At 37.1% G+C, this 60948-nt stretch overlaps 1 protein-coding gene across 3 annotated transcripts; it reads left to right on the top strand.

Annotated features, from left to right (window-relative positions):
* The first annotated feature begins 728 nt into the window (after window positions 1–728).
* On the top strand, window positions 729–50556 carry RBM26 (RNA binding motif protein 26). 3 transcript variants are annotated; one of them, XM_066176339.1, is made up of 22 exons: window positions 729–915; window positions 11623–11741; window positions 12428–12564; window positions 13434–13522; window positions 14078–14289; window positions 16128–16388; window positions 18549–18788; window positions 20228–20368; window positions 20755–20895; window positions 21919–22030; window positions 22807–22966; window positions 24217–24381; window positions 28274–28405; window positions 29408–29479; window positions 32627–32755; window positions 34892–34966; window positions 35611–35781; window positions 39556–39660; window positions 42194–42403; window positions 44095–44181; window positions 46951–47064; window positions 49734–50556. In XM_066176339.1, exons 1-22 carry the CDS (start codon window positions 845–847, stop codon window positions 49821–49823), a joined length of 3033 nt encoding a protein of 1010 aa, XP_066032436.1. In that variant the 5' UTR covers window positions 729–844; the 3' UTR covers window positions 49824–50556. The 3 variants fall into 3 exon arrangements, with proteins under 3 accessions (XP_066032436.1, XP_066032435.1, XP_066032437.1); XM_066176338.1 differs by having other exon boundaries at window positions 20228–20395; XM_066176340.1 differs by lacking the exon at window positions 32627–32755 and having other exon boundaries at window positions 730–915; window positions 20228–20395.
* The last annotated feature ends 10392 nt before the right edge of the window (window positions 50557–60948 follow it).

The following is a 60948-nucleotide window of genomic DNA, read 5'->3' as shown; positions in this document are numbered from 1 at the left end:
AGAAAGGTTGTTTCCCTCAAGGGAGTTATTCAAGAACGATCTCAACCAACCCAGTTCAGTGTGCTCTAGGATGACCCTGCCAGAGCAGGAAGTCTGGGACAGGTGACCCAATGTGGTCCCTTCCAACCTCACCCCTTCTATGATTCTGTGATCATATTGGATATGGCTATCGGCGTTTCCAGGAAACAAGTACATGCGCATTTCAAACACCAGTCGGGAATACACAACGGTATTTCTTTTGTCCTTAGAGCACTGTTCCATCCAGCCGCAGCACCAGCGAACCCGCGGACTCTGAGCACTCCCCGGGCCGCCCCACAGACACCCCCCCCCCCCCCCCCTCCCCCCGCCGCCCCCGCCCCCGCCCCGCGGCTGCCCCGCCTCCCGGCAGCCCCCGCGCGCCCCGGGCCTCGCGAGACTCTGGGCTCTCGCGACAGCGGGGCGCCGCCATCTTACCCGCTCACTCGGGCGCTCTCTCCGTCGGGCGCTGCGGCTTAGGCGGCGGGGGGGCCGCCCGTCCCGGACCGCGCCGCCGCCGCACCGGCCGCGCCACCCTCCGCCGGGGGGAACCCGCGCAGCCCCCGGGACGCGCTCCTCGGCAGACGACCGGCGAGAGCGGGGCCCGCGGGAAGCAGCCGCTGCTCGATTGGTTCCGCCCCCTCCGTGTCGCTGGGCCTCCGGCCCGTACCGGGCGGCCTCTGCCGAACCGGGAGGCGGCGGAGGGTGCGGGGAGGCGCGGCGGGAGCCGGGGTGCCGGCCGGCGGGGCGGCGCGGACCCCGCCACCGGGGCTGCTGCTGCTGCTGCTCTTGCTGCTGGCGGGGAGGCGGGGGGCCCGGGCCGCTCTGGATGGTGGTTAAAATGATCATAGAAAACTTCGAGGCGCTGAAATCCTGGCTCAGCAAAACCTTGGAGCCCATGTGAGTAACCGCGACCCTTCCTCACCCTCTCGAAATAAATCTGCCCCTTGCAGAAGATGGGGGTCCGCAGGGGCGGGAAACGCGGTGCTGGCGAGTCCCGGGAGGGCGTCCCGGGAGATGCCCTCTCGGCGCCCTTCTTCCCGGCCGCCGTGTGCCAGGGGCTGCCTCCTTCTCCCGCTTCTCGCGCTCTCCCGCCGTCGTCTTCGGCCAGGAGGTAGCACCGTCTCCCTCCGGAGGATGCAGCTTCCCCCCCTAGCGACCGCGTTCCTGTTCCCTTTGTAGCCCAGGGAGAGCGGGAGACGCCGTGTGTGCGTGTGCGGCTGGCCGTGCCCCGCTCAGCCCCGGAGAGGCCGCGGTGATGGATGGGCACGGCCCCGCCACCTGTGCGGGGACTTCTCCCGGAGGGCTCAGTGCCTCTGGGGCGGCTTGCGGCATCCCGGGATCTTCCCAATAGCGTTTTGTGCAGACTCGTTGAACACCATTCTTGGTTTTTGGAGTATTTGTCGCTCTCTGGTTTCCCTTCCCCCAAATAAAAATTGCCTCAGTAGAGGACTTGGGGGTAGGAGCCCCAGAGAATAATTTGTCTGTTTATGAATACTTGCGTGGCCTCTAAGCATAACATTCGTGTGAGTAAGTGGGGATCTTCTGCAAATGCGTCTACCTTCTCTGAATGGTATTTTAATGGAACTGAAGTGTGAACTTAGTTTTGAAGGTTTATTTTCTGGAAGTGTGGTGTCTACAGATGAAAGCATACACTTTTCTTGTCATTCTGAAGCACTATTTCAGCGTGCTGGAATTAAATTACTGGACTTTGATTTGAGTTAAACGGACTAGAACTCCTGAATTCAGTCTGGTGTTAACTTCTGCGCTGAGGCGTTTGCCCACTGCCGGTTTTACTCTCGGCGAGTTCAGATGGAGGGGAGGCAAAATTTGCTTTACGGCTTCCATAGCCATTAGTTAAGTATATGTATGTACAGATACAGTTTGTAGGGCTTTTGCTGAAATAACTTTAAGAAGTTGTAAAATGCTGAGACGTTTTTAGGAGAGCTTCACTTGTTTGTTTGGGACTCTTTTTTTTTCTTTTTTTCTTTTTTTTTTTTTTTGAGTCGGTGGGAGGAGGTCGGGGTTCTCCTTTACTCCATCTAATCCAGAGGGTCTAATCAAGACCACACTGGATGAACTATGAATTTACTTTCTGTGGACTTTGAATTAGGCCTTCTGCAAATTGCATTGGGTGTCTCCATTACAAAAGGTTTGACGTTTAAGATTTTTGTTTTGGAGGGAAAAAAGCTGTAGTTTGGGGAAGGTGAATGACTTTTTCTCTTGGATCAGTATAATGCAATATGTTGTGTTCTGGGGTGATAGATTTCCCCAGTTCTCTGCTGTATAATGCTCACTATTAGTCTCTAGGTACTTTCTTGTATGAATATTTTGTTCATGGCAATCAGCAGTTTAATGTCCCTATTTTAGAATGTGCTGGTTAAGAGGCTTGGAACAGACTCGGGGTGGTCCATGTCTCTTTGTTTGCATATTAAACCATGAGCTCTTAGCAATAGTCAGCAGTTAAAGGGTGAAATTGAGATTTTCAGCTGTCGTGATCAGTGCAGTTTTCTGCCTTTTTTCACTGAGAAGACCAGCTTGCATCTGTTAGGTTACAGTTAAACGTGATGTGTGAGCAGATCATATGTGGTTATCCTTTGGGAAAACTGGAGAGCTAGGGAGGGGATGGTCTGGAGGATGATGAGTTCTCTGAAGTTTTAGCTTTGGGACGAAACAAACCAGCAGTGACTGTCATTCAGTTTTCTGTCCTGTGTAACTGCACTGTTGAATAGAAGTTAGAACCGGTGGAGATGTATTGTCCTTTCCCAGCCGTCAGATACTTTTGGAGGTGCTTTCCATGTCTGCTCTGAGGTGTATGACTGCAGCCGGAGCTTGTGGCTGTAGGAAAATTTCAGTGTGCAGCCACTTCTAAAGAAATAACTGTTGCATCTCTAGTACAGTGGGGTGCTAACTGCTGATCCGCTGGAGGTGTTGCCATGTTGTTGTAGACCAAAAATTATTTTTGACTTGTCTTTTCCTGTTAGTGAGACAGAAGTGCCAAGTATTTTTGTCTAGTGGCTCTTTCAGAAACCTTTAGCTGCAGGTTTAATCTCCTAAGGACACTAAGAAAGGCCCCACTGTATTAGGGAGCTGAGGTGATGTCTTGGTGATTTTAAGGGCAGAAGTGCATTTAAGAAGAAACATAAATTTTATATAACCATAGATCTATAGATCTAGATCTGTATTTATGTGCTGGTTACCTGGAGCTGAGTAGTTAGAACCTGCTGCACTTTCCAAGTTGCCTTTTCCAAGGAACTAGCATTTTTTTCATCAGGATGTATAACATACTCCAAAGGCCATAATGCGCATACTTATGAAGCCTAATGTTTCAGAATTAAAATATAGCAATAGCCACAAAAAAATGTCTCATTTTATCTTTAAAAAGTTCTAAAAATACTGACATTGTTAACATAATGAAACAAATGTGTGTTGTAATTGCATGGACTGGACATGGTTTGGTTGTTGGATTGCTTTCACATGAAGTCTGTGGGAAACACTGTTCATAGACAAGAATGTTTGAAGGAGATGGATGGTGGAGGATTTAAGATTTGGAATTTTTTGTTGGTGGTAGGTTGTTGGGTTGGCTTGTTTGTTTTGGACCACTCCAATGCCTTTGGCAAAGCCTTGGTGATCATCCATACAAAAAAGGCCTTATCTGAGTTTTGTCTTGTTGCAGTGAGGCAGAAACTGCAAATGCTGCCATGCTGAAGGACTTGCGCAGTGCAGCTCCGTTTGAAGGGTAATAGGTCTCTAGGAGATTTCTACAGCTCTTCAAGAAGAGGCTGCTTTTGTGCTTTTGGAAATAACTCTCCGTGCTGCTCTGTGTGGCGTACAGGGAGTTGCTAAATACACACACAGAATCATTGCACATCCAGCCATGCAAATGTAGTACTAGTACAAATAAAGTGGCAAGAGGCTTTTTGTGCTGTGGCTGCTCTGTGTTTGACTGGAATTACCTTGTATGTTCAACTCCAGTCAGCTCTGGAAAGAAGGCATTTGTTACCACCCGTCCTTGTTGCTTACAGGCAGCAGTGAGCTGAGTTTCCAGCATTACACACTCTCTTGTCCATGGCGTGGTTTCTGTCGAGTGTTGGAAAAGAATGTTAAACTTGGAATATAACTGTATGCCTGTCACTTCTGATTCCTGTACTAACAAGGCTCTCACTGAGCCTTTCAGTTGTGATGGGTTTGTTTTCTGCAAGCCCATTCCAGATACTCTATAAACTGTGGATATGGTCCTTGCTGGAATATCAGCATCTGGCTTGGCAAAGTTCCAAGTAGGGATTCTTTAATATTTTTTTTCTTGAATTTGTTTGAATCTCTACTTGTGAAAAAAAATTGGCTTTTTGTACTAATGCTACACTCAAAATTTTGCTTTCAAGACATTGTAATGTTCTTCCCCTTGCCCTAATTCTCTACACTGGAAAGTTTCCTTGGTTTTAATTACTTTGTGTAAAATAAATTAAATTGAAATATTCCTGTGGCCTGCTGAATTTTACTTTAAATATGATTAAGACTCCCATATCTACTTTTTTTCCACTTCACTGTATTTACATTTTTGTGAAGGTTTGTTCCTGTACTAAATCAAACGAAAAGAAGACGAAATGCCTACAACATTTATAGAGTATTTAGGCATACCTCATTGAAATGAAAAGGTATTTTGCATTGGTGGATTCTGTAAGTGAATGTGGTGTTGTAACAACTTACATCAGATGGAATAAAATGAAAATTGTTTAAAGAATATTTTGAGTATATTTATCATTGGAATATTTTATGGCAAATGATCTGTGTCCTGGTGTTACACCCTCACTGTTCTTTGTCAACTTTTTCAGCCCTTTTTTTTTGGATTCACCGGTTACTGACCAAAGGTAGCAAATAGAAGAGGTTTAACAGTGGTGCAAGTAGTATGCTAATAAGCCAGGACCTTGAAAGCATAGGAACAAGTTAAAGTGAAAAACCTTGTCATTCCTTTCGTGTGGCAGATTGTCCTACCCATAGCACTCACTGGGCCACCAGGAGATTTCCCTCATTTTCCACAAAACTTCCAAAGTTCAGAAGGAATGAGCTTTTCTCTTCATTTCACTTACTTTGTTAACACTTTGCATGAAGCTGTTTGTAACTAAGATAAATAAAGCACAAATGCACATCAGTGGTGTGTCATTTTTAACACTGGTTATTTTTCAACATCTGTTATGAAACTTGATGGTCTGTTCACCTGACTCAGAGAGCTGCTGTTTGAGAAATCAAGGTTCCTACCTTGGAGTGCTGATACTGCTAGGCTTCTGTGTAAAAATATTACTTTAATATTAGAAGATTGGTATTATTAGGTATAGCTGAAATCAGAAAATAAAAAGGAGAGCATTACTGCTGTTACAGAAAACTTGTTTTGTTCTTACTGCGAGTACCAGCAGTGAAGTGAAACCCCTTTGACTGCATTGCAAGTCCCAGAGACGCTGGGATGAGTTTTGCTTTCTGCATTGAATGGGTGTTGGAGAGCCAGCAAGCTGACAGCTGTTCTGCCTCATGAGAGCTGTCTTCAATCTAGGGGTGACATTCTGGGCTGCCAATTACTGATTGCAGCTGTATGAACATGTCAGATCTGGGTATCATAATAATTTAGAACTGATTTAATGGCATCATTAGCTTGAATAGCAGCTTTGGAGGCTGCAGCATTCCTCAGTGTGTTTCTATTGCTTTAAGTGCTGTTAGGGAGTTAATGAAAGCGAATGAGGGGAGAGTGGCCCTTCTCAGCCAGGACATTGTCTCAAGAGAAATGCTAGATCTTGCTGAATGACTTTGTCATTCATTTTACTTACTGAACACCATAGCTTTTTATAGATTATGGGGGTTTTTTTTTAGTAACAACAGAGTGGTGCAACTGCCTGAATTAGGCTGGCTGCACTGCCCAGTATGCAGTGTACATCTTTCTGCACCCACTCAGCCCTGCAAGTACAAAGCATTGCTCTCAGTCTTCAAACACAGCCATGTCCACCTTGGTTAATATCAAGAACTGAACAGTATTTTAGCAATCAGTCTTCAGGCAACAAAACTAGACTCTGAAATTTAGGTTTTTAACTCTCAGGATCAGAGCATGACAAATAGCAGGCACCTACATGTTATTTCCTTTACAACACCACCATTTGTTGCCTGGAGGACTACAGACATGCTTTTGAGGTTTCAGTGTGTTGTGGTCGTTTAAATTTGCCAAAGAACTAGTTTTAGGATTTGCAGCATCTTTTCGGTTTGTACATTAGTTTTAAAACGGAAGAAAAAAATCCCCTTGTGTAGTTTCTTTGCATCTTAAAGAAGTAATTTGTGCATGCAACATAAGGGCTTTTGAGCATACAGCTACACCAGTCGTGTTTTTGCAAACACCTTTCATACCTATTCTGCATATACTGCATCTCTCAGTTAAGACTCTAGTTACCCGGTGATTAAAAAAGTCAAAGTGAGTTCTCAGAGCATATTTTATATTTAAAAAAATAGAGTATTGGAAATGGATAGGTTAAAAAGTGTTTAATGAATTTCAAAGTATTCAAATAAGAAGATGGTACCGAGAGGTGACTCAGCCAAATTACTTTCCCTTCTTCAAATACTATCTACAAAACAAACAAACAAAACTCAAAAAAACAAAAACAAAAACAAAGAAACAGAACAAAAAAACCCAAACAAAATCAAAAAAACCCCAAGGCTTAAATTTACCTGGACAGCTTCAGCTTTTCTAGTTTATCTTTATTTGAAATTGTAATTTCAAATAATGACTGCTAAACCAGGTGAGGACAAACATGGGGTTTTGAACTTTCCTGTGAGCTTTGTTAAACTGTTCCTTCTGTGAGTGAGCAAAATATTTGATTAGGAATTGCTTTCCTTTTTGAAGCTTCTGTCTGGTGCATTGCAATTGGAGGTATCTGTATAATTCTCTGAAGAACACATAGAGATCTAGCAAGAGAATTCTTCCATCTATGTTCTATATATTCAATGCTGTTTATTAAAGCAGGGTTACATGAGCAGCCTCTCTTGTTTAATGGAGAGGAGTAGGCACTGTATATTTTCTGACTTAGAGAGTACAGACTGCAAAAAAGTATTACTGGAGGTAAAAACATTTAACGTTGCTAGGAACAATGATAGATATTCAGAAATTAGGTGTAAGAAAACACGCTACGGTGTTTAATGGTGGCACACACTGGGATGCACTTGTTGCAGTGAAAATGAATTCAGATTACTTGTGCCAGCTGGTGTTTGTTTGTTAAAGAAAACATAAAAGCGAAAACGGGAGGAGAAATTTGTGATTACAGATCCATTTTAGTGCTTGCAGCACATGCCTGCAGAATATTGAGGGGATGGAGGTAGGCAAATCAGAGTTGAGAAATGTTTTTCTCCATGCTCTGATGGATGTGACCATTTCTGTAGTAGCCAGGCGTTACCATAAGAATGAAGTTATGCATCAAGTTCTGTCACATGTGTAATGCACAGATTGTGTTTATGGTGCTGACTGAGGTACCACACTATATTCAAGTTTAGCTAAGGATTGAAACCTGTATTTAATAACTGAAAATGTATAGCATTCAGTGAGCATGAGAATCAAAATATCATTTTTTTTGTTCATTTTTGGAGCAACTTTTTGTATTATCTTTCCATCTGCAAGAATATAAATATGCATAGGTTGGATGATAAATCCTTGTTCTACACAGTATGTTTGCTGCCATCAGCATGGGTGCCTTCCTGTTTTCTTTAATCTCACATTACTTGTTAAGAAAACAAAGTCGATTATAAGAGCATAAAATGCAAGACAAAGAGGTTTAGAAAAACTGACAAAGCTAGCTCAAAATCGGTGAAAAATCCATGTATGCACAACAAAGATAGAGCCAGCATATTGCCTATTATTCTCACACAAAGGCTGCTATTCTCTAAGAAAATACTGTTAAACTAGAGAACATAAGATCTTGTTTATGAGGAAAACTCAAGGCCCCATAATCCAAACCAGCGGATTGTGACTAAACCACTGGATGGAGAATTTATACAGAATGTTTCAGAATTAAGTTTGAGTGAAACAGTGGAAAGGAATTGCTTTTTTAAAAAGCTCCCCCCCAAACAAAATGATTAAAGCTCATGTCTAGAACTCTTGAGAGCTATAAACAAATTTTCAGGCAGACTTCCTTTATTCACAGTTTCGTAAACTAAATTTATTTTTTACTTCATGAGACCTGTTGGTCCTCTCTTCTGTCACTTGAGGTTGGTAGCAATTTAATTTTAGCATCATCTTAAAAAAAGGCATTTTACAAGAGTTTGAAAAGCAATAAAAGGTCGGATTATAAACTTGTTAGATCTGTTTAAGATACTAGGTACAGTAACAGTCTTCACAGTAGTGTGGAGAAAGCATAATTTGTTCGTGGGTTTTTTTCAAGCTTTGAAGAACAGATACAGATGAGGAGACTTCTGTTTCAAGTCAGTGCCTAAAAAAGGGTTGTCAGACTCTGTGCAAAGATCATTTACAGTTTAATTTTAAAAAATTAAAATTTAATTTAAAAGAAAGGACATAAAATCCTACTGTTGATTTACAAAAGCATCTTCATCTCACTCTACCACAAAGCTCTCTGTATTCATTAATGCTTAATTAGTGTCAATTTAAAATAATTTGCCTGTTAGAATTTTTTAAAAAATAGTATTTGTTAAGTAGCCAAAATTCAAAAGACAATTCTTATTGCTGTAGAAATTCCCCTGTACACACTGAATAATAATAATAGTAGAATTCAGTATGATTATTTTGCATTGTTCATATGTAGCTGTACAGGGGGACAAATGTTAAAACGTGCGTGAGTGCACAGCAGAAAGTGATCCTGTGTTTTGCAAATTAAAAGTACATTTTCATTGAGAATATTTTCATGAGCTTATATTGGAGTTGGGTGGATGAGTTCAAGTGTTGGGGTGGGCAGGATTGCTAAGATTTCCGAAGTCATCTTGGCAGGGAGGATGAAAGCAATTACTGTTCATTATTCTTAAACATCTTCTGTTTGTTTGGGGCTTGGAGTTGTGTTCATTGCTTTTGTGCGGTTTTGTGGGTTGTTTTGGTTTGTTTTTCAGGGGATAGTTTATGGTTTGTTTATTTTGTTACAGCCTAGGTGGCTTTCCAGAGAAGATTTTCCGTTTTTTATCCTGCTCATGAAAGGGGAATTGCTTTAAACTGAATATGAGGTTTTCGTGCAGTCAGTGCTGTAGGAGCTGGAGAATTAAAACACTGTAGTAGCCAAGAGCAGCAGGTTTTTACCTTCTAGACTGACTAGGGGTTTCCCCCCGACCCCCTAAATTTTGAGTGCATGTGTCATTGAAGTAAGTTGTAGCATATTTTGTACAATGACAACTGACTATTTGTGTTATCAATTGAGAACCAAATTTGTGGAAATGGAAATTGAAAAAGAAAAACTGAGAATAAAAAAAAACTGTCATGATGAAAATAGCACATTAATTTTCCATGGCACGATTCAGCTTGAAACTGGGAAAGTATTGAAAATCTGAAGTGCCGTTGAAGTTGCATGAAGAAACAGTAAAAAAAGTTAATAGGTTTGCAAGTTCAAGGATTGAGAGGTGATGAAATGCTGGCCTTAGGGCCTGCTGTAGGCAGAGAGAGCCCTCACTTCAGCCTGTGATGAACGCTCTTCCGCTCTTCCACACTGGGCGTTTAGATAATCTGCTTGGCTGATGTGCTCAGGTGCTTGCAGCGTTAGAGTCCTACTGCTCTCACTGTAGGAGGCTGTGTCAGGTTGTGCACTGACTTAATGCTTGGGCAGTATTTTCTTCTGGATGAAGAATTGTTAGACTGGAATGGGGCAAACAAATGTGAAAAATTTCTGAAGAACTTTCAGTCAGTGTGCAGTCTGGTTTTTTATTCGCAGTATATATTTTCATTTTGTTCATTTAGTGTGTGTGGGTTCTTTTGGAATGTGGGCTGATTATGAACTCCTGTTTCCTGTATCTGTAAAGCAGACTAACATGGAATACAGTGGTATCTCCACTAGCAGCCCAAGTTGCTTTTTCAGCATGAAATTCTACTGCTGCCTGCTTTCTAGAGGATGCTGGGTTACATTTGGAGCTCTGACCTTTAACTTCAGGGCTCTGTGTTCTGGGCCCAGGCTATGCGTAAGTGATGCTGACAGATCAGCTTCCTTTGCCTAGTGGATATGTTTGCAGGGGGAATGTTGTTACCATGCAGGAGATAAGTTTCTCTGGTGAGAGGAATTAGGTGGTGTGATATGTTTGTTTAGAGATTTGGGTTGTTTTGCTCAGTGTCCGAAATAATGTCATTTCAATGATCAACATTTAGATTGGTAATTAAGCTTCAGCATTTGTATCTTACTCATTGTGGAGGGGATTTTAAACTTCATATTCCTTTATTATGACTGTTAGACCTCGATGCTAGAGCAGTATTTGTGTAATGTTCATATTCAGTGCAACTCCCTGACCACAGATTAATTTTTCTTACTGGTTATTTTTGCTAGAAAACATGTACAGTTGGGATGCATTGATGCAGTTCTTTTCTTGTCATTCTTTATAACATTAGTACAAACTTAGATGACCACCCAAATCAGCTGTCTGTATCACATGACCAGTCTGCATCCATTGAATCCTGTGTTATTTTGTGGGGCCTGAAGTCTTCCTTTGGTATATGCTAAACAGGGGGATTTGGTATATGCTAAATAGGGGGATTAAGTTGTTTAACACCAGTGTCTCACCATTTCATTAGTTACTCTTTATGAATAGTTTTGTGCATTAGTCTCACTTGCTTTGGCAGGTTTTGCAACACCACCATGAAGTTCATTGTAAATTCCTATTTGTGAAACGTTTAAAAAAAATGCCACTTATATTAAATAATGTTCTATTGGATACATGAATTCTTTGTTGATGTGTGTATGAACATCAGCTTCTGCATTGAGGCACTCTGTATGTAATTGTTGGTTGATTTCTGAATTCAGATATCAACTGGATAATGATCCCCTAAATTTCCCTCCATTTTCAATGTACCTCTTACAGAAGTGTCTGTTACAATATATGAATTTAGGCTTTTGAAACCAAGTTTGAAACTGAAAAAATCAGTTTCCGTTTTCACAGTGCTCATATGTAAGTAGTAATAAGAATGTTGAAAAGTGTATTTAGGAGAATACTCAAGGGTCTGATTTTTTTTTCTTTTTTTTGTTAGCATAGATCACTTCTACTGTATCAATGTATTCATTTGTAATTGGATAGACTGACTTCTTCCAGATAACAGTTACTCAGTATTTCATTCACAATTATTGATTCCATTTTTTGGGGAGTTAGGGAAGTATTTATTGTCTTTGTTTTTTAATACAAAACAGTTTGGCAGTTGAGGCTGTTTCTTATGACATGGTTTGTTCTAGTTTGCTCTGATGTTTTCTGTGCAGCATTATTAGGAAATGTTCTGGGCAATTGTTCGCTTGAAAAGGAAAGTGATATTTAGATATACACCAGAGTATTTTTCAATTGCTTTGGTAGGAAATGGTTTTGCCCTATATAGGTATTGGTCATACCAGTTTCAGACATTAATTTCTGTGATTAAATAGCTTTTTTTTTTTTTCCTAACTAATTTATTTGTAGATGTGATGCAGATCCATCTGCCCTAGCTAAATATGTTCTGGCTTTGGTAAAGAAGGATAAAAGTGAAAAGGAACTGAAGGCATTGTGTGTTGATCAGCTGGATGTATTTCTTCAGAAAGGTAAGGGCTTTGTCATAAAATTAAGATTGAAAATTCTGTCTTATTCATGCAATCATTTACCATAGAATCGGGCTTTGATCTTTTTATTGGCTTTGTTACTTTGTAGAATGTAATTCAGTTTTCATAAAGTAATTTTAAAAAGCCCAGGTGTATAGGTTAGCATGCCTATATTAGGTATATGTTTTGTTAGTACTCACAGAGGCCCAGAATCATAGAATGGTTTGGGTTGAAAGGGACTGTAAAGATTCTCTGATTCCAGCCCCCTGTCCTGGGCAGGGACACCTTGCACTAGACCAGATTTACCAGGGCCTTGTCTGACCTAGTCTTGAATGATTCTGGGGCTGGGTTATCCACAGCTTCCTGAGCAAGTATTGAACCTCCCTCTATATATACACCAGAAATATTTTTCCAGATTCTTTATTAAAAGACATTAAATCATTCAAGAATTGAAAACTTTTGTGAAACCTTGTTCATTATTGACATGTTTTTTGACTCTGAAAATATCCTTTTAAAATATAAATTAGGAACATGGTATATAAAGAAAATACTCTGTTGTTTTAACTTTTTGCTGAAAGCTGGTTTTGGTTGCTTGTCTGGGTTTTTGGGGTTTATTTATTTCTTAATTTTTAAAGCAAATGTTAACCGTGGTTTTGTATAATGGATATTTGTATGCTCTTTACTTTTAGAAACTCAGATATTTGTGGAAAAACTGTTTGATGCTGTGAATACAAAAAGCTACCTACCTCCACCAGAACAGCCATCATCAGGAAGCCTGAAAGTGGAATTTTTTCAGCACCAAGAAAAAGAGACAAAAAAAGAAGAGGTGGGCTTTGACTTTAATTTACATCTACATCTTTTTCCTCATTCATGTAATTTGCTTCTGTATTTAACTTCATAGTGTTTATTAGAGACAGTTATTAGTAATTTATTAGAGTTTATATCAATAATAATTAATGTTAATTAATAATATTATTAATAACTACATGACAACATTAAAATAAGTCAGAAGATTTGTACTTGGCATGTTGAGCACTGCTGCATGATTTTTCTAACACAAGTGGGTGTTCCAAAGGTAAACCAAAATGGATTTGCCGAGGCAAAGGTAAATGAAGTCATTGAGTAGTGTAGGAGCTGCAGTACAACCTGCATTAGTTCTCTGGTCAAAATTGCTGTTGTAGTTGTGCTGCACTTTATTTCTCCATAAATCCAGGCTGCCATTCTAAATAGCAATTCTCATTCCTTCAGCTGCTTGATCCAGATAATATCCTTTTGTCACAAGTGTTTATGTTGTTCATTGAGCCAGAAGAGTAAGTTTGTGCTTTTCGTTTGCCTTTGTGACAGTATTTTAAGTGTGAACTGAACTAGATAACCTGCTGATGAAAAAATAACTTTGGTGTTGGTTGTTGAATATCCATGCCTTCTCAAATCTTCCCAAAGCCTTAAGATGGTTTTTTGTCTACCTGCAGTAAAAGCAGCTGTATTTTCAGTGCAGCACTATAAAGACTAATTATTTTATTTTCTGTCTATTACTAAAAATAGAAATGAGCATGTTATGGAGATTCTCTAAGTGTGCTAGAGACTGAAATACTTAATATAGTGTTACTGCTGATTGCTTGGTTTTTATTTGGTTATGCGGAAGTCTGCATTTTAGTGTACTCATGTTTCAATCTAATATATATTCTTTGAATTCAGATAGTTAAAGAGGAAGAGCGAGAGAAAAAGTTCTCTAGAAGATTAAATCACAGCCCTCCTCAGTCAAGTTCTCGCTACAGAGACACCAGGTAAAAAACTCTGCTTACCCCCTTGTATTATATCAGTAATCAGATGGATTTGGATTTTTTACTGAATTAAATACTTCGTTTCTGTGTTGTCATCTAATAAGCCTAAAAAGAAGACTTCTATTGCTTTTATGCATATGTAGTTAAGTGGTGAGAGTGTGTCAGTGTAACCTGTCTCTTGAGTTGTGCACAGCTGTCATCCTTGGAGTTTTAGGAGTAATTCTGGTGTTAGATTTCTGGTTTATATTGCAGTATTTATTCTGCTTGATACTGAGTTTGAATTTGATTTAGAAGCATTCCCTTCAATAAGTCTTGGTGATTCCACCTTGGGAAATATGCAGTATTGGACAGAAACAGAAATTTATATATGTTTTAAAGTCTTGGGTATGGTATAAATAAAATGAATAAGCAAAATTAATTTTAAAATCCTTCTGAGAAGAAAGGAGTAGCCATAAGTTACATACAATTTGTTGCCATTTCTTTAAGTTTTTGAGTAATTAAGATTTCAAATTACGGCTTCATAATTCTTGCACTTAACCTCTGATATTTCATTTTTAGAAGTCGCGATGAAAGGAAAAAAGATGAACGTTCTCGGAAGAGGGATTATGACCGAAATCCTCCCCGGAGAGATTCCTACAGGGATCGATACAACAGACGGAGGGGGAGGAGTCGGAGCTACAGCAGGAGTCGAAGTAGGAGTTGGAGCAAAGAGAGGTTGCGGGACCGTGATCGAGACCGGAGCAGAAGCCGGAGCAGAACGCGAAGCAGAGGTACCAACAGTTGGTCTCTAAAATACGGTGAATGTTTTCTACAAAATTTAGAAACTAAACTTGAAAACTGTGTTAAAAATGTACTAGAGTTTCCTCTGTCGTTCTTGTTCCTTTAATCAAATTTAGCTTTGTTTTCTGTGGAAATGAGGCTTCTGTGATTGTGTTCTCAGTGCTTGTTTTCCTCTCTTACCTTCTGTTCTTCTTTAATACTTTTGTATTGAGGTGACTGTGCTGGCCTCTTTTAAGCATTGTTGCAAGAGAGACAGAAAAATACAAGTTAGTTGCATTTCATTAAGTTTTAGGAAACTCAGAATCTGGTTTAGGATGATACGGAAATTAATACTCATGTACAAAGGTGGAACTGGCAGAAATTGCCTGTTCGGCAATAAATGACTTGTTGAGCAGAACAGTACAGCTCAGTTATTTTGGTCTTGTCCCCTATTTAGTGTCACAGGCAAAGGGCTGAAACCGTTACAGTAAACATTTGCATTTGTGCACATATCTGTAGGACTTAAGGCTTCAGTACAATAGTTTGTAGAATTAAACGTCTTTAAAAAGAGGGTTGCTTTTTCAGCTGAAAGGAATGCTTTTTCCCTCAATAGTTTTTAATGGTAAATTGGAAAAGAGCAATGAAAGTAATTTTATGTCTTTGTCCTGTCTTAAACAATGTACGAGTGTAAGCAGTCTGAAAGAACTCTGCTTTGTATTATTTTTCTTGCTGTAAAACAGGCCTTAGTAACCCTTAAAACCAGTAATGCAGATTCCTGAAAATATGAGAGCAGTTATTTTCCAAACAACTTGCTAACAAGCAAATTAAATAACATGCAGCAGTTTAACTAAAAGATTTCAACATGATTAAGTCTTAATTTAAGGATTATTTACATAAACTGAGATGACAGTACCGTATAGACAATATTTTATAGTAAAAGCTTTGTTTCTTTTTCTTAGAACATGAAGAAAAGCCTGTTTTACCCACACTGATGTGCCATCTTTAAGCTATTTCATAATGATCCTTTAATGTGGAGTTATTTAAGTCTATTAACTTACATCCTGACATAACTATGCTGTCTTACTTGGGATACTTACTGTTTATTTGGTGGTAATACTAGAAAAGAAAGAATAGTTTGTATGTATTCAGAATAAAAGGTCATTTTACTTGCTGTATCTGCCCAGGAGTGTTCCACACCTGTCAAGCATTATTATTTCACCTATTATGGCAAAGCTTTGCATGCAATAAATGCATGCATTCTAGTATAACAGCAAATGAAGGTCAACAAAATGAAGATACAGCAAAAACATTGTCTTGAAACATTAAAGATTTGTAACTTTTATAGTATTTGCAAGCGATGGTTACCTTTTTCTTGTCATTGCTTCCCTTATTCAAAAAAAATTTCCATCTGAAGTTCTTACAATACATCCATCATTAAAGAAGATGTACTCTGCCTGAAGTTAAATAGGGTATCTGCTCTACTGTGGATATAGCTGTTACTGAAATAGCCCAGGGTCTGAATATGTACTTCACAGATTATTATTTTTCTGGTTAAACCTTTGGAATGTAGAATCATGGAATAGTTGAGGTTAGTGGAGACCTCTGAAGTTGGTGTCGTCTAACACCCTTTATCAAAGCAAATAAACTGGTGCAGATTGCTTAGGACCAGCTAGGTTATAAATAATTCCAGGGGTGGAGACTCCACAGGTACTTTGGGCAACCTGTAAAACATTTCAATTACTGTGTATATATATTGATTAAAGATTATTAGAGAGTAGTGGATGCTTCTGGTGAAAAGGTGGATAAGAAATCATCCACTATAATTTTTATTTTTATTTTTTTGTTACAGAAAGGGATTTGGGAAAGCCAAAATATGACATGGATAGAACAGATCCATTAGAGAACAATTATACTCCAGTTTCTTCTGTGACAAATATTTCATCTGGCCACTACCCTGTCCCTACACTGAGCAGTACTATTACTGTTATTGCTCCTGCTCATCATGGAAATAACACTACTGAAAGTTGGTCGGAGTTCCATGAAGAGCAGCTGGACCACAACTCCTATGGAAGACCTCCGCTACCAAAGAAACGCTGTAGAGATTATGATGGTAAGTACAAATTGTAATTTTTTAATTGCTTCCTGCAGCTATGAATGTCCACTTTCTGAAAAGATTGTGGTAATTCACCCTTCTTTTTCTGATCTTCTCTAGTATAGTGGGGTTTTTCTTTTGCACAATTCTTGAATGCAAATTTTGTACACTTCTTACTGACTTCAGACAGCTTGTTTTTTTAATGTTTGTATATTTTTTAACTTGCTAGGACTATTTTCTATAAAAGAAAAATAGTATATTAAAAGGTTATAAAAAAATCCAGTTTTACCCAGGTTTTCTGTCTTATGTCATGTTCCAGGCAAATACTGTATTTGATGGTTTTGACAATGGTTAGCACCTTATTGATCTCATCCTATTTCATTCTGTCCTGTTGAAGGGACAATTTTTAACTACAGAGGTCTAGAGCTGATACTTCTCAAGCTCATGTTAGACCATCATATCTTTCTGTGTAGCTGTTTCTTAAAACTGGCTAGGTTTTCACTTATCTCTGTCTTAGGCTTTCATTTTAAATGTCTTTTGCCAAAGTATGCGCAAGAGGCTGCTGCAGCTGGCAGTGCCTTAACTAAATTCAGCCTGTCAACCTGTGAGCTCAGGAGAGTTGAAATCTCCCTGTAAAGTTGCTTCTGGGGGATTTTGTTGTTGTTGTTGTTATTGTTGTGTACCACAATGTGGAGTTTAAGTTTTAGGCCAGTTTACATTCAGAACTCGGATTAGAATTTATTTTTTTTTTTAGTAAAAAGATGGGAAACTGAGCTTTCAAGTGTTGGCAGTTACACTTAAGAAGAGTAGCTTTGCCAGTGTACGTCACAACAATGCTGTGGAGCAAGTGGAATTGTGAATGCATAATTTTGTTTTGAAGTCTTCTCTCTTCGGTGGCTACATTGTTCCATCATTCTGTTCTTCCTATCCGCACTTTCAAATTTTTGACTTTACCCTCTGGTGAACTTCTGTCTTTGTTTAACATTTCAATTTAATGTGCTCTATAATTCTTCATACTTCTTCCCCACATCATGTTTTGAGGAATTGGGCACTCCTCTTCCTCCTATTACACTAGAAGGTGTTTCAGCCTTTTCCCTGTATTGCATTGACTGGTATTTTGGTGTTGTTTGTTTTTGTGGGCACTATTGCTGAACAGATAATAATAGAACAGTTTGGGCTAGAGGGGCCCTATAGAAGTCACGTAGTGTAGCATCCCTCAGTGAGCATGGTCATCTTCAACAGGATCTTGTTGCTCAGAGGCCAGTCCAACATGACCTTGAATGTTTCCAGGGGTGGGGCATCCACCACTTCTCTGGGCAACCTCTTCCACTGTTTCACCACCCTTATTATAGTAATTCCTTTTTCCTATATTTACTGTGAATCTATGGTGTTTTAGTTTAAAACTATGACCCCTGACCCTACCACTTCAGGTCCCACCAAAAAGTCTGAAGTACTTAAAGGCTGCAGTGAGTCCTTAAATTCACTGCTTTGAGCCTTCTCTTCTCCAGTCTGAACAGCCCCAACTCTCTCAGCCCTTCCTAATAAGAGAGGTGCTTCAGGCTTCTGGTAATTTTTGTGCCCCTTCTCTGACCTGCTTCTATGTTTGACTTGTGTGTAAAAGAAAATAAGTGAATGTATATTCCTTTTTATTGATATATATTTAATATTTACAAATGCGTATGTTACATGGAAATAGCAATTTTTTTTTCTCTTACGTAATCACATTAAGCTATGGCAAATGTTTATAATGCTTCCTGAAATAATGGCAGAAGAGGAAAAAATGAGTGAATTTGCTCATGTTGGAATTTCAAATCACTAACATCTAACTTTTAATAGGGGTTTCTCAGTCGTAGTGTCTGCACTTTTTGCTTAGAAACAAATTGATTTTGTTAATGTGATGACAACTAGATTTCATTCTTTGCTTTCACTATTTGTTATAATTCAGTGCAAAATCAGTTCTTCAAGAAGAATTGAACACTTGTGCTGGCAAGTTTCTGCAATGTCCGTGTGTGCTGACTGTTAACAATACAGTTTAATGGTCAATTTCATTTTCTAATCTAAACTTCTGCTGGTATGTGGAGCTCTTAATTTACAAACTGCCACATTGAATGTCTTGTGTTTACCCTGAATCAAGCTGCAGCTGTTGAATACTAACATCAGTCCTTTTTGATGTTTCAGAGAAGGGTTTCTGTATGAGAGGAGACATGTGCCCTTTTGATCATGGAAGCGATCCAGTAGTGGTAGAAGATGTGAATCTTCCAGGCATTCTGCCTTTTCCAGCACAACCCCCTGTTGTCGAAGGACCACCTCCTCCTGGACTTCCTCCCCCTCCACCAATTCTGAGTCCTCCTCCTGTTAACCTTAGACCTCCAGTACCACCACCAGGCCCCTTACCACCTAGCCTTCCACCTGTAACAGGTAATTAAAAAAGATTAAATTCCATATTATAGCAGAAAAGCTTGAATCTTACTTGAATTGTACGCAGTGCAAAAAGCTGTTTTGAAGAATCCCAGCTGTATTATAGAAAGTTGAACTGAGCTCTGCTATGGCATAGTTTCCCTCAGAATTACTCTTTCTGATGATAGTTGTTGGAGAGCTGGTTGTTGTAAAATGTTGTCATTCTTTAATATGGAATAATATTTTCAAGTATAAACATGACATGGCAAAATTAAGTTCCTTCAGTGTTACAGAGAAGTTGTCCAAAATTGACTGCTGTTAAGGGAAAATCCTGGAAACAACAGATCCTAACTGTTCCATTTATATTAATAGAAGTAAAGATAATTCATGACCACGTCAAGTTTATACCTGCAAATATCGTTTGAGATCAATTCTGAACCTAAACTTGTGACTAAGAAACTCTCCGCTTTGTTTACTGTTTCACTGGAAAGTACTTCAGCTGAAGCACTAAAAATTACATGAAAACTTATGTGCTTGGCTGTCATTTATAAAGTAGCTAAAGTTTAGTACTCAGTTACCTTGTGTGGTTTAAAAGCTATTATATTAGTTATATGTGATTATTCCTTTCTCTCTTTTTTATTAAGTGTCTCACTTGGTAAAATTATTCAGGAGTAAGTGATATTTGATACTGCTTAGATATTTCTTAAATTGATTTAATTGCCTGTTGATAGTATCTTTAAGAAAGATATGAATGAATGTATTTATTTCAGTTAATACAGTGTGTAATCTCCTCTGGGTTGGTTAGTTCTACCTTACATGCTATTTTCAGATCTGCTTCACAAGTTCAGATATATCACTTTATAACTTCTTCCAAAACCTGCTCTTCTCAATGATTAAATTGAAGATCGAGCTTGACTGCTTAGCTTTGAAAATGTCACATTACCTGTTGTAAAAAAAGTCAAACCAACCAAACAAAAAAACCCCTCTGTTTTAAGAAGAGTTCCATTAGGGTTGAAGGTTTCTTCTTGGGTGTTTGAAAAATAATTTCAGTCAAGTTAGTTATGTCACCATGGAACATTTTTGTTATATCAAAAATATTTTTTTTATTTTAAAAATAGGATTTGTTTCTTTGATCAGTTTTTATCAGGCTTTAAAATGCTTCTCCTGGTAAAGATGAATACTGGGCTAGGAATTAAATTTTGCTTGTAGAGAGAAGGTGTTTGGAGAAATGTTAAATGATTCAAATGCTTTTCTCTCTAATCCAAGTTATGAGTCATTTGCTGTTGGGGGTGGTTTCATGTGAATTTATGGTATAGCATCAAGTCTGCAGATGTGCCCTCTCAGCCCCATTTTTCTTAAATAGCCTTAAAAGCACTTCGGATCAGTTTCCTTTTGAATGGAGTGTAATGAAAGTTTAGTGGATAATAAATGAATGCAGTGTTTTCCTTTGTTTTTGACAGGACCACCCCCTCCCCTTCCACCATTGCAGCCTGCTGGCATGGATGCCCCCCCAAATTCAGCAACCAGCTCAGTTCCTACTGTTGTTACCACGGGTATTCATCACCAGCCGCCTCCTGCTCCACCCTCTCTTTTTACAGCAGGTGTAGTACTGAGGCTTTGCCCACAAGGTTTGCTAAATAGAATAACATTGATTCATATTATACTGTACTTTATAGAGATTATCATGTCATAGTTTGGGAGAAAAAGTTTGTACTGTATGGATTGTGACAGTAAATTAACATTCTTCTTTTCAGGCTTAGTTCAAGATGGAAGTAAAATTTGCATATAAAGTGTGAATTTTGACTGGAGAGTAGTATTTTCATTGTGTTTAAGCAGAAAACTTAGCATGATGGTTTTTTATGATAGTGGTTATACAACTCCGTTATTGTAACTCTGTCTTGTAGTTAAATATTTTATTATATTATATTTGAAACCTTAGGGGTTTTAACTGCAATTTATTTTAATTAGACAATTTCTTTGTTACCAGAAACGTATGACACAGATGGCTATAATCCAGAAGCTCCAAGTATAACAAATACTTCAAGACCTATGTATAGACATAGAGTACATGCCCAAAGACCAAATTTAATAGGACTCACATCAGGTGATATGGATCTACCACCCAGAGGTATGCTCTCAAAGCTATACTTAGTTAGTTTAGCTGATTTTCTTACATTAATGCAGGTTGAGGAACTTTCCAGAGAATACCTGGAAAACATTGCATTTTTTTAAAACCCTCTGGAATTAAGACATGTTTAGTTGAATAGGGAACTATGTCCATAATTACTTTGTGTGTGCCTTCTTGCAGGTAAAATGAAATCTCTTGCTATAGTGTTGCACAGTTTACTCTTAGCTGAAGTAACTGGTCCCTTTTGGATATCTTTTGTACAGAAAAATGTTAATGTTTCTGTAGTAGAACCTCAGGATGATTTTTGCTGCAGAGAGGAGGGAGTCATTTTTATCTGGTAGCAGTTTTATGCACGAGTAATCTTAACCTCGCAGTTCCTGTGGCCCTGAGAAGAAGCAGCAACACATAGAATGAGAATGGAAGAGGGATAAAACCATTTTTAATGTGTTTTTTATTTGCATTTGTATGTATTTATCTTTAATCTTACTATGTTTCTGTTGGTGTATTTTCAGTGAGGAGTCCCCCAGTGTGATACCTGTTCTTCAGCAAAAGTGACTCCTTTCCCACTCCATCCATAAATCTTGCTCCTAGGTGTTAGTGCCCTGGAGTACTGTGCATTTCCAATCATGACCATTTTTGTGTGTGCCATCTAATAGTAGAATGGAGGTGTTAGCTGGAGTGGTGTGAGCCTCAGAGTATTGCATGGGACATTGTGAATCATTGTGAATCCGAGCACAGTCATCTCGGGGCAGATGCCTTCTGTCACACCTCTTTTGTTTTCTCTATGTGTGATGTTAATGTGACATAATGAGTGCTATTAGCTATTTTCATCTGTCACAGCATCTGTTGATAGTAAAGAAGTCTGTGACCAAGGTTTGATTCAGTCTGAAAAAGAATCATAGTAATTTCAAAATAAACAATTATGCTTTGCAGTGCGAATTCAGTGTGAGCAGAATACTTTTTTGCGATCAAATACACAGAAAATAAATTTTAAAAAAGTAAAATCTTCTCATCTATTTACAGAAAAACCTCCTAATAAAAGTAGTATGAGAATAGTGGTAGACGCTGAATCCAGAAAAAGAACAATTGGTGCAGGGGATGGTGGAGTTCCTACGAAGAAGACTTGGTTTGACAAGTGAGTGATTGTTAACACAGTGTTGACTTAAGAGCTGGAATTTCATGAACTGCTTTACTGTAATCTGAAACATATGTATATGTATGTAAATTGCAAGCAAGTGAAACTGAGAGTACACTGATGGTACTAAAGTAAATCATACTGTAGTGTGATCTGTATTTCACTGTCTTCTATCAGAGATAGTATACAGATAGATGACGTTGCTTTGGATGATACTAGATCTGTTCCTTGAAAGGTGGCACGATCTAAGAAACAGGGAAGCTGCAGTGTGATGTTTGTTAGAGATGACTGATTTTAGTTGTGAAATGTGAATTTTATCACTGCTATTTTGATATGAGTTGCCAGGTAGACTACTGAGAAAAAAACAGAGGGTGCAAGGTTGGAAGGGATTTTAAGAGGTTGCTGGGAGTGAGGAGAGCCTTGAAGTAATAGTTATTTGAAACAGTAGTGGGGGAATTTCATGGAATAGCTAAGAAACAGAGAGAACTTTTTGGAGAGAAGCATTGTGCAAGTCAGGAATTACTGACATGAGCAAATAATGTGAATTATGTCACAGATTTATGTGCTGGGGTGTGCTGAGAGTATCAGTGGGGAAGATGGCCGGGTGTATGGGCATGTGTCCTGTACTCTCCTTCACTTTTCTAAAACTGCAGTATTTTTTAAGTCTACAGATCTTTGTGTCTCATACACACATGCTTCTATGTAAACGTATAGAGTTTAACATTGTGTTGGCTAGTTTGCTATGGATTTCTGGCTTGATTTTTTATTTGTTGCAGGCAAAATTTTAACAGAACAAATAGTCCAGGTTTCCAGAAGAAAGTGCAGTTTGGAAATGAAAATACAAAACTTGAATTGAGAAAAGTTCCCCCAGAACTTAACAACATCAGCAAACTTAATGAGCACTTCAGTAAGTTTGGAAACTTAGTCAACTTGCAGGTAAGAGTTAACAAAGACAAAGCAGAATGCTTTGATGTAAAGGTAGTAGTAGTTGCTAAAAGCATAATGCCAGATTTTTTCCTGGTTCCCTGAAATTGTTTATTATTTTCCTAACTTGTTTCTTAAACAAGATCTCATTGTTGTTAATGATATTGCCATTTTAAAAGCAGAAATGAAATGTTCTAGACATCTTTTAGATTTTGAATACGTGTTCCTCAGAGACAAGACTTTTAAGAGGCATTGTTTAAAACACTGAAAATTGATTGCAACATGGGTTTTCTCACCCATTTTCTCAAGTTTGGATGTGCTATCATAAACACTCTGTATATTCAGAGATAGAGTTGTAAATACATAAAACCTGCATTTCTCATCCAGAAAGCAGTCCCTGTGACATAATTGCTTTCTAGTTCCACAGAACATGTATTGATGGTTTGTCCCTTAAATAAACTTTGTGGTTTATTGGAGTCACCCAATAAGCAATTAAAGAGAGATGAAAACAATGAAAGAAGTAGGGCCTGACTTAGGCTGATGTTACATATTGCAGGCTGCATGTGTAATGTCAGTATTTCATACCCACTGTGTAAGCTACTCAGTGTGACTTTTCACTGTGCTTCATTATCAACAAGTTTCAGATGCTATCTTGCATTTTTCTAAACCCTTTCCTGTTGCAATTCTTAGTTTACCTAAGAATATGGGCGTATTAGCAGGCAATATTATTCATTAAGACAAGTAAAATAAGGATGTGCAGGGAGAGACAGCTATGTATATGGAGATTGCAAGCTATGCTCTTCTTGAAGAGTATAATATTGGCTTTTGAAACTAAAATAATGTGTTAATGCTCAGAGGAGGGAAATCAAAATGAACTTTGTTCTCTATTAAATAGGACATTTACTATCATTTACCCTGCATTTTTGTAGTGTTTTTTTTTTACTTTGCTCATGCTTCCTTTTGTCTTTCAAACAATGACTCATACTTACAAATCGAAATACTGCTTGACTGAGGGTTGTGCTTTACTTTCTTTCTTTGAGGTTTTTTAACTAATCTTAAAAGTTTATTAACATAAACTCAAAGTTGATTTTGACACCAGGCCTTTCAAACAGGCTCATGAGTGGAAAATATTTATCTAATGACACATATTGGGTGTAAGTTGTAAGCTTCTAAGTCTAAAAGCTAATGATTCAATGATCATTTTAGGCACAAATGAGAATCCTCTGTGTAGTAAGTCTTGTTCTTCTGTTTTTAAATCTTAGGTTGCGTATCAAGGTGATCCAGAAGGTGCCCTTATTCAGTTTGCCACACATGAGGAAGCAAAGAAAGCTATATCGAGTACAGAAGCAGTATTAAATAATCGTTTTATTAAAGTTTATTGGCATCGAGAAGGCAGCACACCACAAATCCAGACTACTGCCCAGAAGGTAGAGGGTCTAAGTCTGTTCTAGCATATTATGTAAAATAGAATCTTCAAAACATTTTTACAAGAATGTTTATATCAAGTTAAAGTCCTTTTGCGATAATGACTACTTCATGTAATTTATTTCCAGAAGTCACTCTTAAGTTGTAAATTCTTTGACTTCATATGCAGTGTTGAGCAGTTGATTAGTAAGATGAGACTGAAGATATTTAAAGAAAGCTCTTCGGTGATTTTTGGTATATTCCACTCTGTTATCATCTCAAGCAAGATTTGATACAGCTCTCTGCTGAATAACATCTATTTTGCTTTAACTAGTATAGACTTTTTTATTTCTTCTGGTGAACATAAGAAAGGCAGCATAGTTATATTTATTTTTGTGAAAGATGATCTCCATGTTCCTCCAAGAAGTTCTGCTTTTCCCTCTTTACTATTAAGCCCCTTCCCTTCCCTTCCCTTCCCTTCCCTTCCCTTCCCTTCCCTTCCCTTCCCTTCCCTTCCCTTCCCTTCCCTTCCCTTCCCTTCCCTTCCCTTCCCTTCCCTTCCCTTCCCTTCCCTTCCCTTCCCTTCCCTTCCCTTCCCTTCCCTTCCCTTCCCTTCCCTTCCCTTCCCTTCCCTTCCCTTCCCTTCCCTTCCCTTCCCTTCCCTTCCCTTCCCTTCCCTTCCCTTCCCTTCCCTTCCCTTCCCTTCCCTTCCCTTCCCTTCCCTTCCCTTCCCTTCCCTTCCCTTCCCTTCCCTTCCCTTCCCTTCCCTTCCCTTCCCTTCCCTTCCCTTCCCTTCCCTTCCCTTCCCTTCCCTTCCCTTCCCTTCCCTTCCCTTCCCTTCCCTTCCCTTCCCTTCCCTTCCCTTCCCTTCCCTTCCCTTCCCTTCCCTTCCCTTCCCTTCCCTGTTGAGCATCCATATTGTTGTACAAAGTAGCAGAGGAATTTGTTTTACACCGAGTTATACATTGTTATACACAAGTATACACACATAGATCTAAGGACTTGCAAAAAACAGTGGGAAAGGAGAACTGCATTAGACAGACTAATTTTCTAGGAAGGAATCAGGGATGTTTTTAAGTAGGGAGGTAGTTGCCGATCTCTGTGATATCCTGGGACGGGATGTCTGGGAATGGATTGGAGAGGTGTATCACAAGAGGTCCAGACAGGACATGAAGCATTTCTTTACTGAGAGAGTGGTCAGGCAGTGAAACAGGTTTTCTAGGGAGGTGGCTGATGTCCCCAAGCCTGTCACTGTTTAAGAGGTGTTTGGACAGTGCCCTTAACAATGTGCTTTAACTTCTGGTCAACCCTGAAGTGACCAGACAGTTGGACTAGATGATTGTTTCTGGTCCCTCACAACATACATACTCGAATCTACTTTTTTTTTATTGAACTGCAGAGGAGCACCTTTTGGAAGTTGTCATGCTCATAGCAGCATTGGCAACGTTAAAAAAAAAAACCAAAAAACAACAGTTACTGTTGTGAAGGGTAGATTTGTAACCTCTGTCAAGCCAAATCAGACTTGTCAGCAGTACAGTTGTGGCTGTACTCACACAGAAAAGGAACCTTGGGTTCTCCCTGGCTCTGTGGGTTATTGAGTAGAGTCTTCTCAGTTAGCAGCTGGTGTAGCAAGTCCTTTAAAATATGTGTGTATCCTGCTCTATTACGTTTGGCATCAGTGTGGAACAGCAGCACATTCTGCACTTCAAAAATACAAGACAGGCTCTGTAGAAGAAATGGTCACTTAATTATATATACTGATGTAATACATGAATGACTTGTTAGAGGAGTCTTTCAATTGCTGCTCTGAGTTGAGAATTCCTACTTTCTCTTGATGGTGTATGTCATCATTCAGAATCAGTGACCTGGTTTTCCATGGCAATCCTGCTGTACAGCATTTTAACAGTTTCTTTTCTCTCCTTCTCTGTAAGAAATGCCCCGATTCTTATCTTCAGAAATTCGGTTTTAATTACATCTATCTCACTGTCTTCCCTGATATTATCCTTTAGATTTTATCAATATCCTTAATGATTTGTCTAAAGTACTGCTGATCAAAATGGTATTTATTTTCTAAGCTTGATTTTCATCTCAGCCAGTAGAGGGCAGTGGAGTATGTAATTTGCATTCCTACAGAGATTCCCTCTTACTCAAAGGATAGCTATGCTATGACTGATTGTGCTATTCAGAGTATTATTGGAGTATTAACTCTATATTTCCAAGCAAACATTCCATCTATATAATTGTTATTTTTAGTAGTTCCATAATTTTTAGTGGTGTTAAGAGCTTCCAGTCACACCACCTGTAGCAAGTTAATTCTGCTGGTTTGAGAATGAATCCCCCTTAGTCCTGGGGACAGTATTAAATGTTCCTGTGTCACCGAGAACAGCCATTCAGTACATGTCAGCAGACTGCATTTTGAAGTATGGTATCAGCCATAGAAGGCGCATAGTAACAGGAAAAACTTTTAACAGGAAATTAAAATTTTGAGTGCAATGCTTCAGTGTTCTTCTACCCTAAAATATAATTATTTAATAAATTGTTGAGTCAGTAAACAGTTATTTTTTATTCATAAGTCTTTCAGGAGCATGAATCTTTACTTCTCTTTTCATTGAAATTAATATTTGGTATTGTATCTTTGTGTAGTATGGGAACTTTATACTTATTTATATATTATAAATATTTGTGTTTTTGTCAAGATTTCTGTTAATTAATTTCACCTGTATTTGTAATGGCTTCCAACTAGATTTTGTCTGTCAGCCGCCAAAGACAGGCTTTTGAATTTTCTTCACTGTAAAGTCAGTTGACTTCTAAATTATCTCTTCAGTAGTATCTGGTCCAGCGCAATTGCTTAACCATTGCGGTTTTATCAGCAGGATTACTTGGGAAAATTTTTTGCTGTAGAATTTTTGAGAGCAGGAAAGTACTTAGATAAAGATTATGGGAGTCAACTATAATAAATCATCAAATAAAAAGCTTCTACCAGGAAGCAGAAAATAATATGCTGTCCACGTCTGAGGTAGATAAAACAGGAAGTTCTGGGCTTAAAAGGCAGCACAAAGAGATTTAGGTTAAATATTAAAAAAACATTTTCTAATGCCAAAGCCTGCTGAAGCACTTTTGCCTAAAGAGGTGACAGGACCTGTTTCATTGAAAATCTGTAAGATCGAGATAGATAGATACTGTCAGTAATGGCATAACTGACTTCGCCCTACAGTGGAGAAATGGATTAGGTGACCTTCTGAGAGCTATAAATATGACAGTAAGCTTGCTTGGAAGCATATTTTTTGGTCTTAACTGTTGAATGTTTTTGTCAAAGAAAAAAAAGGACTGGTGTTAACTCATAGGGTATATCCACGGGAGATTCAAAGATTATCTGCTCTCTTTTCTTTTTCTTCTGTCCCATGACTACATGTTTCTATATCCTTTTCTTTCTGTTTGTCCAAGGAGATGAAAAGTGACGTATCACTGTAAAAAGTGAGAGTCTTGTCTTACAAACCATATAAGTTTGTATTCTGTCTTTTCATAACTGAATGGTTGATGGTAAAAGAGTTGTGAGAGGAATCAATTGTGAGAGGAATTCTTTATTATCTTTTATTTTGTTCTAACAGGTAGAATTTAAGTTAGGCTGAGTAAATGTAATTAATAGAAATAAATTGGAGTTGTTTGGTCACTTCTGTAAGCTGCAAGTGCAAAATGGATGTTAGTGCCACTTGCGCTACACAAATATTCTGTATGAGACAGTAAATGAAGTGGTTGTTTATCACATCAGGTGAAAAAGCCATTGAATGATAGAAGGGAAGAAGCGCAAATGTAAATTCCATTGTAATTTCACTGTGTACTAACTGAATGACAGGTGTAGCAGCCTTCTGTTGTTAATCTTGTGCTGTGCCTTTTGGGGGCTGGTCGGTGTTGCAGGTGATCCAGCCCTTAGTGCCGCAGCCCGCTTTGCCTGTGGTGAAGCAGTCGGTGAAGGAGCGGCTTGGCCCGGTACCTGCGAGTAACATTGAACCTGCGGAAGCACAGGGTGCCAACACAGAAGTCGCTCAGGTTTGTACTGTAGTGAGAAATTCAGTTGCCTGTTCTTTCTGAAGTAGGTTCCATAGTGTATGAATATACCAGTTGCTTCTATAGTGCAGGCACACGTTTACTACTTCAAATTGCATCTGCTTACATTGTTAGTGGTGTTTTTCTATTAAAGTTTTCCTCAGTGCAACAATATTTGGCTTTTTTTACCTGAACATGGTACTTAATTTTGTAGTATCATAGCTTTTTACATAGTTTAGAAGGAAAAAAGGAAAACTGACAGGCTCTCAGACTGTTCCAGGACTGTTGTGTTATATTGCTGGTGTCAGATTTCGAAATAAAGCGAGTCTCCATACAAAGAACTTAAAGCTAATTTTTTTTTCAATGTATATATATTTTATCTGTTAAACACCTAAAACCATTAGAGAATGAAGCTCTGTATCTAGAAGAATTTTCAGAATTTGTACATCACCCCTAATAAAAGGAAGAATGTAACCACAGTACCAATGTGAAAGATGACAGAATCTGGTGTGTTACTCCTATTAGAAATAGGCTCTAATGTTTTATTATATTTGCAACATTTCATTATTAGCATTACACCCAGGCTTTGGTTTTACTTCTGGAAAGGAAGACCGGCACAAATTGAGTAAGACAAATAAGAAGCCAAATTTGGAATGAAAGATCATCCTACATATTTTTTGCAAGAAGTCCAAGACATGCTAGCTGGCAGAGGATTATATGCACAGGCCCTTTTAAATAAACTACAGTTTTTGTGTTCTAGAATCTGCTCTTTGCAGATTACATCTGCATCAAATGCAGGAAGTTGCTTGAATTTAAGCTACAAATGTGCTCCAATTATAGACATATATTAGCTGCAAAATCAAATATCTAAAATGAATTTTATCAACAGTTTGAATGTTTTTCTTGTTGCTTAAAAGGCTCTGGTTTCATTAGTTAAATGTTTTTTTCTAAATTGCTAATGCTTGTAGTGTACATTTGAACTATAATTTTGCCTTGTTTTCTTAGAATGTGACTAAATTATCTGTGAAGGATAGACTGGGTTTTGTGTCAAAGCCAGTTACTCCTACAACTGAAAAGGTAAGAAAATGTCTCATATTCTCTTCTCCCATATTTATTGTAACTAGAATTAATTTTTTAATGAAATCCCTTGTGTCAGTATTGTTTCATAACTATGAATGAAAAAAATTTTGTGAAGGGTTAGTTTAAGGAAGTATAATGAATCAAAAGTCAGCAGATGCCTAAATAATTATAAGAAGGACAAAAGCTGTTATTTTGTGGATTTTGTTTAATCAATCAGGTTCTTTTTATCCAGTCATAAAAAGAACTTGATCTGTTCCATAATCCTGAGCTATTTACAAGGATACAAAAATAAAAATGAATGAATTTATTAAAAAAATAAATGAACTTTGACATTATATATGACACTATAGAAAGCAGTTCTATAAAAATGTTTCTGGACTTCTGTGTCCTTTAAAAGGTGATGCTGTAAATATTTACCATTTTATTTGATTTTACAATTTGCAGTACTTGTGAAAAGATAAAGGTGGAAATTAATCAGTGTAGAAAGGACAAAGAGAGGTAAGGTGGGAAAGGTGCATCTGAATTGTGATTATGAGCTATGTATTTTGGCCAGTGGTTCCAATTTTCAGAATATAACGTGGCTGGTGTGTTTACTGCAGTAGCAAAGTTTGTAATGCATGTTTCCAGATCTATTTAGCACTTCAGGGAACAGGCTTCTCCAGTGTTTTTAACATTCATTTGAGAAAACTTATAGTAGAAAGACGGCAAGTTTTACCTGGTAACAGGATTCCTCTGTTTAGGTATATATTTTTTCTATTGCGAGTTAACTTGACCTGAAATAAATGAAGCATCCACTGTATTTCCCCACACACATCCCCTCCCACCCAATTTTGATATGGCAGTTGATGGATTAAGTGGCATCTGACAGGTAAAATTCACTCACTTTCTTTAGCATAGAAAGGGAATAATCCTTGAAGTTGATAATATTAGTTGTAATATTAGAGAATGTGTCTTTGATTCATTTCAAGCCGAGCAGTCCACCTAAATGCATTGATCAAGACTTCTTGCCTGTGTTTTGTTGTTAGTTTGATTAGTTCCATTCTTGGTGCTCTAAATTAGTTGCAGATAACTTGCTGTGTATTCCTGAACTATATTTTACATGCATAATACGTGCTTACTTTAGAAATAGGAAGTCTGCTTCAGCTTGAATGGAAATACCTTTTTTCCCCTCATTGTGTAAGGGTGGAGTTATACTGAAACACTTTTCTACAAAGAGTAAATTTTATGCTAGAATGTTTTTCTGTTCTGTTGTCTTATAGTACAGATGTGATTTTGCTGAGCAGCTGGGCTGTTCACTGGATTTGTTGTGAAACAGCAATTTCCTTTGACATTTTTAGTAGGATTCTGAAACTTGATTTGACTTATTTTTACCTACTGTTGCCTCTTTACAAGGAAATACCTTGCTTAGTTTGCAGTCATTGTATTCTATAACCATTGGAAATAAAATTATTGACATTCATCAGAAAACAGAGGTGTCATGTCCTAGATGGTTTTTTGCACCTGCTGGAGTGCACGGTTGACGAGAACTTTGCAGTGAGAAAGGAGGTAGCTGTTTTTCCCAAAAAGCAAGAGTAAAAGGTGATAAAACAGTCATTGTGGGACCTTGTAAGATCTGTATAGGGACTTAGAATTTCTGGACTTGTGAAGAGATTCATGCTATTCACATTATTCCTTCTCTTGGATAGTATTAAGCCATTTAGAAGACCTTAGTGTTGCTTTTGACATGTCTGTGTTGGTGCTGTGGTGTCTCTCCTTACATCTCCTACGTAAAAGAGACGAGGTGGTGTGGTTCACTCTGCCCTGAAGACAGTTCAGGGTGAAAGGAATGTGTCAATATTTTTGTCTTTGCTTGATCCTCTGTTTGTCTTGTAGCCTGTCCTAAAGCTAGAATAGAAACTGTATGATTGGGATATGCATACTCTAATGTTCTTAAATAGATTTAGAAAAAATCCTTCATCTTTGTAATGGCCTGCTTAGAGCCTGCATTTTGTACCACCTTCTATAGTACCCCATAATGTGTTGATTCATTTTGCTGTTGTTTTCTATGCAGTGCATACTCTTGAGAACACTTTGCTGTTGGAAGAAATAGTATAAATATCACACTGAAGTGCAAAGGGTTTATATGAACTGTTCCTGTTGTAAATCTTTCTAATCTCTTGGTCTTTTCTGTCTTTCTGTTTCTTGTCTGTCTCTTTTTTTTTTCTTCCTGTTGGTGGGCATTTTGTCTATTTTATGGAGTGCATGGTGACCAGTAGAATCTGCATGCATCTTTTAATTTTCCACATGGATAGAAAGTATTTTCAAACTCTTGGAAGTCATACCAATTGCATACTTCCTTCTATTTGATAACAAGGTGGACAAGATCATGCCTATATTATCTCTAGGACTTAGCCATGGATTTTTCAATATTAGCATGCCCAAAAAACTCTTCAAGGAGCATGCTAAGAAAACAGAGTAGCTCAAATCTTCAGGTATTGAGGAGATGTGCATAGTATGTTTTAGAGAGATTGTAAAGCTGTCATCAGTGTTCTCAGTAAGTCATGGAGAAATTTCATACCTCATTGCAAATGTAGGAAAAAGAACAGAGAGACACAGGAGTCTCTTCCTTTGCTGTATAATGTTGGAGACTTCCTTATACTTGAGTTACTTCCTGATGATTGTGCAAGCTCTACTTTGCACGAACTGCATATAAAAAAAACAAAACTGTTGTCTCTATGTTGGACCTTAGTCTCTAAAATTATGTTGAAATTTTGCTTGGAAAATTCATGCAGCCATGAAATACTTACTGTATTTTAGACTTCAAAACACAAAAACAACAGTTACTCTTGCAAAAATCTCAATCTTCTGTTTCCTTAGTTATGCTCAAATACGTAAATATTTATGTATTTGAAACTTGGAAGTACGTACGGAATCTCAGTGGAGAGGATTTATAAGCTGATAGCTTACATATCTGATGTGGTGCTGCCTCTTCAGAAATTGTTCAACTTCAACAACTCCAAATATGATTGTTACACCAAATTTTTATATTCCGTATCATCAAAGGCGACAAAAGAAAAGATGCTTATATATTTTTAAGCACTCATGCGGGTTTTTTAAAAGATTGAAATTCACTGGCAAAAAAAATAAAATGATTTCCTCCTATAGGTTTTATCTACTTCTACTGGCTTGACAAAAACTGTGTACAACCCTGCTGCTTTGAAGGCAGCACAGAAATCTTTGCCTGTTGTTTCCACTTCCGTGCTAGACTCTAATGAAGCACAGAAGAAAAAACAGGTAAATTAAATATGCTTCTTTTTAAAATGGACCTAGGTTGGGAACTTGTGACCTAGACTGGAGCACTATGTATATTCATCTCAAGAACGTAGACGAAACTTGTTGCAAGATTAAATTCACTATGATGTTTTCCCCCCCCCCCCCCCCCCACATATTACAAGAAAATTCAGCATTGTTTTGTTATTTTTCTGTGTATGTTCAGGCAGTGTATGCAGGTTCAAAACTATAGAAATTCAAAATGTTACTTTTTCCTGGAATCAGAATCTACATGGTGAGGTATGAATTGTCTGTTGTGAGTGAAAGGGAGTATAGTGTGGTCATTGTTCTTCTCTCTTAAACTATTCTGGAACTGGCCTCTATTCTCAGTGTATTTTGTACATGTGACCAAAATTGTTTCTTCAAGAGAACTGAGAATTTTATGACTCTGCATTTTGATGTTTCCAATCTATAGATCTTCTACACCCATTTTTATTTTTACATAGGGCTAGGCTTTCTCGTTTTTATTCATGTTAGAAAGAAAATGCAGCAAAAATTTATTTGGCCTTTGTAGGTCACTCAGTTATAGTTTAGCTTGCTTGGAATTTTCAAGAGAGCACTGCAAAACTCCTTCAGGTGTATTCTTGTCGTTTAGAGAAATAAAATAGAGGACATTGTTTGCCTTACTGTTTTTTAACCACAAATTACAGATACAATACTAAGTTATGTCCAAACCTAAGTGTTGAAATTAGTATAATTGTTAAACAAAAGTTTTGGTCAAATACTGCTTAATTTCTTTAATTTCTGTCTAATGTAATTTGAACTAGCAGTTTGTAGCTGCATGTGAGCTTTGCCATTGGTCCAGAATTCAAAGAAAGCACTTCTGATTTTGAAATTTCATTTCATGTTTGTCCCCTAACACAATGCTTTTAGAATTAGAGCCTTTACCTTTCAAGTTAAGGTGCTAAATGCCTATAAAATGGCAAAAAACTTGTAACAAAATTGTTGACTCATCATAACAGCAGTAGAGGGTTTTTTGAGAGAAGACATTGAAGTTGTGCCTAAGTGATTGGCTTTTTTTTTCATGTGGTCTTGTGCTCCTTCCTGCCTTCAGAGATTACTGTTAAAATATACTAGTACTTGCGGAAAAACGTGATTTTGTGGGACTGACTCCCTTCTTTTCCTTCTGTCTCCCTAGCTATTTTTCGCATTCATCCCCTTACCTTCCCTTTCCCCTTCAGAAAAATGATTGCACACTGTTGAATTACTAACATTTTGTGTGGCAGAATTTTTTGGTATTTGGGAAGGCATACAGAAACTTGACTACTATTTCTTTTTCTATGACTGTTGTGCATTTACAGTCTCTGTATAAAGTATTCCACTTGCAGTTGATTCCAGTTGGTCATCTTCTGCCTCTTCTCCACTATTCCCTTAAACATGTTGATATCAAGGCTCTTTAGGGTTTTCTGCTAATACTTCCATATTCTGTATTTGAGAACGAGAAGCAACTGCTTTAGTAGGTGCTGAGCACAGCAGGGGTGGCATCTCCTCCTGCTTCTCCTTCTGAGTGCAATATTGTCACTTACTGATCAGTTTCAGTTCATTTCGATTTGCCCGTGCCTGGTCAAGGTTCTGTTGTTGGCAGATGGAGTAGCTGTACTTGTCACTTCCCAATTAGAGTGCTCAGACACCAAAGAGGTGCTTTTCTTTGGGTGACACTTCAAGTTTAGAAAGTAGAATGTGTTTTCTTTTTACTTGTAACAGTTCTGGAGACTGTGTTTTTATTGATGGGCTTGATTTATAGTTGCTTTCAAGATAATTGTGCTCACACATTTAAACTCTTGCATGCTGTACCTCTGCAGGTAGTGTAATATGTTGCCTTTCAACTTTCAGTGGAGTTTTGTAAGGTGTTACTTTATATGTGAGCAGTAATTAAGTCTTCACAGCACATATTTAACTAAAAAAGATAATTAGACCTTTCTTTAATTTGGTGATGCATTGTATTCCAAAACATAGTTAGAAATATCAATCTCTTGCATTTCCTGTTACTAATTTTTCCTGTTATTTTAAGTTACATTGTGTAGTTGCTGGGTATACTATATTATTCTGGCATTATGTTTCAAAGTCTAGAAACTTTCTGTAATCTTTTTATGCTTCTAGGAAGCATTGCGACTTCAACAAGATGTGAGGAAAAAGAAGCAAGAAATCTTGGAGAAGCACATTGAAACACAGAAGGTAAAATACTAGTATTAAAACCAGTCACCAATTCAGTTATAAAATCTCAGTTCAGTGTAAACTATTTCAGAATTTGTAAAAATTAACAAAAAAGGCCTGTAAAATAGCATTCTCTTAGTATGGCGTTAAAATACTATTTTGAGTTTAGAGTTTTTTATCTAACTTGTCCTGTTATTTCACTTAAAACTGTACAAGCTTATGCAATTTTTGTCCAATTTTAATTGATATTGCTGAATTTGGGAGCAACATGCATATGTTTGGGAGAAGTTAAAGGCTAAGTTCTGTCTGATAAGAACAGGAGAGAATGATGTAGAAAATTATGCATGACTGCACTTTAGCTTAGGAAGAGGAAAAAAACCAAAATGTCATTTAAGTTGAATAAAATTTTGAAATATTTTAAGTATGTTAAGCAAATCTGTCCAAATGAATTAGGAATATCAGGTATATTAGGAAACAAATCAGAGATTCAGACAAAGATTCTGATTTAATACAATGTGTTAAAAGTCCTATGTGTTGATTTGTAGGTCTCAGCAAGAGAAATGCAGTATTTGGGGTTTTTTTCCATTAGTTTTAATGACCGCTGGAAAACAGATCTGTAGCAGTAGTTGCTGAGTAAAAAGACTTTTTTTTTCTGAACTGGACAGATGTTGATTTCAAAGCTGGAGAAGAATAAAGCCATGAAGTCAGAAGACAAAGCAGAAATCATGAAAACACTGGAAATTTTGACTAATAGCATTACCAAGTTAAAGGATGAATTAAAAGGTGTATCATCAGGAGGAGGGACTCCTTTAAAAAGCATGAAAACTAAAACTCAGGTACTCAAGTTTTGATCAGCTTTTTAATAGATGAGTTCACATGTTTGTTTCAGAAGAATAAAAATAAGTAGTCTCATCAGCAGTGTTTAAAACCCTAACTGGTTTAGTTTTTAGGTACTCCTTGATGTGTGATTAGTTTTGCCTTCTTATCAAAGAAACATAGTGAATTCTAAAACCATGCTGTTTCCTAAAAGCTGTATCTGCTGTTAGACAGATACTGCATCATCTAGAAGATCAAAAAAGTCAAATCAAAAGTCTTATGATTCTTTCTTTTACTTTGTCCAGTGCTTTGTGTATAGTCTATTGCTTTCTTAAAATTTTAATAGAAATTATGAAAATAGTATTTCTTATGTGAAAAGGTTATAATTAGGCAGCACAAATACCTTCTGGTCAGGCTTAATACACTGAACAAACTGTAGTGGTACATAAGTTCCTGTGACTTTTTGTATCACAGAAATTTGTCAGTATATTAACCTTTTAAGATTGCAGATTATACTGGTCAGTTTTCCTTTGATCTTGGTGCCCATATTTGGATTTTACCTGTGAGAAGAGCTTTTTCCTCTGCTACCATTCTTGTTGATACATGGCTTTAACAGTTTCCCAGCTGCCTAAAAATGCAATTATATTAGCTTTTTAAAATGCAGTATTTTGTTTTTTTATAGAAGTATCTGTTCCTAAACAGCCTTGAAAAGAAATGCCAGAAATACTGTAATTACTTCTGTGTACTCCACTATAGCTTCTTATGTAGTTTGTCAGGAAAAAGTTGAAGCAACTTGTATTTATCCTGAAAATGGGCATAGATTGCTAGGGTGGTCACACAATGGAATAAGCTGCTGAGAGAGGTGGTGGAGTCACCATCCCTGTGATGTTTAAGGTGCTTCAGGTGTCTGGATCAGGTGCTGACTGATGTGGTTTAGAGGTTAAAGTGGTAGTGCTGAGCTGACTGTTGGACTTGATCATAAAGATCTCTTCCAACCTTGATGATTCTGTGATTCTTGCTCCAGGCTTTTCCAGTCTCAGGATATGGGATTGATGAAGGCAAGTCTTTCCAGTACAGACTGAGGAGGAGGTATTGAGTACCTCTGTTGTTCTCATGTCCTTTGTTGACAGGTCCTCTTTAATCCAGCAATCAAACCACATTTTTCACAGCATAGTGTTCCTCTGATGGATGTGTTGAAGCCCTTGTTTCTTACTGACCTGCCAGATTCAAAGCCCTCAAAGGGCTTCAGGTTTCCAAACCAGTACCTGCATACTCAGACAATTTCATTGTGTTCCTTTCGTGCTCCAGCTCTTGTACACCTTGGTTTTGGATATAAGTTTTGTTAGAATCATTGTGTTCATCCAGGCAAGCATCCTGCCAACTTTATTTCCTGCATCTTCTGGAACTTAGAGAGTGCAATTCTTGGAAATGATCTTGCCTTTCCAGGAATCACCCAGACCCATGGTATTCAAGCAGGAGGCTTTTTCCAGCTGTCTGAAGAAGGCCTCATCTAATTTTGCATGACTAGATGATGTGTAGTACACACTGACTGCAATATCACCTGCATAGGTCTGCCATCTGTCCTGACTCATTAACTTTCAGCTGGCTCATCATCTGTCCCCAGGCAGAGCTCTGTGTGCTCATACTGCACTCTCTAATGAAGAGCAGCTCCTACTCCTTGCTGTCCTGACTCATCCTTCCTTAAGAGACTGTCTGTCCACTGTACCACTCCACTGTCTGTTTCTCTATGATATTTCTGTAGTCCCAGGGAGATTGTAGCCCTGTGACTGCACACAGATATCCAGTGTCTTCTCTTAATTTCACAAGTTTTGTGTAGCAGTGTATAGGCTCTTTAGAGAGGCACTGATTTCCCAGAAAAGGAAGGAGATCTTGTCCCTGTGATGCTGTTGCGTAGGCCCTCCCTCATTTGTATGATTGGTAAGTTCATGTTTGAGATGGTTCTTCAACCCATTTTTGTTTATCTGGAGATCTCTTCTGCCCGCATCACCCTTTGCTTGGTAACCTGGTCCACCACTTCCTTGTGTGATTGTTTTTACTTAGGAAAAAGTGAGGCAATATACTAATGTTGAAGTTTTAATGACGTTTTTGAGCTGCTTTTCCATTTCCTTTGAAATACGGAAAATTAAGAAACATTTTAAATAAACTCACTTCATAGTGGACAAAGTATCCATTATGTGTGTGCAGTTCTGTTAACATTTGAAATAGCAAAAATAAATCAGCCCCATCTGACTTCTGTGGAAGTGAGGATTTTAGAGAGCCCTTGGTTAAAATTTACGACTTTGACAATTTTCTGAAAGACTTTGATATTGGTTCTCTTGCATTTTTTAAGTGTTTAAGACCTGGACAACTCTGAAGAAGACCCAGAAGATGTGGAAGATGAGGCCCACATGAGTGTGCCATTATCTTTACCTATTTTAGCTTCTTCCAGTTCATTCAGATTACAGAAAGCCCTTCCCCCTTAAGTAAGAAATCTTTGCTGCCTCTTGATGTGTCTGAAGGAGGTATTTTCTTTTTCAGGCTTGTCACAGCTCTGTAACAGAGAAGTCTTCATTTATACCACTAATAGACCTTAAAAGTCTTCATTACACCAGTGTCACTGGCTGCTCTGTGAGTGCTAACTGCTGGTCATCATTAAACTTCAGAAGCACTTCTTTTATCATGTCATTGATGTATTGCAGCACAGTGGGATTTGAGAGAAGCACTGGTTCCAATTCTGAAAATTTGGAAAACCATTATACAGGAGATAATGGATTTTTTTCATCTGGTTACAGTAGATAATCAGAAAATGGGGCTGAGTGGACTTGTGTTTGAAGTTGCCAGTTGAATAATCCGTTGGGTTTTTTTATCTTTTAAAGATTCCAGGCAAAAGAAATCCCAGAAAAATCACCTTTCTTTATCAGTGGTGATACTTGGTTTCCAGCTGTCACAAGTGCAAAACCCTCATCTCTGGACATGCAGCCTTTGCAAACATTCCATGCTGTTGTTTTGAATCAATACGTGTAAACATGAACTGTTTTACAATCCTCTATTTTTTTTTTTTTATAGTTAGCTTTCATTTGTGATGTCATTGAAATGTTTGGGTCTTGCTTCTTCCATTAAAGAAAAGAAGACAGAGACATTTCACTTTGGATCAAAACTTCTAATTAAGTTTTTGTGGTCACATAAATCTTTCCTTGCACCTCAGTGGTTGCAGTTAACATGTCCTAATTGGGGTTCAGAGATACCTTTCTGTATGATACATGTTTTCTGAACTTCAATAATTTTTTTAAAATACTGTGTCCTGGAAGGTAGCTTTGAGTGCATCAGAGATCAGTCTTTTGTTAGCAAAGGTCTTGTTACTTCCTGTATTTTTTCACTGTGGACTGAACAGAACTACCATTTGTGCTTTTGCATTATGACATTGTAATAAACTTGATGCTTTTTCTCAGTACTGATCATAGATCTTGTATTCATTGATAGCTGTACTGCCTTTTTTTTGTTTTTAGTTCATCTTGTAAACATATAATTGTGAATTTTTACTGTATATATCTTCAGAAGAAATTCCATTAGCTTTGGCTTTGCTTAGTAATCTAAAAGGTTTGACATCGCAAAACTCAGATGGAAGTTTACCTTGCTATGACGGCTCCTGAGCTTGTTCTTGGTTTGTTTTTGAAGGTGGAAACCCAGTGTAATAAGCAGTATACCTGCAAAGTTACATCTTTTTATTGAGCAGTTGTTTCCTTAGTAGAAAATGTGAACTGTGGAACTAATAATTTACCTTAACAATTTTTTAGATGCAGAAGGAGTTACTAGATACTGAACTGGATTTATACAAGAAGATGCAAGCTGGGGAGGAAGTTACTGAGTTAAGACGAAAATATACAGAACTGCAGCTGGAAGTATGTTTATGTCTTCTTTGTAGCAATTAACTTTTCATCATATATTTTCCTGTACGTTTATTAGCTTGAGTATTGTATCATGAACTATTTTTATCCAGAGTGCAGTATTAAGTTGCATGTAGATGGAGACATTGAGCAATAATACTTTAAAAAAATACTTTCTTTAATTCAGTGGAATTCAGAAATGGTATTGTCTTTAATTGCAATTGCTAATCTGTTTAAATTCTGTAACTGTTTAGATGACATGATGCTTTATAGATTTGTGGTAGTAATGCTTTCTTGAGAATATGGAGTGTTTTTGAATTGTTGCCTGAAGGTTGTTTTATGTTTGACACAGAAAAGTTAAGAAACACTGCCTGATCTTTTGTTCTTAAGTGTTAGCATCCTTTTAATGAGATTAATCAAAAAAGCCTGAGGTGCCAAAAGTACTATTATTACAATGTTGGTTTCAAGGGGAGAACTTAACGAAAGCAAATACAGTGTTTCAAGAAGTATTCAATGTGTAGAAACACAATCTTTTCTTCAAGTGCTTGCTTTGAAAAAAAAAAAAGTTGTGCTGGCTGTACAAAATTCTTCATATGTGTGTCTAATTTTGTGAAATTACAAATGCTGTGGGTATTACTCTATGTTATATTGCACTTCTTGCCTATAAGACTGTGTAACATCTACTTGAATTGCTCCATAATCTTATCTCTTTTTACTGTTAAGCAGGGCTGCCGTGTCGCTTAAATTGCCCTTGTCTTAATGAAGCTTGGTCATGTCTTATGAATACAGTGCCTCTGAATACAGTGCATATGAATAAGTGCACATACTTGCTTTAAAATCTTACTTTAAAACTTATATTGTTATGCAGCTTTGGTAATTGTGAAAATAGTTTTGCTAATAAACCAAGCCAATTGAATAGAGATGACACAAAAGCTTATGTTAACAATGTATTTTCTGATGGTGAGTAGTACTGTATAAGTGTACTGAAAGCTTGTTTATAGATTCTACATCTCAGAAAATATGTGAATCGATGACATGTAGAATAGGAATAGAAAAGTAGGTGCACATTCAAGATAAAATTACGTCATAACTGAGTGCGCTAATCTTACTCCATCTCTCATTAAGTTTGTTTGTTTTTTGAGTTAGGTATAAAAGAGCTCTTTCAGGACAGTAATATTTAAATGAATTTTCTGAAGCCTTTAGCAAATACCAACAGAAGTAGATGGAGAAAAACAGGGTCACCAATGATGCACGCTTACATATTTCAGGGAACAGCATGAAGTATAACTCATGTACAAATTACAAGAGGGATATGGCGTTTTGTCCCCCAGTGATGTTTGCTTTATTTTTCAGTATTCTTAAAAATCCTTTTAAAAACTTTTATTCACACATTGTGCTTGTGACTTTGACTCCCACAGTATTTTATGTGTTGCTTCTTTGACTCATAACCTGTTTTTCTGTTCCAGTTGACCCTGACTTTACTGAAAGAAAATCCAAATACTTTACAGCTTGTTTTTTGCGTCAGCATGCCCCAAATTACTCATTTAAACATTTTAAAATGTTAAAAAAAAGCCCAAACAAAGAACAAAAATAAAAATACCTAAATACTTCAGGATTCTATTTATAGAAAACTAAAAAGAAGACTAGATACTACTGTAAAATTATATGAATAATTTAACGAATAAAACCATAAGAAAATTATCTCCTCATGGGTGATATCACTGACATGCATTAAAGTAGTGCCATTGCTGTTTGAGTTTGTAAACACTGTAGGATTTATTAAAAGCTTGGTGATTTCATTTAACATTTGATTCCTATGGCAGATCTATTTGGGTTTGAAAAGATGTTTTTTCTTGCTGTAAACATTGAAATTAGATACCTGAAAGGTATCTTTCAAAACTTTAAATAACTTCTGGAAATTATTTTTTTAAATGACTGTCACTGACATCAGCCTTGTAATTGTTTTTAATAGTATATGCCAGGTTTTTGGAGGGGTACACAGATACTGTGGGAATGGATATTTTTGAGTACCTTGAGCCAAGTGTTCAGTGAATATTTTGTCCTTAGAGGTGCCCCTTAGAAGCCTTTGTTTCACATCTCACAATTCTGAGGCCAAAAGCTCTTAAGCTGTGATAGTTCTGGTCAGAATAAAAGTCTTGCCTAAACTTCAGAGACAAATGGATGAAGAGACTAATTAAGTAGTTTGACACCATATCAAGAAATTTTGATAATGAAATTTCAGTTGTACAGCAGTTGCTTTTTCCTATGAGGAGTTTGCCTTCAAAGATAAGGGCTCTTTTGATACCCCATTCTTGTTTCCTCTTTCCATCCCATTATTGGTCAGGTAATAATTAACCTTTAGTTAATTAGCTTTTCAATGTTATTTAAATGTTTACCTTCTGTTATTTGAAGACCTGCAAGCTGCTCTTTCTGGGGCTTTCTTAGGAAAATGTTTTTAGGCAACATCAGAAGATGTGTTTGTTAATTCTATCTAAACATGTAGATTGTGAATTTTAATCTATCAATACGTTATCTGTGACCATCTTAGGCTGCCAAGCGGGGAATTCTCTCTTCAGTCCGCGGCAGAGGGGTTCACGCGAGGGGCCGGGGGGCGTCGCGCAGCAGAGGCCGAGGGATTCGGGGCCGGGGCCGAGGCAGAGGAGTTCCTGTGCACGCTGTGGTGGATCATCGTCCCAGGGCGCTGGAAATCTCTGCCTTCACTGAAAGCGACAGGGAAGATCTTCTGCCTCATTTTGCGGTATGTCACAACTGCACTTTTTTTTTCCCCCCTTTGGATGACATCCTTCCATTGTATGACTTGTTTTCTCCCGGTTCAGTTCATCTGGAAATATTGTGTAGGAATGAATCTTTAGCATGATACGCAGGGGATGCATTAGGAAAAGGTAAAGCAGGAAAAATACACTATTGCTTCAGCTAGTTAGAGCTGTAATCACATAGCATTTGCAAGGCTTTTTTATTTTCTTACAAAGAAAAACAGCTTGTAATATTTATTTGCTCAGGACATATGTAAATTTTTTACAATATTTTAGCTACAAAAAGATAAAATAACTGAAGGGATGGTGAGAACAAAAATTGATTTATTGCCAGACTTTCAGTACCTGTTTGTCTTTGTTGAAGTATCATAACAAGTGCTTAATGAAAATTTTCTTCAAACATTTTCACTGCTTTTGGCCAGCTTTCTGAATTTATGAGTCAGAGTGAAAATTGTGCAATTACATGTAGATCTTGGAAGAGGCATCCAAACATTTCTGTCTAATCATGCACTTAAGCTTAAGAAGTCAGATATTTTTCTACTTTTTTTTCTATTTTTAGTCTAAAAATTATAAATTTGCATTCATAATTTTTAGCAAATTTTTCTTTGCAAATATAATAGTGAAAAATCAACATGAATTTATAAAAACAGTTTACCTTCATTTAAAAAAAAAGTATAATAAAAAGAATTTCGTTTATTTTGTGGAATAAATGCTAGGAATATTATGTGAATCTCCATCTGTGCCACCCTCCCCATTTGTTTGTTTGGGGTTTTTTCCCCAGCTTTTAGTTGCAGTGGTCCTCTTTGAAGGGAGAAGTCCAGAAGCCAGTTAGTCCACTAAATTCTAGTCCAGACAGTGTACTTAATATTTCCTGTCAGACAGTCACGGTAGAAGCTTAAAAAAAAAAATCAAACAAGGACCTGTCTCTCCTTTTATAGGAAACTTGTTATCTTTAACAAGCCAAAGTGCTAATCAGAAAGAAACTTAGTAACACAAACAAATACAATTCCATTCATAACACTGAGGAAAAAATTAATTATTTAGTTTTGCAGGTTGCAAGTTTGCTGTTTTAAACTTGCTCCAAATTCCATTGGAAATGCTCTGAGCTGTATTTCTGTTTCTGTGATATGGTACCACAACCTTGTGCTCAGGGTTGTTGTTGCACTTGCACAGATGTGGTTTTTTGTTGGCCTTTGCAGCTTACAGTGGTGGCAGCATTAAAGATAGCAGTACCATCACAGCCAATACAGGAATAGATGGATCATGTTATTAAGATGCTGTTAAGTTTTCAAACTTTTTCTACAGCTCCTGACTCAAGGAAATATTTCTGTAGAAGAGTTTCATTAATAGGCTAATGGAATAATTTCAACATCCCTTTTTTCTAATCAGAAGAGAAATACTGAAGCAGAACAGCTTATTTCTATCGTATTTTTACCTCATACCTATAGGAATTGGGAAATCCAGAGACGAGACCACTTCAGTGTTTTAGCAATGCAAGTACAAGTAACTGTAGTCTTGGCTAGGACAAGTACTCTGGCTTTAAGACTGTGAAATATACACTGTTCTAATTATCTGCTTTTTTTTTTTTTTTTGAGGGCATTTGATCCAAGACTGCATTTTTAGAGGTGGGAGAACCATTTTACTAAACTTTTTATTTTTGTTCATTTATCAAAAGCAATATGGTGAAATTGAAGATTGCCAGATAGATGACTCTTCTCTCCATGCGGTGATTACTTTTAAAACAAGAGCAGAAGCTGAAGCTGTGAGTATAAGTATATATATTCTTTCTTGAAAATACACTGCACCATTCAAATACTTCATTTGTTACACTTCTGCATTTGATTAAATGTAATACTGGTAGCTATTCTCAAACTATTGACACAAAAGTTTAAGTTAAACAGAAGTGTCAGAACTGCACAGTACTGAAGTACGTAGGAAATTAGGTTTACAGCAAAGCGAAGTGCAGGATGTAAGGGGGCTATTAAGAGAAACACGTAGGAATTGATATTTAGATGTCTTGGTTTATCTTCATTTAATTGCCAGTTTTTTTCACTTGAAGACTTTGTACCCTCATAGTCTACCTGGAATTTCACTGACATCTTGCTAAGTCAGGACTGTATATTTACTTTGGGATCAGTTTGGCTTACTTTTGTCTGAAAGCCTGTGGTAGTGTAAATGGGATTTGAGCTGATTCCTTTTTTCCCTTTTTAGCATATTTTTTAGAATTTTTTGAAATTACAGAAGCATAGAATTGCAGAATTTAACTTCTAGAAATTAAAATCCAGAGTTGACTTATGTTATAATTCAGTATCATTACATATGGATCATTAGAACTTAATACATTTGGCTCATCAGGACTCCTGCCTTACTTGGTCCCTGGTGTAGGCATATAATATTATGTGATCCTGAACCAATTAATGAATATAGTTTTTCTGCAAATGATTTTTTTTTCTTTAAAATCCTTGTGTCACTGGCGAGAATACAGAAAGAATGGATTCATATTTGCAGTATGGTTGTATGGAAAGATTTTGTTTTATGTTTGTATTTTGCACAAAATTTACCTTGTGGAATTTACCTACATGCAGTTCTCATACCTGGCCAGACTGTTCTCTCTTCCATCTTGAGACACCAGTGAGGTGATTGACAGAAATAACTGCTATTTACAGTGCAGATTAACTGCTGGGGACAATAGTTTTGAACACTTAGAGCATCATTTAGATATTTTGATATCCATGTGCCAAAGATGTTTTACAAAAACAAAGAATTCTGTTTTGTTTGTAAAACTCTTAGCTATAGCGATGATGAGCATCAACTGTATGGAGACAGTATTTCTTCTGTAAAAAAAGGAGGTACAATTAATGGTACATGGTGTATACTGACTGATAGGGGAAAACCAGTATTGTACAGCTGTATTGAAGGAGCACAGAAGGAGAACAGAAGTTCTGTTCGAAGATAAAACCTGCTGTAATTAGTATATTCATAAATGAATTGAATTCAAGTTGGGATTTTAGTTTTGGTGCTTCCTGGTATGGGGTACTTCTTTTTGTAGTTTCACATTGTAGTTTACAGAAGAAATACTCTTAGGTGTGGGGAGAAAGTTCTTCGTCCCTGAAAAGAAGACCTAGAACAATAATTTGTTTTGTGGACTACCCAAATAAAGTCTTTACTTCTCCCAGATGGAGTATGATTCCCTGAAATGATCAGTGTTTGAGATGTCCGTGTTGTAGTGAGCATTAAAACATTTAATTGTCAACTTCGTGTTTGATTAGACTTTTGTGTCTAATTTCACCTTCATTTTTAAATTAAGAGTTTATGAAACCTGGGTTCAATGAAACCCAGGAAAATTTGTATTTTCTTTAGGATTTTCTTACATATTAAATACATATGCAATGGAATGTCTGTGTTTACAACTAAAGCATTAAGGATGGCAATTTGAGATACAACTAAAACATTGCAACTTAAGGCTGGCAATTTGAGAAGTTGTAGAAGGTAATCATTAAAAACTTCTGCTGAGGCAAATTGTAAAGTAAATGCAGCTTATATTTTACTTTCTTAAATGAAAATAGGCCTAGGCTTTATGATCATGTGTGTTCTAGCCTAGAAGGAAAAGGAAGATTCCCTATTGTAGAATGTTGCATTTTTATGAAGTAGTAATTTCTTTCAAAGATTACAAGTTATTTCTGGACCTAAATGTCACATATAAGTACTTTTAAAAATTCTAGTTGTGTGACATTGTGATGAGACCATGGACAAAAACCTCCTGAGCTGCATTTTAATAAGCATAGAATCTTTTAAATTTATCATAAATTTATATGTACAGATTTAAAATTTATACCTGGGGACTTTAATATCACACAATTCATGTTCAGATGTCATTGACCATGTAATTGTTTCTACATTTCACATTATGCTGTACTTTCAGATTGTACTATAAATCTTTTGTGACCATGACGGTTATTTCGGAATGTTGCTAACACTGATTTATGCTCATTCATGTTACTTTAATTTGAACATACTATTTCCAAAGCAGCCACTTAATGCAGCTGGTACTTAGAAAGGCATGAATATCCCATAAGTTAAAAATTTTTACATTTCAATTACAAGAGCTTTACAGGAAGTGGAACATTTTCCAGTAGATTAAATTGTAATCACAAAGGGGCTTTTTTTCAGTTGTTTGGTTGTTGGGTTTTTTAAAAATACTTTAAATAATTTGTGGTGTGTCTTACTTCTTCCAGTAAGTTATGCATTAATAGTTTTGTGTCTGTCTTTGAAAGGTGAGCAAAATAATAGTAAAAAACAGGAAGATGTTGGTTCAGTATGTTACCCACATTGCCAAATGATTTACGGTGTTCCAAGCTTATTTGCTTTTGAATGTATTTTCATCATTTTCCTCAAAGGGTATATGAATTCCTTGTGCAGTGAATGAAGTTGTTTCATTTAACCTAGTAACAGTACTTCAGTATGAACATATTACAACTTAGACTTTCTTTTGTGAAATCATGTGTAACTAAGATAGATAAACTTGTTTTAGGCTGCAATTCATGGATCTCGTTTCAAAGGACAAGAGCTAAAGTTGGCATGGAACAAGCCTGTTGCTAGTATGTCAGCTATTGAAACAGAAGAAGCTGAACCTGATGAAGAAGAAGTAAGCTTGCTTTTTCTCTTTTTTTCTTATTTTAATTTTTCTTTTTTAAGATGAAATAATACAGCTTTTTCAAAAGGAAAATTTATCTGTGGATTCATACTTGTATTTTTTAATCAAACTCTTATTTTGATATCAGAAAGTAGATTTCTGTATACTTCTTGGGGTTTAGGGTGTTGAAAGTCTAGATACTTTGCTTTTCCTTGCAGAAATATTTCATCTTGCGTAACAGAAAGGATATATGTAGAAAATGGATGGCACAGGTTTGAGCTTGCATGAGAGAGATTGAGGATTTTGTCTAAAACATGGGTTTGTGCCATCTGCATTTGGCACAAATTTCTTAGAGGATCATATTTTAGACTCTAGTTTTCCTTTATAGATAAGGCTCGGAGGATACAGGTGTAGGAATAATTCAGAGCATTTTCTGACTTTAAAGTACCCTTGCTGAGTGTTAGTCTTCATCATGGTACATGAGAGATACTACAGCCTTGTCCAAATAATCCTAATTGGTTAATGCAGGAATAGTGGGGCAATATGTGTTGATGCAATATAACTCATTACACTCAAAATACTTATTTTTGTGAATTCAGAAAAATAAATGTCACCTGGGGATAGTCGAGCAATCTTTTTCCAAATTTATTTACTGTCAGTTAACTGTATCCATATAATTGGCATAGAAAAGTTGAAGTGGAAGTACACCTTGACTTACTCGATGACAATATTTTGTCTGCGTCTTTTTCCTGTGGCATCTTGGCAGATCTACCACAGAAGCAGCTTCACAAGTTTGCTTTGATACAACCAAATTTGGTTAGTTTTCTTACATTTGGTGGTGGTTCACTTTCTGTTTTCTTCCTGAGGAAAGATACTTTGTTGGCTTCCTGTCTCCAAAAATGTTAATTTGTTTCTTATATGCCAGTTGAAGATAGGTACCTTTTGTATTAGACATTTGTGCATTCCAGTTTACAGAGTGCTACTTTCCTCATGTATACAAACCTCAAGCATTGTCAGATGGTCATGAGCTGTGAGTGAATAAGAGACTGTATTATGGAATCTTCAGAGCATCTTAGGTATTTTGTCACATCTCCTTCAGGGAAGTCTTGCCTGGGAAGATCAACAGCAGTGTGTTGATGCAAGTAGTCTGCCTTATTGAGAGGTCTCCTTGAGTAACCACTTCACTGAGACTTTTTGTATAATGAAGGAAGGGCATGCAGGGATATGCAAACACTTCAACAGAGTAAAGGAAGGAAAGTACAGATTCTTTGATAGGTGAACTACAGAGATCTATCTTTTAACTGCCTTAGCTAATTATTCCTGTGGGAAATACCTAGGAGTTGAACTTGGATCAAAATCCTTAGCTGTTCATAGGTTTTGTCTACTTGCTATTTACTTAATTTGTTTCATAGCAGCAATTGTAAACACATGGAGAAGGCTTTCTTCATTTTCCCATATATATGCTGCCATGTTAGTTCAGCTGAATACTATGCTAGAGAAGGTAGCAGGCTTAAGACCTGAATAAAACTGAGAATTTTGTCTCAGAAAAAGAAAAAGAAAGAGCTTTATAATACAGCCGAGTGAGATTCTTAATAACGAAACAGGGTTCCCAGTCCATTTATGAAAATAAGAGGAAAGTCTTTTGGACTTGAGTGCTTTAGAAAAACCCTGGTGAGTAGCCAGGTAATTATAAAAGCATCTGGTCTTCCCAGATGCCTTATGTTCTGCACCTGGGTGCCTAACAAAAGAGTTGACTCTACTGAGTCAACAACTGATCCCTAGGAAGAATGTAAGTAGAGATTAGCTTTTAATCATCTGGGGTTTGCAGTTCAGGGACCTCTAGAGTCAGAGATGTGGTTTCTTTGTAGTTGAAAGGACTTGACACGTGTTTATTGTAATAATTTATCTAGTTTCTTTGGAATCTGAATAACATCTGTAATGTCCTGTAACAGGGAATGCTACGGTTCAGCTATATCTTGGCTGAATAAGTCTTGTTCAATTGGATCAGCCACCTAAATATTCTCTCTTCGCTTTCATGAAGATCCTTGATATACAAGGGACACTGTTATACTTCCCCTCAGTTATTTTCTCTCCCTACAGTTTTTCCCCTATGTGGAAGCCTGGCTTTTTGATCATCTCTACTACCACTCCATCTTGTGCTCTGTAGAGTTCTGCACTGTACACTGCCCAGAACTCCTCCTCTTTGACTGTTGCACTGTTGTATTTTAGCTCACTGTACATGAGGGAATACCAGGAAAGAATCTAAGTCCTCAGAAAGCTTCTGTGTTTTAGTCAGGGTCAGACTACGCAGGCAGACGTTGACAGATGGGTCAGGTGTCATCAGAGCTCCTTTTGAAACTGTGCTTCTGTATGCAAGAGTAATGAAGATAGTAGTTTCTCCCTCTTGTAAAGAGCCTACTGGAAAAGAGACGGCTTAGTTCTAGGATGGGGTGCATGTGTCATGGTCATCTTAAAGTCTATTGAAAAAGGTTTCATTTGCAATGTAGTAATATATGTGTACAAGACATACACATCCAGTGTACTTTCCTGAAAGCATTAGTGTTTACTTATTCACAACCAAATTTTTTTCTTTATTTAAGTGCAATTGCCAGAGATTTGTATTTGGCCTTTTGATTGTTAATATTTTCTTATATAACAGTTATCACATTTTTCCCTTGAAGTTTCAGGAAGAATCTTTGGTGGATGACTCACTGCTTCAGGATGATGATGAAGAGGAAGAGGAGAATGAATCTCGTTCATGGAGAAGATGATTCAACTGATCAACAACAATGCTAGAACTGCACCTGTGTTGCATTAGTATTACCTAATGTACTTCTGCATCTTTGTATTAAAAGGGGTTTTGTGATGAAGTTGGATTCAGATATAGATTAAAAAGCAGCTGGTCAGTTACACATTTTGAGAGATTGATGTTTGAGTTACATTTCAGTAAATGATTGCTAAAGACATCATACTAGGAACATATGCAATGTTTTTATTACATAGTTCTACAGAAAGTTACAGAATTCTTTGGGTTCTTTGTAATTTACTGAATTGGTCAAACACAAATGACCAGAAGTTGTTATAACATAGATAATTTTTGTTCTATTCCAGATACGGAATGAAAATTTGCATTTAAAATCTTTGTGAATGTTTTCAGAAATGAATAGATAACAGTACTAAACCGAAGTCTCTAAAGTTATGTATTCATAATATTGCATAGTAGTATGCTTAGGCTTTACTATGTACTAGCCTTTTGTTGGATTTGTGTACGTATTTTACCTATGGGTTTTAATGATAAAGTGTATGACTGCTTTGCATATAAGTCCTTATGACTTTAAGATGTTAAAAAAATAAAGAAATGGAATGGTCTTAAAAAAAAAAAAAAAGAAAAAGAAAAAAAGCAATAACCAAAAAAGCTAAGGCAATGGTCCTTCATGATGAAAAAAAAAAGAAAAAAAGAAAAAAAAAAGACAAAAGACCATTCCAAATGGCAACCCCCACCCCCATGTTCACAAAAGGAGCTTGAATCACTATCACTTACACTAAAATAATACTGAATATATAAAACCAATCTCAATCGTGTTTTATCTACATTAACACATGATGTACTCTACATAAAAACTTAAAACTCTTGGATGTTCTGAATTTAAAGTGATGAAAGTCAAATCTTAAATAGAATACTACTCCAACAATAAGGAATTTTTTTATATTTCTGCACCATGCAACTCTAGAAGAAAGTTCAATGCCACAAAAATAACATGCGGTACTGAAATATAATTTAGAAAAATAGGAGAATCTGAATACTTAGTAGGTAATATTCTAAAAATTTGAGTACACAATTAATGCATTTTTTTATATTCCTGTGTTTTTATGATTACTTTTTTTAATTTCAAAAGTAACACTTGGATAGTTCACGCTATAGCACATATTCACCATTCAAAAATATGTGAAATGTTTGTGTACTCCACAGAAAATCTCCATTGGCTCTTTCTAGCAGGTCTTTCTGGTATGTGAGGTCTGAAGTTGCTTCTTGAGAAGGAGAACTGCCTATTCATTTGCAGTAAAGGACCTCTCAGAAAGACTTGGTTTTATATCCATTTAGTGGCATTTTGCTGAACTGATTTCAAAAGGAAACCATTTGTTAAGTATTAAAGTCTTGGGTTTTGTTTTTGTTGTGAAGGGGAGTGGGTGGGGTGTTGTTTTGATTTAATATTTTTTTTTGCCCCCCATTAATTCGTTAATGAGTGCATCATAAAACCACTGTCTTATTTTTCAAATAGATGGGTATGAGCCTGTACTGCCATTCACTTAAGTGTTGGATGATCCCTGTGGGTCCCTTCCAACTGGAATATTCTGTGATTTTGTGATAGTAGTTCAGTTAATAGGGTGTTTTCTTTAGTCCATGTATTGTCTTTTGCTGGAACGAGTGAGAGAACTTGTATAAGTAATGTCCCTGACCTTTTTTTTTTTAAGTCCAGAGTAGGAATGGAGGAAAGTACAAGTAGTAGCATTCTAGAGAGAAGAGCTTCAGCTGTAGAATTTTTGTTTGTGCTTTTCAATTATTTGAAGGGATTTTAAGAACTGGATCCTGGTTTGGGGATTTTTTTGTAGAGCTTTTGGTTTGGTTTGTTTTCCCCTCTGTCCTGATGTGTATGCATATCTTCTTGCAAAAACATGCACTTAAATTTTTGTACAGTCCTAGTTTCACATTGAAATGTCACAATTGACTGCCATGCTTGTTACGCTAAGTTCTAAATTTTGCCATAAGGAATTGTATTTGGGAAATTGATTTCCTTTTACACTGAATTTCAGGCAAAATAAAATATTTTAAGAACCTTTTTATCCAGTGCTCTGAATGAGCTGTTCTAATTCACTGAGTTAAGTACACTCTTTCCTACTTTTTAAATTAATTTAGTACATTTGAAGAGTGCCAGATTGACACTCCATGAGGTGGAGATTTTTTGTGTGTTGCCTTACAGAACAGGTACAGGACAGGAGAACACTGTCCATGCTCCATAAAGTGTTTGTGTGGCGTGCTTTGCTGCTCAAACCTGCCTTTTCACTGCAGTCACTCAACACAAGCTAATGGCAACTATAGGTGTGTTTTTTACATGGATGCTTCTTACAAATCATCTGACATTGCTGTATCATATAATTTGAAGACTTGGGTTCCAAGTTTGCCTGCTTGTTTTTAATTCAGCCTGGTAATGCATCCATCCAAGATTCATTTCATTGAAACTTTGCACCCTGCTCTACTGGTAAGGGGAGGAAACCTTTTAAAATTCTTCTTATCACCTTCCTTCTGCAAACTGCCTTCTGGTGTGTATTTTGTTCCCTGCTGTTACCTTGTGACATTCTGAATGGTTGTAAAACACCTGGATCAGAATGGTTTGGTTTATTCTCACTTTGAAACCAACCCAAGCCAATCTGTGTTTGTATGTCATTCAACAGAAGAAAACAGTGTCCCGGTTGCAGTCTGAATGGATTCTATACAGATGTCTGTCATTATCAAATTATTTTCCTAATTTGATTTCTTGTTAGCTTGCTCTGTCTTCCTTGTCTAGCTCTGCTCTCCCCTCCATCTTTTTGCTACTACCTTAGCCAACTTGTTACTTCAGTTCACTCAGATCCTCATTAACATAGATTACAGTGAAATCTTTTGTCACCTGGAGCAGCATCCTTGTTTCAATCAACAAACCAAGCATCCCGCTGGCTTGGTTTCCCTCAAGACAGCTTTTCAAAATTTCCATCGAAAAAAAGGTAACTTTTAAGAAGGTATTTTATTTTCCACTTGAATGCTAAAGGGCTTGAGTAAGATGTGAGCTGACATGCAGTTCAATGGCAATATTGTTTAAAACTGCATTCGGTTGAACTACAAAACATTTGCAGATAATCAGTAATTCAGACTATATTACAATCTCTACAAAACAATAAGTTAACAAGAATATCTCTTTGAAGCAATACTTATGGCCAGTACTATTCATATTTTTCTTTCTCTTAAGACCAGTCATATACTACAGTTGTACAAATGCATGAAGTAATATAAAGGACTAGAGACCTTCAATGAAACACCTCATTTACTCCAATTTTGATTTTTTTTATGTTGCAACTAATGAAGATATAGTCAGATTTAGTCCTGTATTACTTACCTGTTACTGCAACCAGGACAGTAAGTTACTGTGAAAAATTTGAGAAGAGAGCAACTGAACAAATAACAGAAATTTGGGGGGTTTCTGGGAAAACAGGTGAAATTTGAGAAGATTTTATTGTTCATCATACTGTTCTGAGTGGGACTGTATCTTACTGTATTGATGTTATGGCTGTTGGTTGCTTTCAAATGAACCTATTAAGTCAGACAAAGTAAAAGTTCTTGATGAAGATAAAACTTCATCTTTGTCATATGAGCCAGTATAGCTGTAAACATAACCTTGGGGAAAATGAATCTTTAGTTTTTGTGGACTAAGTGTAATGAGCTCAGCATAGACCTTTATAAATGCACTAGTGTGCTTGTTACACAGGTGCCTAAATACTGTAGTCCTATAAAACATTTTTTTAAGTATACCTCTGCATGTTTTAATCTGAATCATGTTTTAGCTCTGAGGATGTCAAAAATACTCCTAACAAAAACAGACTTCAGTGATTTCAATCTTTATTTGAATTCTCTTGAAATCTAATGGGAACTCTAATGAGGAGGATTTAAAGAACACACCACCTATACAACCCATACCATCTGTTTTTCCTAATAGATAATTATTTTTAGAATCCTTCTATATATATTAATGCTAAAATTTATCTGAATGATTGTACTTTGTTCTCGGTTCAAGTGAAGATTAACATTTTTTTCTTCTTCTTGCAGTAAGCTTTTAATCCTGAGACCAGTTGATGTCTTTGAAAATCATCTCATCTGACCCTGTGGTATACTGTAGTAATTTTGATATTATAGTTTTAATTCTTGAATTCCAAAATCCTTCCTGATTGTTAGCAGAATAGACTAATTCAGTTTCTCACCTCTCTGTGCCAAGGACGGGAATACCATGTTTAGCAAACCTGTCTGGTCTAGTTGGTGAACTGGATTTTAGTATTTTCCTATCAGCAAATGGAGGAAAAAAGTTTGAGACATACAGTCTTCAAAATTCATTTTTCTGAAAAACATCTGCGGTAGAACTGTTTGTTTCATTTTGACCTCTTGGATACAGAGAGGGTAGAATAGTCTTTTTACTCTTTTATACTATTTTATTTTTCTGCGTTGCAGATGCACATAAATTTTTGATAGTAATTTGATGGGTAAAAATTCCCTTTAAAAACTCAGATCTTTTAATATCATCTAGTATATACTCTTCATTTGCAAAGAAAAGGGAGAAAAGTAACTGTGTTAGGAGTTCCTCCCGACAAGCAGTGAAGGTTATTGGGAATCAGAAATGTTGTTTACAGGCCCCAAAACTTCAGCAGTGTAGATGTTCTTTTCTCAGTTGCTGCAGAATGACTTCTGTTTCTTAAACCTAGTGTTCTTTAAAATGCAGAAGGAACAGAAAGACTAGCTTCTCAGAAGTGTTTTTGTGATGGTCTGCAGCCAGACAGGATATGTCCCAGCTCTAAGGCATATGAACTCTTCTCTAACCAATAATTTGCTCTATAGAGAAATGACAAAAGTTTCTTAGGTTTTAAAGGTGTCTTCTTTGTCTTGCACAAAATTTTGTGCAATAAAGACATTTGAGCCAAAGAGAAAAAAAAAAAGACTTCACGAAAATGTGTGTTGATCTGTGCATGTAAAATTCTGTATCCTTTAGCATGTTGCTAGTGTGTAGTATAGCTGAGATCTACTGAAGCACAGAAATTCCTTTAGTGTAAACCCCCTCATTTTTATAGAGCTTCCCAGTTCTGTAGAGCTCTGCTGCATAAAAGCCAAGAGCAGTGTCCTTTCCATTAAAGTACCTTGTTTTAACATGAAGAAGTGTTCTTCCTCTCATTTGAAAACTGTCCTTTCTCTGCTTAAAAAAAGAAACCAACCAACCAACCAAACAAAAAACCACCCTCCAAAACGCCCCAAAAACCTGCTTCTGATGTATTGTGGGTTTTTTTTCCCTCGAGATAAAGCCTTGTGTTTTCTCTTTTGGCTGCTAGAGGGCACTATGGCTACACAAGTGAGATACAAAAGCTGGGAAGTGTTCCCATTTTAACACTTCAGTGATATTTTTCCTGTTTCAGTTCTCATGCTAATATTTGCATTTCTTGCAAAAACCTGTATATGTCTCTACTATGTCAGCAGAAATTCTGTTTGTGTGAACTGAAACAAAATATCTCTCTGGATTTAGGTTCCAATGATAAAGCATGACTCCAGGTGTTTAAATCTGAATAAAACAGAAGAATGTTTCTGTGTTGCAAGAGGCATGTATCTGTTGCCTTTTCTGCTCTGGGAGTTGAATTAGGTTTGATAGATTAACTTGAACTTATAGAAAACTTTGGGTAGCTTCATCCTGTTTGTCAAAGCTTTTTGTAAGAATTAATCTCTAAAATGTGTTTGTGCTCTGGAATGGGGAAAGCTAAAACTTATTGCTGGAAAATGGAGGTGCACAGAAATGGCACACAACATTGGGTTTTCATACAAACTACAAAAGAAATCACCAGCCTAACATAGTTTGAATGAATTTCACCACTGTAGTTGGTTATATTTGTGTTATGGTAGACTCATCTTAAGTACATCAAATACTTGCTACTGTAGCTTCACCTACAGCTGGTGCACTGTAATTACACAAAACATCTTTTCAGCTGTGATGAGGAATAGTTGCTTATCCTTGTACACCCATTCAGTGACTCTTACTGTCTTGCCTGGGTGCACCAGGAAGCTGCTGGTAGCCTGTGCATTGGAACACTGAGTGTGCAATGGAGCACTTGGAGCTCTGAGAGTGCAGTGCCCATGCACACAAATCATATATAGGTCAACACCATGCAGGACATGTATGTGACTCGTTCTGTGTTGTTTTCTATTCCCTTTCAGTCATTACTGCAATGTCAAAAAAGTGCTGAGACACCACAGATTTTGTTACACTCATCCTAACTCACAAAATCAGCTCTGTGGAGATTATTACATGCTTTCCTTTTTTCTTGAAGGGGGCCACTGTATCAGCACCCGTGGATAAACATCAATGCTGCAAGACTTCAAGGACTCAGTATCTTTGAATTCACCTAAAGATGGAAACCTTACTTACCAGAAGTGATTGTGAGAAGAGGAATCCTGGTTGTAAAAATTGCTTAGTTTTATTTATCATGATTACTTCTTTGCATTCTGATCTGATAGTTTATTAACATTTATCCACTGCTGCTCTTAGAGAGGTATTAGATAATGTTTAAAATGATACATCTCCATGATACATCTCCCATGTGATATTTCCTACTTAACTTTCCTCTTAAGAAGGAAATCAAAGAGTATTTTAATACAGTTTTTTATTATATTTTTCCATCTACTTTCTCTGTGGTAATGCTTTACTTTAGAAAACAGAGGTGAGTGTTTGGCTACTATTTATATTTGCACAGTTCTACAATCTTCAGCTTTTTCATTGGTGTTATTTTCAAAATTTGCCTATTGGTTGTAGCATCCTTCACATATTAGGCAAAAAATAAGTTGTGTAAAGTTAAGTAGAATTAGAATTTTTGTCAGGAACACAAAAATAGAAATATCCAGTAAGCAGCAAGTGAGCAGGTTTAGAAAACTTTCCTGCAGCATAGAATTTTGTATAAATGTTCAGAAAGGTGGATTTTCTATACTCGAGTAATTGAAATCTTGACCATCTTTCAACAAGTTCTTACACTGAAATCAAATGTTACCTGCTTATACTTGAAAACTTTGCTTCCATGCATCATTCTAGTAATGAAATGGACCTGGATATGGAATCATAACTGCTTATGTACTTGAACATATTTTAAATGGGTTAATCTTTCTATAGAGAGATGAAAAATTTGATTTTTCTGCTACATCTGAGAGTACATATTCAGTGTCTGTGGGGTGATCCATCTACTTTTAAAATACTAAGTCAGTAATGGGTGAATATTTGTTTCCAATATTCAAAAACTTGGACTCTGGTGGTTTTACAGGCTACTTCTGTTGGATTTTTTCTTTGTTTTGTTTTGGGTTTTTTTTTCTCTTGGTTCTATTGGGGTTTTTGTTTGTGTGTTCATTTTTTGTTGTTGGTTTTGGGTTTGTGGGTTTTTTTGGGGGAGGGAAGAGGGTGTTTGTGGTTTTGTTTGTTGGTGTTTTTTTGTGTTTTATTTTTTGGTTTTTTGTTTTGGTTTTTTGGTTTGTTTTTGGTTTTGGGGGGGGTTTTTGTGGGGGTTTTTTTTGTGTGTTTTTTGTTGTGTGGTTTTTTTGTGGTTGGTTTTTTTTTGTTTGTTTGGTTTTTTTTTTTCCCCAGTGGTAAAATTTCATCAGTTACTTTGCAAAACTACCTTTTCTTGTTTAGGATTTGGAATTCTTTGTTCTCAGAAGCAACATCCTGTGTATCCTGTATTTAGATGCCTTAATGTGATCTAGTCAAATTTATCTGTGAGAGTATTCTGTTACTGAAAAATGTGAGATTAAAGAACAAAAAGCAATAGCTGTAGCCCTTATGGTGGAATAAGCAAAGTGCTGGTCAGCAGGCTTACTGCCTGACCTGAATTACAAAGTAAGTTTTCTATTAGAGGTAATATAAGGATATTAGCAGTACAACAGAATGATGTAGAGCACTTTTTGCTGTCAATATATAATGAAAAATTAAGGAATGTAAGTCATATTAGACCTTGTTAAGTTTCAATAGCTTAGTTCTCTCTGTATGTGCAGTTTTGTATTGGTAAACTCCCACAATATTATTTACGTGTCTTCACTAAATTTATGTTCTAATAACTTGAATATTAAAATAATTTAAATATATTTATTTCTTCAGTTTCTGTGTTGAACTGTCTCCAAATAACCTTTCAAGTGAATTTAAAGTACTATTTATTTTCCATCTTTGTGTTCTGTGATTTTTCTCTACTAAAAATACAGAGGTCTTTGCTCTTTACTGGCTCTTCTCTGCAAATCTACTACGTATTGAATTTTTTGAAGACAGCTTACCAGGAAAACACAGAATAAATAGAGAAAAAGTTACAGAAATTGGCATCTGAAATAACTAAAAGATTACCCAGGAGAATTCAGTACACTACCATTTTTAAGATGGCAGTATATCATGCTACAATACTATCTGAAGATAAGCTTTCGTTAAACTTTTAAAGTAATTTGAGTGGGTAATTACTAGTGTGTTAGTAGTCTAAGGCAAGATTGATGGCACCTTGATTGGCTGTAGCAGTTACTAAAGTTCACATTTTATGACCTCCTTAAAAATATTAATTTAGAAGCTTATGAATTACTCTCTGGAGTCACCCTGAATTAACAAATACTGGGCTAGTTTTTAGCATTTGAATCTTTCTGTGAAATAATTTCTGCCCACTGTTGAACTGCATAGTGTTTTATAGAATTCATTTTCTAGATAAAACAGTATTAACTCTTTGATGGCCAGGACTAAGTTGTGAAAAATGTTCTCATAGTCTTGTTCCATGCCAGTATCAGAGAGGACCCTGGCTGGTCACTCCTGCCCATCCTCTGTGCTTGACACAGCAGGTATTTGAGTGATAATGTAGTAATTGAGGAACTGGGCTATGCTTTAAAAATGAGATAGTACAAATGAATTACTTTCCCAATCTACCAGATGACTGAAAAGATGTTGTTGGTGAGGGTTGCTGGGACAGGAGTGAGGAGGTGAGATCAGCAGTCCTGTTCATCCCATGATTCTGTTTCAAGCCATGCTACATTCACTGAAAAAAACCACACCACTGTGCTCTTCTTGGCACACGTATGGTTGGCTTCTTCTTGAAGCCGCAGGTGTGTTTGGCTTCAGCTCTTGGTTTGTCTCTTCCGAATTTACTAGAGACAGGACAAAACATTTAATAAAACCTTTAGTGGGCAGACTGTGGAAGCTGAAGTGCTTCTACAGAAGAGCAGTTGAGAACAGAAGCCTTGAAGTTTGCACAGGACTCAGGACAAACACAGAACAAGCTGTGCTTCAGCCATTACCCACTAAATTGAAAGCTGCACGGCCCTGCATTTGAGCTGACTCTCTGGACCCATTTGCATTCTTAACAGCCTTGCAAACGGACTTTGCTGTAGGAGCTTTGACTCCTATTGGCATATCCCTCAGTGGTTCTGATGGGGGGTGGGCAGTCTCAGATCAATCAAGGATCACCTCCGAAAGAGGTGTGAGAAACCTTGAAAGTTTTTTGTCTGACTTTTAGGACCTTCATTTAGCTTATTGTGAGTATGACAGCTTTGTGTCAAAGGCTGTGTGGCTGCTATGTTAGTGCAGTGCTAATGCAGCAGCAGCAGGGTTTCCTCCTCTACTCACCATTGTGCAGCAGAGCCACTGTGCTTGCACTTGGACTTCCTAGGAGAACTCAGCTCTGCCAGCTGGGTGAAGCAGCCCTGAGGCTAGGTTGGAGCAAGAAAAGATCATTTTCTCCAATGGATCTGTGTAGAAAAGCTAAACCATTGGCAGGGAACAAAGGCAATTCTGACAGCATTTAGGGACCTTAGTCAGGGAACCCAGCAGGTGGGAAGAAAACAGAGTTAAGTGTAGAGATGTACCATGCACTGTAGGACTTGAAATTAGGTTAGATGTTAGAAAGGCTTTGTTTAAATAGTGTAGGTGAAATAAACTACCAATATTAAAATTCTAGAAGGAGGTAGTCAGGCAGATGGAAGCTAAGGTTTCTTGGCCAAACTGTTTATGTGCAGGTTTTCTTTCCTGCAATCTACCCTCTCTCTGCCACACCTCTGGGTAGCCTAGTTTGTTGCAGACAAGCTATGCTGTAAAAGATTTGGGAAATACTGCTAAATTTAGAGAATAGGGCCAGGAAATACTGATTCTTCCTAGTACTTTCACAGAGGCTTCCATCTGGAACTTCAGGGTATCTTCCAGGATACCTAGAAGTAAAGAGAAGCCTCACTTTCTGCATGGCTTAGTGATTGCAGAATTTAGTGTTCCTTGTTATGAGTCCCTGCCGAGTATGTTGTGTCAACAGTGAGTTACTCTTTTGAAAGACTACTTTTCCAGGCAATGGGTGTTTGTGTGTTCAAACCTGTTCATCCAAGTTAGGTAGGATAATGTCAACAAGTCAGGTAATGGAACTTACCTGTTTTTTAAGATGTTTAAGCTGTTGCCTGAGTGAACAAATTAGGAAGCAGTTACATGAGCTACTTAATGGGCAGATCATAATATCAGATGGGAAATTGCATGATATCGAGTTACTGTCATGGAACAAGGGAATCCTCTTTCATTATCATGGCTGCAGAGTCAGACGAAAGGTACTGGTCTAAACTATGGTTACATTAACAGGAGCTTTTGTCAATTAAACCTTCAAAGTACACACTTCTGCAGTGCAAAGAATGTCAGTGCCTAACTCCTTTCAGTTATCTCTCCAGCTGCACAAAGAATCAATGGTCGTGTCATGACCATCTTTCTCTGAACTGATTTGTAGCTGTTCTGAACCTTAAAAGTGTTAGGAGCCATCCCCTAGTACTGTCTTACTTGAGAGAGGTTGCGTATGTTTTGATACCTGCTTTCTAAAATCAGATAATCTTAACCATTCAAAATCAAAATAGTTCTGTGAAAGAAAAGGTAGACTGTAATCTTCAGTCTTTATTGGAGTCCGAAAATCACAGTGAAAACTAATTATCCACTTTTATCTCCATGGATCCACATCAAAATCTCTAAAATATCCCCAAATACTATATATACTGTTACTTGCAGAAATATACATTGGCTTTTGAAGAACTCAGCATTTTGTTTGTTTTCCTCCAAATGTCTGAACAAAGAATGATTAGTCTTCTCT

The sequence above is a fragment of the Chamaea fasciata genome, unplaced genomic scaffold (assembly GCF_029207755.1).
Source record: "Chamaea fasciata isolate MVZ Bird 193981 ecotype frontalis unplaced genomic scaffold, bChaFas1.0.hap1 SCAF_2, whole genome shotgun sequence".
NCBI classification, from domain to species: Eukaryota; Metazoa; Chordata; class Aves; order Passeriformes; family Sylviidae; genus Chamaea; species Chamaea fasciata.
The sequence above is the reverse complement of the archived record's forward strand: the minus strand, read 5'-3'. Positions and strand labels throughout refer to the sequence as shown.

Bases quoted from the DNA above. Each gene is read 5' to 3' on its own strand.
- RBM26 (XM_066176338.1), top strand. From the start codon at position 845: ATGGTGGTTAAAATGATCATAGAAAACTTCGAGGCGCTGAAATCCTGG. The intron at 12,565-13,433 runs GTGGGCTTTGAC...CTTTGAATTCAG, and splicing joins AAGAGACAAAAAAAGAAGAG to ATAGTTAAAGAGGAAGAGCG. The intron at 22,031-22,806 runs GTGAGTGATTGT...TATTTGTTGCAG, and splicing joins AAGAAGACTTGGTTTGACAA to GCAAAATTTTAACAGAACAA.